This window comes from Urocampus carinirostris, chromosome 6, assembly GCF_059441175.1.
Source record: "Urocampus carinirostris isolate Australia breed hairy pipefish chromosome 6, RoL_Ucar_1.0, whole genome shotgun sequence".
NCBI lineage: Eukaryota > Metazoa > Chordata > Actinopteri > Syngnathiformes > Syngnathidae > Urocampus > Urocampus carinirostris.
In genome coordinates, this window is record NC_142354.1 from 31774716 (window position 1) to 31843957 (window position 69242).

Below are 69242 nucleotides of genomic sequence, written 5' to 3' on the forward strand. Positions count from 1 at the left end.
CACTTTTAAAATATATTTTACACAATTGTAGGGCACCTCACATTCTGCGCCTACACAAGCATGTTACACATTTTTATGTCCACTTCTCAAGAAACAAACAAGTAAAAGCAGCACCGTAACCCAGTGAAAATTGAACGGCGCCATTAAATTATTCGCGCCATAACGTTGAACCATAAAATCATACACTGCGACGTTTTCTCTCAACGATATACATTTTCATGAGAATAAAATAGTAATCATTGTATGTGAAAAAATGCTTCATAATGATAAGCAAATACATTCGTTATAAAAGTTTAATGTACAAAAACAAAAATAAAAAAAAAACATGGCGATTATGACCGGAAGTCATATGACTTTTACACCACCCCAGAAACGTGAACCCAGGTGTGTTATATTAATTGCCACATTCGGACAAATTCAGGCGTACACACAGAACGTAAGTCTGATATGTCGACCTTTTTTTCGGTTGTAGTTTGCAATTATGCCTCCTAATGTTGTATATTTCTCATCTTTTGACGTTGGACGTTCTGAAAACAGTATTTTTTGTTATATTTTGTCCTTCAGTTAAAGCGAAACTTGGGGATTTTTTTGTCGTTCCCGAAAGAAAGGCGAATGGGGAGTGGGTGTGGGGAACAAATATGTAAATTTATGGTATTAAAAAGACATTATTAAATCTATTAGGGGAATCTTAAATCACTGCAAATTGAGGAAACCTTGACGTTATATAGCTGGAGTGTCAACTGTCAAGCTCAATTTACTCAAGAGCCGGGATCATTTTTTTTCTTTACATGCGCACATAATCATTGAAGTCAGATTTTTAAGTGAATGACTCACAATCTTGAGCCCTGTCTTACTTATTAGCGCAGATGCAAGCCGTACCAATATTAAACCATTACGACGGTGGCTACAATTTGAGAACCCAGCTATATATACTCCCACGTTTTTTTTGTTTTGTTTTTGCTTAATCCAAGGATAGTTGTCTGGAATAAAAATGGGATAAGGGAATTGCATTTTAAAAAATGGTCATCTGTATTTAAGAGCTAAACAAAACTTACCATGCAGGGATTCTTCTCATATTTGCACAAGTTATCCAGAGTCCGGACATTCACTTTGTCATTGGGTACTAAGGCAAATTTGATAAAATGTATCGCAAAAGTGCTCGTTCAAATCGTATATCTCCATTTCTTCAACATCTGGATGGGTGGTCTTGTGTCTAACAAGGGTGTAGAAAAAAAAAAGACCAGGGACTTTGCAATGAAACCACAAGGTTATATCATTGTAAAAGAAACAACAAGCTTTAGCGACTTCAATTTTCTGTGGTTTTGCGTTTCCTGTGACTTTTTGTGCGCATAAGAGCACACAAATCTGTGTAAAAATAAATATCATGCCAAAAAAAGGCATTTTGGTTGAACTTTATACACTTGGTGCCAGTCCAGAGAGTTGACCATGCAGTTTTGCTCTTTGACACTAATTCCTTTTCTCTTGCTTAAATAGAGGACATAGTTCACTGGCCAGCTTCTGTCGTGATTCAGTCGTCTGGAGAAAGAAGGGTGGATGCTTTTACTTTTGGGAAGACATCAGAAAACATGATCAGTCTTTTTCTTTTTTTTGTGTAATGTAGAACAACTTTGACTTGATTTCCAGATTCATCATACAGGTTTTGACACTTTCTCCCCCGGCAATGGATTATGCTTGGAAATCTCTCAACCTCTTGACCCCGTCTTCCTTCTCCAAGTAAGATGACTATTCCTGGAAGGAAATTACAAGGAAAGGCCGTTTACGTCATTTTCAAACTGACATCCTCCTCCAGGTGTGTGACCGCCAGCGCGTCCATGACCCAGCAGCTTCTGTCAAGACGAGCACCTCGGCAGAAACCTTTTAGAGTGACTAATGCTGACCGCAGTTTGAAGAAAGGAATCGTGGCGGATGCGTTGGAAGACCTGATCAGCAAGGTGTGAGAATAGGAAACCCAACAAATTTAGGTTACTGATATATGAATTTGTAAGGTAGTCTAGTTGAAGTTACTACTTTGGAAGATAAGCCTGTGGATAGCCTCATAAATTTAGTTCCATTGTCATGGCAACAATGTGCAGTAACTACTGAGCTAGCAGCTCAATGGAAGGACGTGGATTTTTTTTTCAACCCGCATGTTCGGTAATAAAGGTTTCAGTCAAGGTGAAAAATGTGAACGTTTGTTCAACTCTGTGCTGGTGACAAAGTGCTGTAAAGTTAAACAATGTTAAAGAAGACAACGTAGCAGCAAAGTAGAGTGGAACTGATCGAGGCATGTCAAAGAGCTATATTAAAGTCTACTATAAAGTTATTTTTGTTGCATTGCCTATACAAACATTTTGTATTTCATATTATACATATACAATAAATTTATATTCAAGATAGTTTAGATATCTTATCTGGAATTTGAAAATTATTATTTGATGATGTCATCTTCTGACTAAAAGTCATCATTGTGGCCTCTGTCAGCTCCTTTTGTGGTGCATGCGAATACGTGCATTTCTTAGAAAAGCTCAAATACTCTGTTTTGCCCCTCATCATTTTGGGATTTTTGTTGGCATTTGGACAATACTTGAAACTGGCCTTATCTTTCACTCTTTTCACGCAAAGCTAACAAAAAACTGTGTTGACGAGCATAAATTCATAGTTTTATTTTAAATCTGAATTATGCATGCATTCTATGTTATACATGCATTTAAGTTTTGTTGAGGAGATGTTCTTTGGTGCTTATCAAAAAATAATTGAATTTTTTTTTAAGACGATTGACTTTCAAAACCGATGACGCTACACTTTTCATCTGTACATAAATCAAAAGTAAACATGGTAATACAAGTTTGTTGCTTTTCAAGCCAACTAATCAGTAACAGTGTATTTGCTTTTGAAATGAGGTAATCTGTATCGTATCTTACATTTTTAAGGTAACCGTAGCAACACTGCCTTTCATTTTATGCAGTACAGTATTAGCATTGCAATTCACTTTTGCGCATTGCAGACTTTAATTCCTAATCGTATTTTTCTCTGCTTTGTCAAGGTGAGCGACTCATTAAGTGTACAGTGTGCCCATAGCCTGGTACTGGATGAGGATGGCACAGGTGTGGACACGGAAGAGTTCTTCTCCACGCTTCCTGAAAACACTGTTTTCATGGCGCTGGAGGAGGGCCAGAGGTGGAGCCCAGCTCAGGTACTGTGACTCATACGCCACTTGATGGCACTGTGAGTCAGTTGCCTTAATGTGGAAAGTAAGGCAGGATAGATGGCCTTAGTCAGAATCGTTTGGTCGTCCGGTAGTTGTTTAAGTTGCAGTGTGTGAGGCAGTTTTAAATATCGTTGTCTGTCTTCTATATCCAGTCCGACGACCTTATCTCAGTGTCCCACAAGGCCGAAGCCAAGCATGGCGTCATTTTGACCTAACCGTGTCTTCTCAGCTCATTCCCTCCAGACACGAGCTCAGCGAACACAGGCCTCAGCACCGGACAGATGTGGCAAAGCTGACTTTTGACCTGTACAAGAACGACCCTAGAGATTTCATCGGCTGCCTGAATGTCAGAGCGACGCTGTACGGCGTTTATTCCTTATCCTATGATGTGCGCTGTTACGAGGGCAAAAAGATGTTGAAGTGAGTCCACTAACCCATTATTCTTTGTTCACACTGTACACTAGTAGGAAATGAGTTGATGGATTTATTTTAAAATGGTAAAATAAGTTAAAGCAATCATTACATGCTGTCATGTGAAAAAATCCTAGTCATTTTTTTTTTGCATTTATGGAATGTCAAAAATGAAAGGTTTTTTCATATTACTATAGAAACCTTTACATGATATTTACCGCATTTTCTCGAGCGTAAGGCCTATCAACATTTTAAGACACACCCCCTTAAAATATTCCTCCTATTTGTCTCATATGTAAGGCGTGCCGAACTGTTAGGCACATTACATTGAAACTGCAGTAAGAGCAATGGTTGCGTGGGGGAAAAAAAAGTTTTGTTTTTTTAATAAACATAAATATTAGGAAATTGAGCTTTTACAACTAAATTAACCTAGTGGGCTTTCATCCTTATTTTCTTTAAATTCTTTATTACGTACATGTTTTACCGGTAGTACTTTGTCCAATATAGTTGCATACAATATTTCACAACATTCAATCAATGAATGAAAAGACGATTCAATTCATTCATAAATGGAAACTATGTACGACTATTTCATTTTAATTATGCATTTCCGATATTATTTACCAGTTATATGCGCATTTTCATATTCATGGGAAAATGTTCTCTTAGGCGTGCCTTATAGTCCAGAAAATACTTAGATGTTGCCCATTTATTTTGTCGGAGTGTGTCCCCCACACAGTAAATGCTTAAAATCTTTCTAACAAGTAATTTAGGCCAAGTGACTAATAATCGAGTGTTTTTTTTTTTATTGTGCCACGTCGGATAATATTGTAAAGGATGTTTACTACATTGTTATAACTGAAAATAAAGGCCATTATAATCTGTTTGGTTTCTGAATCTCTAAACCAAACGTGTTTATTGTAACCAGCTGCACAATGGCGTTGAATAGCATCACATACAGTAGTCTTATTGGAAACGGTGTGGGCGGCAGAGTTGAAATGGGCTCGTTTTTTTTTTTTTTTTTTTTTTCTCCTCCCGAGATTATTATTATTCTATAACCAGTTATGTCATCACAAAGAGGTGCTGGGGATCAACTCTGGCATGGACCTCGTGGGAGAGGATTACTTTTCCAAACTGATTGAGCTTAGACTCTGGATGGAGGAAAAAAGGATCATGCTTTTTGTTAATCTAATCGGAGATTGTTTATGTGTCTGACAATTAAGGAATGAATAATGTTTTAATGGGCACTTCTTAATTTGAAGGGAAGCCCTGCGATGGACAGTCTTCTCCATGCAAGCCACTGGCCACATCCTGCTGGGCTCCTCCTGGTACATGGGCCAGTTCCTGGAGGAGGACCAGGTTGAGGCCATACCAGAGGAGGACCGAGTTGAGACCAGACCAGAGGAAGCGGTGTCACTGAGAAGGGAGAGCCCAATTGGTTTACTACGGAGTTTTCTGTTGGGCCGAGTGACCTACTAGTGATGAGATTCGTTAGTTATGTTCCCTGCTTGGATGTCCGATGTAATCTGCTGGATATGAACAAATAATAAAAACACTTTTATTTCCCCCTGTCGTGTCTCATGCCTGGGTGAGTTCATGTGATTGGCTACAGGTACAGTAACAACCAACAAACAACCCCCCCTAATTGCCCCCTTGCTGCTTTCTATCCTGTTAGTTCTGGAGAGACAGGAAAGGGACTGACTGGTGGAAGCAAACATTGCAGGGGCAAATGAAAAAGAAGAAATGGATGGGTCTTTGACATTGCCTGCTAGTTAGACATAATGGTAAATTGCATCTTAAGGGTTGTCCGGTTTTTAGACTGTGTGTTAACTGAAGTTAAGTATGATTGCTATTGTGTAAATATTACCCAGCGACTTCGGTGTTGTAAAAAACAATCTATGTGAGACTTGATTCAAATAAGCGAAAACACCTGTACGGTTTCAAAAGACAAGCTATAGAAATCAAATTTGTTATTCAAATACATGATGGGCAACCATCTTTCTGCTACTGAAGTCTGAATAGCAAATTTGTGAAGGTAGACTATCCCTTTTACTGGCCTTTTTAGAAGCTTCTCCTGATAGCAGCTAATTTTACCTATTTACACAAGCTTTGACCAACTCCACCCCGCTCTGTCATGTCACTCAGGAAATATCGCCAGCTTTCCTGTTCTGTCGCTGGCTAGAATTCTTCCTTGCTCACGTGAGAAAATATTGAGGTAGATTTTAAAATTTGCAAGGTGGTATCCCTCTGCTTTCTATAGTGTCTGCCAATGCAAATCTTGTGGTGAATCATTAGAACTCAAAGCTAACAATTGCTGACTTAATCATGAAATTTTCCAATCTTTTGTCATTTTTTGTAAAGTATTGTTTTCACCCCAAAAGTCCAACAAAAAACATCCTTGGGTGGGATGAAGTGAGATAATATCTGTAACATTGTATTACAGACTGAAGTTTCCATTAAACAAATTGCTCTTCCTGAACACATCAATCTCAGAAGTGCAATATGGAAGCCTAAATGTGTCAAAATTTGTAAAAGCATTTTTTTTTTCATTTTTAGCCATTTAATTTGGGCATTATCAGAGTTGAGATTAAATGTTAACAATCTTTTAAACGTCATAAATATATTCAAACATGCTTTTCATACCTTAAGCATTTTTTAAAGAGGCTTGTTCTTAAACACTTTGTCCCTGCATTTTTTAAATTCTAAATTGTGTTTGATGAAAGATTGAGAGCAATCAATTGAAAACAGAATGAAAGCAAAGAAAATATATCAATGTCTGCTAAGCTGCTTGTCTCTAAGGCATAAAAAGAGCAAATACTGTATATGCAAGTTGAATGACCTCTCCCTCCCCTATAATTAAATACGTCCTCATTAACATGAATGCAGTAAATTGTCAAACAGATTATCAGCAAATGCATATCAGCTCTTTCAAATGCATCCCTCTATTTTTCAACTTGAGACGTGAGCTTGTGTGACTGACGATGATGTTGGAGGTCCTCAAAAGCCTCTCCCCCTTCTTACTCCGTGTTTTCTCTCTGTGCAGCATGCATCCATCAGGAGAGCGAATCCGGCTGTCGGAACGAGCCAACATCAAGTAAGCTGCACATGGATCTTTTCCACCGGTGAAACTTCTTCAGCTAGACATGTGCTCGGGAAAACTGGAGACTTTGCAGCTGAGCGTGCCGCTCCGAGGTACGAGTGCACCTGAATCTTTTAAAAATGTTTTTCATTGAAAGATTGCAACTTTTGAATTATTATTCAGAACTTATACTGTATGTGCAATATCGATTTGCTAAACTTAGTCCGTGGGCGCTTTTGCATACGTGGGAGTGTGTCTTGACACATTCACACGCTTCAGGTTTTGGATTTCTCCCAAACTCTCACGGGATTACTCGACACAGTAAGCCTTACTGAGTAAGGGAATAAACAAAGTCATATTTCGTAGACATTTTATAGTTTGGTAATGTTTTGTGTGTAGGCTGGTTGTCTGATTTAAGGTCGATTGAAATAAAATGTGTGTTTATTAGAAATCAGAAATATTGATTTATTTTACTAAACCCAAATTTACAGAAGTCAGGAAATTGTGTATATGTTTAACAGAAGCTGTTGCCTGTTTTAAGTATTACTTTTCTTTATGTATAATAATACATTTAAGTTTTACTAGTCTACCTTTTTAAATAGCCTCTTATAAAATATGGAACCATACTACTACTTTTTTTAATTCTAGTAAAATAAAATAAAATGGTAAAAAAATACATTGAATACACACAATCATCTGCCATTTCAGATAACTTAGCTGATTTAAGATGTTTCTTTTTTAATTCATTGAGGAAAACGTCAAAATATGGATTTTTTTATTTTTATAATGTTTTTCAATTTTGAAATCAAAAGCAATAATTTTTCATAGCACTCTATTATTGTGTCTCGTGATGTTATGCAAATTGACTCAAGGGAGTCATTTGTGTGTGTGTTGCAGAACAATGAATATGATATTACTCTGGCAGAACAGCACAGAACATCAATTAAATATTTTATTAGAAAATAATTAAAGGAGCTGCCGCTGTGTGAGGACACAATATTTGCAGAGGAGTGATTTTTTTTTTAAAATCTATTTTTAGATGTTTTCGTTTGATTGCATTTGTGGAACATGGTTTAATATGTACAATACCTTTTTTTAATTGAATTTTTTTTTGCTACTTGCTGTTGCTTGAGTATGATATCACAGTTGCTGAGGAAACAATCAAAGCTCACCTCCAAGAAAGCGGTGATACAATAAATCGATTTAACGATAACTAATCAATCATCAAGTTAATCAACTTTTCGATGAAAAACCCTAAACTCTTCAGAAATGTAGCTTCTAAAGTAATCGTTGATTTTCTTAATTGCTGGGTTGAATCAAAATTAAACATGCTGTTTTTGGTAAACTGACTTCACAGGTCATAGTTGATCAGTTAAAAAATAAATCAGAAATCCTTTATATGAGCAATACTTTTACAAATATTTACTATTTATTCACCATTAAAGGTTATGGCTTTTGAAATTAAGAGCTGTTTGGTTGAATATAATCGAATCATGCCATGTTTTAGTGTAAAGGGCTGAAAATTAGAGGATATGTATCCTTTAACCAATAGTTATTGTTTTTGAATCATCCTTTAAATAAGGATGCACAATAACTGTTTTATTCCCACTGGTACCGATAAAATATTATCTCTGAGACTGATATCTGATAACTTTTTTTAACTGCATGTTATATTTAGCAAAAAAATAAATAAAACACAAGGAACACATTATTTCACGATTTAGATGCTTGTTTGTAGACCTGCTAGGGGAGCTGTCTATTTATTAAATCAGCGTTCACACACAAACACATGCAGGAGTTTGACAATAAAAAAAGAAACATTCTAGAAACAATACAAAAGTCACTAAACTAAAGTTTATAAGGCATGTAGTCAAAACAGCCTGCACACTGATTTTGGACAGTCTGGTCTGTGCCTTGTGCACATATTAGGTGGTAGAAAGGAGACACGACCAAGTTGTGCTACTGCTTCTATAGAACATGTAAACCAATTCTAATGAGGAGCATAAATATGACGAATAGTGCAGTGCATTGAGCTTATTATGAAGAGGTAAAAAGGAGATACGACCACCTCGTGCTGCTGCTTCTAAAGAAAATCAAGACGCATTGGAATCAGGAACACACAGTAAATGCTTAAAATCTTTCTAACAAGTAATTTAGGCCAGGTAACTAAGTGACTAATAATCGAGTATGTTTTTTTATTGGGCCGATAACAGCGACATCATACTTTCCTTGTTATTATCAAGCATCCCTTATGAAAAAGACAATTCACATTGTTTTGATTAATTTCTCATAAATACAGTATCTAACTAACAAAACGGACCATGGTCCTCTCTACATCAAGTGTCCTAAAAGCAGATGTCCTGCTGAGTGTCCCCCCCTGTGGGGGATTATGTATTCTGTTTGTTTTACCTTGCACGAACTATCCTTGACATTTGCAAGCCTCTAATGTACTCTGCACGAATGAAACCATCCCATCGTCCTCGCTGCGTTCGTTTTATACCTGCAATTGCGCTCAGTAGGTGTCCACAGGCGCAGCAAGTAAATGTTATGCTCGGACATGACAATCATCTCCGTCCTGGTGCGCAGACTTTGGAGGGAACGCTTTAATAACAGCTTGACGTCTAGATAGGGAGCCTATTTCCACACAAATGTGCTGAAGAAGAGAGAACATGTTGTGCGTACTTAGATCCTTTCTTGTGTTGGCCGCCGCCCCCTCACTTGGCAGTCTTTTGCATGCCGTGCTTTCTATTTGTTCGGTCCTCAGTGATTAGCATTCTTTGACTGTAAAATGAAAAACTGAAGCTTCTCTTGTCTTTTTTATTTTGCTAAATAGCACCCTTGTATTTTTATAAAACAACAAAATTAAAACTGTACCATTATTCAAATTTTTCAAAATATCTAAATGCTCTACTACATTGCGCTTTGTATTTCGTAGCCTCAGTGCATCGCAGGTTGAAAAAAAAATCTGCGGTCCATAATCCCCGACCTCATATTTCTGCAAGCTGGAGCCACCAGAACACATTTTTGTCAGTTTGTCGGCTCTTCTTTGCAGTTCTATCCACCGAAAGGTGAACTGCTCCTGTGGGGCCAGATATGTTATCACCGATCACATATTCCTGCAATGGGGGATTGGCAGCGCGCACTTTTTTTTGAGCCTGCAATCTTTTTTGCCAGTCAGTCCACCAAAAAGCGGCCATAAAATGTTATCCCTTATCATATTATGCCGAAACCTGGGACAGGCAGAGTGCCTTTTTGTCAGTCCTGGCGGTTATTTTTATTTGCCGTTCTATCCACCAAAAAGTGAACTAAACTCGCGCGGTAGTGACCCATTATCTACAATCCCATATTGCTGCGAACGACCGCCAGCAAGCACATTTGTCGATACGCTTGCCGTTCTGGCTCTCCTAAAATAAAATGCATGGTTGTGGCCACAATCCGTTAACCCCTATAGACTAGTGAGAGTAGTGGTCGGCAGATTGCCCTTTTTTTTCTCAGTTCGGTCGCTGAACTGTGCCATTGTGTATCGCCTGATGTGAACTGCACTGTTTTGGTTGCAATCCATTATCCCCCAGTTGGGGCGGCATTGGCTCAGGTAAGTGCTCATCTCGGGATCAAGAGGTCGCAGGTTCGATTCCCGGCTCCTGTGTGTTATATGTTGAAGTGTCCTTGGGCAAGACACTGAATCCTTAATGCCCCCAATAGCAGGTAGTTGCCTTGCATGGCTGACTCTGCTATCGGTTAGTTAGTGTGTAAAATGGAAAAGCATGGAACACATTTTAAAGCGCTTTGGGAAGTCTTCATTGACTTGAAAAGCGCTATATAAATGCAGACCATTAGTGAGAGCAGGGATCGAGAGAACAAATTTGTCATGCTGCAAGTTCTTTCCACCTAAAATATCTATTATCTCCAAGTTGACTAGTGTTGCGAGTTGGGGCTACTTTGTGGATTTTCGCGAATTTTTGGGGTTCTGATCCCCATTTACCGCAATCAATGAAGGATTTGAGTATTGTTACTTTTCCATACCTGATGGCACTTCTTGAGTGCCAATGACGGATATAGACATCAATGGATTATCCCGGGCTGACGGTGAATTCAAGTTTAAAAAAATAAAAGAAAATTACTTCTTAAAAACTAAAAGCATCATTAATTGGAAGAATTTGATTTATGTGTTTGCAATCAATTTGCAATTATATTGGTGGTTTATTTATTTCTTTATTAAACAAAGTGCAAATCCAACATGCCCCTTTTAACTATTTTCTGTAAAAACTGGCATTTGTTTATCACTTACTGCTTTTTTGTGCTTCAAGTTTTCATTACAAATTGAACATTGTTATTGCTGTTTTATTGATGCTAGGATGGTTTGCCTTTCAAAATAATCAGGACAAGTGAGCTCATAAGGGACTTCCGTTTTATCCTACTGGGACCAAGGAGAAAAAATGCATTAAAAAGTCATTTTTATGGGATTTTCTTGAGGTCATAATTAGAAAATATTTCCTGTTTACAAACAGATGTTTTCTCAGTAACGTTTAGCGGCTGCCGTGGCAACCTAACGAGTTCACTGTTGGGCACCTCCTTCATGCGGCTCTTAAACGCTTTTCAATGCTTGTTTCTCATCAGTGGTTGTAGCTGGATAAAAGTGTGGTTTTCTTTCACGTCTGTCCGATTGATTTGTTTAAAGCGCCAACCTTGTCATCAGTAATCAGTAAATGCCTTTGGCTTAGATTGTCTTTATTCTGGTGCTCGTCAATACAGAACAGAAAGATTTTAGATAACCCTTGAAACGGGACCATTAAATCAGAAGTGAAGTGTGCAAAGCAAAGAATCAAATCTTTGAAGAACATTTTTCTTACTGAATTTAAGTTTTCTAATTTTTAAAGGGACAAGTTGGTAATAATTCACCACAAGAGGTCGTTGTATCCTGAAACGTATCCAAAACGTTTAACCATCACATAATGGCTGGTGGCAATCAATAGCTTGCAACCAAGCAGCTAATATGAGTGGCTAAAAAAGGTAATTGTGGGGGAAAAAATCCTGAATGGCAGCACTCTGCTACCATCACATGTAGGGCTCAGCTGTGGAATGAAAGTGACCCCGAAGAATGAAGCAGGAGCAGCTAAGAATAACAATAGCGGCTACCGTGTAGAGCCATAGCCTGCAACAAAGTGGCCAAATTAGTGGCTAGAGGAGAAAACAGTGGGGAAGAAGGTCAAAGAATCACAGGATTTGGCTGTAGAAGTTAAATGGCCTTAAGTGCTTAAAGCTTCACCAAGACAAGCTACCTTTGCAAAAGGTTATTCTTGATTCAGTAGTTGCAAGATGGCTGCCAAACATGTCATCTTCTTCAAAGGCATTGGTTGTTAATTCTCTACCTCTCAGCAGAACAACATTTACTAAAATGACAAAAATATTTATAACTTAAACTCCAGTCTACAGAGTCTGATGGCACAGCGATATGTGGCGTGGCTCCTTGTGGAGGGGCGGGGGGATTTCTCTGCACCAGAAAATAAATGTCTAACCTTTTACAGATGACGACTGCACAGAATTATTCTTTTTGTGTGTGTTGATCAAAATACCAAGCTTTATAGAGGGGCTCACTCAGTGCACCAAGATACGCAGTGTGGTCAATTAATTATTTGAACAAATAATCGATCGACCAATTACCGGAAATTAATAATAAATGAGTTTATTATTTTCAAACTTGTCTCGCCTTTTTTAGTTTTTAGATAATTTTATCTGAAAAACTGATGAGAAACTTTTTAGTTAATCTGAAGGGTTGGCTACACACAACTTTATGCGAATTATTTACACTGTTTTTGATAGTTCAACTACCTTTAATTAAATCAGACGGTCTTGGATGTATGGAGTTGTTTTCGATCAATTATCTACAGAAGAAACTTGAATTGAACACAAAACAAGGATAAGAAAATATAACAAAGAAAGATAGTGGGGATCTTGGCTGGCACCATTTAATAGAAAAACAATATTGGCTTAATTATTCCTGCAGGTATAACTTAAGGCAACTGGGCATTATTGTAATTTGATCAAATTTCCCCATAAAACGGTCTGGCCGTCCTCCTACGGGGGTTGTCAAGACAACCTGGGATGTTCTGTTGTTTCACACATGCCAGATAGCACCAAACCTCACGTGCAATTGCTACTAGTTAAATCACTGTAATTTAATTAAAACATAGAATTCACATGTTTGGCATTGTTTCATCATTTTCTGACTTTGCAAACAGGTACATTTGTATGTTAAGTTCTGCTTGTGTGTGAAATCATATGAACTGTTTTAACCTTGTGGAGTCCAGCTGGAGGAGAGAAAGAGAGGAAGGTGGAGGTCAAGGAGGGCCCTTCCCTCCAATGCAAAACAGAATGCTGACCCAACGTTCAATGCACTACAATATTTTGAACTAACATTATACCTAAAATGAGCAACTGTTTCTGCTAATTTTGATAGCTACATTTTTTGGCAGTGTTATATACAGTGTTTTGTAACAGAAATCTTTTAACCTAAACGCTGAGGCCGTTTTTGAACCTCAGACCCAATTAGGTCCATTTTTTCCACTCTCATCGACTTTTTTTGGGTTGCAGGATTTTTCTTTCCATTTCCCGCACAGCGCTCCTTCAGTCACTGAGGTCGTCATAGCAACGCCACATGAAACGGTTTTGATGTCAACCTCCACAAGATACAAAAAGAGTGACTTCCAGTTTACAACAGAGATAATTGACAGTAAGTTTGTGAACCCGTCACCCTGAATAATCGGTTAGTCAATTTTGTTCCATTTACTGTTTGTCCTTTATGGATGATGATGTCCCAAGATATCTAGGATTGTGTGAATGAGGAACAAGCAGACCTGCCTAACTCCATTTATACAAAAAAACACAAACTCATTTTTTTTCCCATTAAAAAATAACATAATAGCACAACTAAAATGACAATTTTCACATCACCCAATATTTTGTTACACTTAGATTGCTATAAAGTTGTTTGAAAATAATTACTTTGGTAGATATTGTATACATGGAGATTACCCACTAACAAGAGATACTACAACGTATTAATTGGCAATTAATTCATTATTATTAGTATTATTATTAACTATTTTAATGATCAACTAAATGTAAAATACCTTCTGCATCAAAGTTTTTCAAATTCTGACATTTTCAGCTTCTAAACAGTAAGAATGTATTTTTATAATATAATAAGGGTGTGTTGACATCAGAACAGAAACTTACTTATTTAAAATATATTTATTTTGAATCAATTTTTTCAGTCCACATTTGTGGGCTCTATTTATTAGTTGTTAGTTTGCGTAAATATGTATATTCTTTTTTTTTTTATTAACTCATTTAACAAAATTTGAGTGTGCAAAATATGTATTTGGGGCATTCGATTTAATTATTTTCTTTTTTAGATAATATATGTGTATATATATATATATATATATATATATATATATATATATACATACACACTATTGGTTCAGTCCACATGTGTGTTTTCTTTATTATTATTATTGGTTTTTTGCATCGTATTTATTCTTTTGTTTATTTTTGTTGTTTGTTTAGAATCTTTTGTTTAAAAAAAAACACTTCATATTTTGGCACATTTTCTGAAATTACACTCACCTAACCTAAACTATACTATAGTTTCTATAAATTGTTATATTAATATTTTTGGTTAATCAGATTGATCAACAACCTGTGCGGGGTTTGCATGTACTCCCTGTGCCTGCGTGGGTTTCCTCCGGGCAAACCCGGTTTCCTCCCACATTCCAAAAAATATGGCAGTCAGGTTAATTGGCCGGTCCAAGTTGGTCCAGGGTGTATTATTTAGGGCGAGTGAGGCAAGTCTCTGTGTGCCCTGCGACTTGCTGGCAACCAGGTCAGGGTGTCCCCTGCTCACTGCCCAAAGACAGCTGGCATGGGCTTCAGCCCCCCCCGCGACCCTAGTGAGGATAAGTGGCGCAGAAAAGGGATGGATGGATTAATTTAACAAAATACTATTAATCAAACTTGAAATATAGTTTTGGTAATAACAAGTCTTGTCGAATATAAAATGTGACTTATTATGAAACTTAAAGTACTTTAGTTTATCTGATGATTTTTTTTTTTAAACAATCGGGGCATCTTGTAAAAGTAGATCTGATGAATATTTAAAAAAATTGAATCCTTGCTTCGTCCGACGATGTAGCATTCAATTTATAACCAATTTGACCTCAATTGCTGACTTTTTATTGCTCCACCGAGACGGCAGTTGATTGCTTTTAGGCCTGATTACTTCTTTGTTCTGTGTCCCCCTCCAGCTCAGTTTGTCCCAGCATGATGGAAACACAGCATGGTGTAGAACGAGACTCTTTCAAGCGGCTAATGGGTGTTATAGACCCCTTTCCGTGTTTGTAAACAAGGGTGACATAGGTAAGCTGCGCAGAATGGCGTAAATCATGGCAGTTCATACCAGACCGTTGACATAAAAAGATTGTGGATCGTAGATAGTAGCGTCTCCAAAAAGCACAAAGCAACAAGATAGCGGGATTTTTATTTTAGTATTAAAAGTCAACTACAACCCAAAAAGGTTCTTTTGATTGGCGCGACACATGGATTTTGCGAGCCACTTTGTAGAGCTTTTCTGTGTGACTTTTTCGCTGCATATACAATACCGGTCCACATCGGGTGAATCACGAGTAAAATACTAAAATAGTTAACCTTTTGAAGTTAAACTGTTGAAGAATTAACTTTCCTTGGCTTGCACCCATCTTAAATACATCGTTTGCATTGGTGAGATTATTACTAATAAAGATTACGACAACTAATCAATAATATATATCGTTAACAATATCGTAATGTATCTAATATAAACTACTATGTAAATCCCGACCGAACCGATTTTCGTGAACATTTACACAATTGTATTTTATGGCTATGTGAGTATTTGTAGCTAGGTTTTGTGTCAAGCCTCCCCCCTGTCAGTTCAAACAAAATTGCTAAACATCGGCTTTTGCCTGGTCTGCTTTAATGTGGTTGCCCGGCTAAATTGGATAATACAGCTGCTGACCACTCAAAAACAGCTGAATCCAATCTTTTATTAGCCCGGCAACATAAAACATACATTAATAGTACTGTCATGTTATTATTATAAATATTCGGATTATAAAAGATCTGTTAGAGCCGGTAGTCTGTATTAGGCATTGGTAGCAAACTCTTACCATTTCCCAGACACTTATCATACTTAAACTTACTAAGGCATTCAGCGTTTAAGTAAATCCAAACCAGATTGCCACAATTACTTAACAGGTATGAAATGGGCACCACAAACGCAGATATTCCAGTCTGTTGTATTTTAATGGCTTGAAGCCTCATACGGCGCCTATGGTGCTTTTGAAAAGGCCTATTTATAAAAGAATTGTATCCCTTAAAATTGTTATTTGTGCACCCATACACACAACAGCTCTGCATGTTGTTTTTGTAAATTGCGACTCTTAAAAACGCAACTGAACATACTAATCTTCTCTCGCCCTTTACAAATTCATATCGTTACTCCCGCTGTTTTGGATCAACAATGCGCGAGCATCCTATGGCGATTCGGTGGTGACGTAGGCTGGAAAGGGGTCTCTATGTAAAGCCTGAGGGGTCGCCATGGAGACTGACAAGGTGGGGCAAGGAGGCGGGGCCCCACACTCCCTTGTATTCCAGGTGTCCTTCACCGCCTTCCTCCTGCTGGAGATGGTTTTGGGTTTTGGTAGCAACCTGACAGTACTGGTGCTGTATTGCTCCCAGTCCAGTTTGGTGGATTCCGTCAGCAATATGGTGACTGTGAGCTTGCACGTTTTGGACGCTGCATTGTGCGCCATATGCCTACCCGTCACGCTCACCGTGGTGCTGATGCCGCCGGGGCTCAATCTAGGATCTTTGTGCCAAATGCATGAAGCTTTTGTGGCTTTCGCTGGTGTTGCCACGGCCGCAAACGTTCTGGTTATCAGCCTGGACCGCTACGATATCTCGGTACGGCCTGCTAACCGCCTTCTGACGGCACGGCGGGCAGCGCTTCTCCTGGTCGCCGTCTGGTTGGCCTCTGTCGGTGCTTTTTTCATCCCGCTTTTGGAAGATCGACTCTCCCCGTGGCGAAACCGGACCCTGCTGTGCATCGGAAGGGACGACCACTGCGGTTTTGGAATGTACTACCACCTCACTCTGCAGGTAGGGATGCAACAAACAACTATTTTGATAGTAGACTAGTCACCGACTATTGAAACAATTAGTCAAATAATCAGATAATTATGATTTTTTTTTTCTTAAACTTAGCATGATGTTCATTAAATTCGGATGGAATATAGGATAGAATAGAATAGAATATACCTTTATTGTCATTGTTACAACATGGGATATATTGTGACAACGAAATTGGATGTGGCACTCCAGTTCCACATTTTACAGTGAGGATAAGGAAAACAAAGAGATAAAGGAGCAAAGAAGATGTTTTAACTGTCTTTGTTGTATAGGCTTTGTTTTCCTCCGGAGGGGAGTGTATGAGGGGGTGAGGGACAGACAGAGATGGGCGGATCCAACTAGATGTTTGATCTTACTGTACACACAGTCCAGTGTTTTTTCCCTAATTGCTCAGTCCACGTGTTGAATGGATTTGGGAAATACAGTCCTTAAACATGCCCGAGTATGATTATTAACACAAGAGAAATGGGGTCAATGGTTTCATTTTAAACATGCTCCGGATTCGTACAAAAATGAAATAAAAATGCTAATGTAAAATCACTGTGTTTGGTCAGTAAAGAAATAAATCCATGAATTAAGTTGTCCATTTTTAGGGACATGCAAATTAATAATAAATTATAATCGAGTAAACAATTTTTTTGATCCCTCCAAACCAAGAGGCACATCAGCAGCAGTAAAAAAAAAAATGACTTGACTTGACTAGTACAACGGTAAATAAAAAAAGTCAAGTTTGTGAAGTGCATTCAGAGGTCATTTGCTGTAACAAAAACTCTTAAGGATTCTCAACAGTTTGACATCAAATAGTTTTAATAACTGATGTTTGTTCTTCGGACTGCATGCTTATAATTTCAAATACTTATTTTAGGCACAGTCTTGCATCACACTGAAGCTAGCAAAATGTACGCCTATAAAATATACCATGCATGTCATCAGAACCGTATTTCCTTGAACATGACTTAAAATTTACTGAGGCGAGTCAGACTCTGTTTCGTTCAACTGTCCGATGTGATCTTTAAATATTCGTGCATCACCTATCTACCACCATGATAAGAAAGCTCTGCTTGGCAAACTTTGCAAGTACCGGTAGTCTTTTTATTGGCCGTATCCAGGCTAGCATGCTCCCAAAGTTCAGAAGTTTTGGTGCGCATTTCTCTATGTTTATGTTACCGCTTCAGACTAGAGATGCTATTGCGCATGCGTGGCTCTTGGCAGAGGTTATATTCATTTAGAGAGGCCTCTCCCTGCTGGAAAAACGTGTCTGCCAACAATGAATTTGATTGTCGACTATTTTCATTATCAATTTATGTTGACAACTTTGACTAATCGCTGCAGCTCTATCTGCAGGTTCCGATTTTCTTCACCACCGTCTCAGCCATGCTGTTCACCTACACCCGTATCCTGAAGGCTTTAAATTTTCGAATCGGCACCCACATGAAGAAAACCCCAAGGTTGAAATCCCTTAAAAATAAAACCAAGCTCAAGATGATCCAGGGCAGGATTCCAGAATGTTCTACCGACAAGCCACTTAACCACCCTCCGCTCGTCCCAGTTTCCTCTCCTGCTACCGTCCAGGCCTCTGTGTCCGCCATCATTGCCCTGCGTCGGGCAGTGCGGCGACACCGGGACCGGCGAGAACGCCAGCGCCGCGTTTTCAGGATGTCCCTCGTCATTATCTCCACTTTCTTTGGTTGCTGGGCTCCCCTGTCCGTCATCAATGTACTCATCTTGGCCATTGGCCCAACCGAACTACTGGTCAGCGTACGTTTGTGGTTCCTGGCACTGGCGTATGGCACCACTGTCTGCCACCCTCTGCTCTACGCCTTTACGCGACAAAAACTGCGGCGCGCTCTCCGGGCCAAAGTTAATAAGAGAGTCGTGTCTTTGCTGCAAGTGGACCCTTCGCCGGGCGGCACCGTCATTCACAATTCCTGGGTGGAGAATAAGAAAACCAGCCGACAAGTCCGGACCGAGGCCAGCGAAGGTTCTGAGCTTTGCCTGGCGCGAGGCTCGGTGAAAAACAGACACACTTCCTGGTGAGCGAAAACAGATGTTGTGGATGAGCTGGTGTGAGAGAGAGCGGTCGCATGGGGTGGGATGTTGTCGTCTCCCTTGCAGCTGAATAAAGTCACAAACGCAGAAAACTTTCAAGTGATTGCGCCGTGACAGACCAAACCAGGGGTGTAGTTTTGGCATAGACTGAGGGGAAGTGTCCTCACCAATATTGAGCAATCAGCGTTTTGTCCCCACCAATATGAAATGAAATGAAATGATCTGCATTTATATAGTGCTTTTCAAGTCAATGACTTCCCAAAGTGCTTTACAATGTGCTCCACATTTCCCAATAGTGGCCTTGCAGCCATGTAAGGCGCTAACCTGCTTATTGGGGGTATTAGGGGTTCAGTGTCTTACCCAAGGACACTTCGACATGTAACACGGACGAGCCGGGATTCGAACTGGGATCCCTTGACCCCAAGACAAGCGCTCTACCTACTGAGCTACTGCCGCCCAATATTATGCAATTACCGTATTTTCCGCACTATAGGGCGCACCGGGTTATAGGGCGCACCCCCAAAAAAATAGTTTTTGGTCCTATATATTCCATAGATAAGGCGCAGCGGATTATAAGGCGCTACAATGGGAACGTCGACAAAACAGTCAGATGATTCAGTCAAACTGATTACCCCCTTAACATTCCCAAAGCTTGCAAAGAAGCAAATACGTGTCGTAGACACATGCGGATGCGGTGTCTGTACGATGTCACTCAAATGCATCGTTCCAAATATCATTCGGAAGGTTAAAGTCTTGGGATTCAAGAAATGCCAACCATTCCTTAGTTTCCATTTTATTTTTCCCTCGCAACTTTACTGTGCATATGACAATAAACACTTGGAATTGAGTTTAATTCACTCAACTCATCACAGCAACATCAAGATCGTTCTAAAACAAGATACCGGGAAAATATAAAGCCGCATAGCTCACCTAAGTTCTCACGTTCAATAATGATACGCAATCATGGTCTTCTTACAACCGTGAGTGTAGTAAATCCAGGAGAGTAAAATGTTTACAAATACAGACTAATGAAACATGTTTCTTTATGGCGTAGTTTAGCAAGCTTGCTATTCAGTCATCTTTTTCGGGCAATTGCAGGGTTTGTTTTGGCCCTCTAGCCTATCCGAGGCTCCGAATAACTTCAGCCAATAGCGATCGATTTAACGGATGATTGACACATCTTTTTCGGCCAATTGCAGGGTTTGTTTCGGCCCTCTAGCCTATCCGAGGCTCCGAATAACTTTAGCCAATAGCGATCGATTCAAATGATGATTGACACATTGGTTAGCCAATGAAACGCCGGTATATAAATCCCAGCATACACCGCGGACTACTCCACGTTCGGGGGAAAATCGAGTCGGCGGCTGTTGCGTAAGTTGCGAGACCTTGCGATTTAATATTGAGCCATATATAAGGCGCGCTGTATTATAAGGCACATGGTCAGCTTTTGAAAAAAATTAAGACTTTTAGGTGCGCCTTATAGTGTGGAAAATACGGTACTTAAAAAAAATGTCCCTAAGAATGCCAACACCAAACCTACGTCTTGTAGTAACAAACGCTCTTTGGGTATAAAAGTCACAGACTAGAGCGGCGATTTTGTATTCAATTAGTCTGAAGAATAATTTTCTAAAGAGACATTGAGTATTATTTAACGCCGCCGCGTGGTAAAAAAATAACTTACTTCTTTAAACAAAAAATAATATTTTTTTTTGAACGAGAAGTAAAAATACATGAATTATCTTACAAACATGCACTGTTAAAAATACTTGAAGGTCAAGAAATGTGAATTCATTTTACATAACATGAGGCTCACTAAGATGAACCTGACATAATTGTCCGGCGCATTTCTGCTAATGGTACCCCTAAAAAGTTTTTGAAAGGTTGAGCACAATATAAGAAGAAAAATAGTGCAGTTTTGGTGTTTTTGAGTCTCTGTCCTTTGTATTCTTCCTTGTGCTTTGTAGCATTTTCAGTTGCACTACAGAATATAGCTATATCTAGTGGTCAGACATTACGGTGTCCCTTAAACCCCGAACATTAGTTGGAATCACCATTTGAAAAACAAATTGTTCATGTTGCAAAAAGCTTTTAAGTTCTCTGAAACGAATCAATCAAGACAGCCATACAAACTAAATAATGGAAATTAAGGGTAAATAAATGAATAATACACACTGAACTCTTTCTTTCAAGTGTTTACTATTAAGACTCAACCACATAGGTGTAACACAGAATGTTTGTATCCTTTACTATAAAGAAAAAGAAAAAAAGGGAAACATCAACATTTTGTTATGCAATGCTAAAATCTATTGTTCAGTAAACACACCCACACCTGAAAAAAATGGTGGAAAAAGAATTATAATAATTATTTGGTTTTTTTTTTATGTTAACATTTTAAACTAGGAAAATAACTCAACAGGGATGGGTCATTTTGATCCAACAGATTGACTGAGACTAATTTAATATAAAAAAAGTTCCCTGCAACCTGCTAATATAATTAGAACATAGGAACAACATAGTAATAACAAAACAGGTTGTTATTTTACAAATACATATCAATTCCTTTGTGCTAAACAGTATCAAAAACGTATCCCCTGTTTTAAACATTTTGTAAAGTTAAAACTAAAAAGGACAAAATAAATAAGCTATGTTTCATTATCTTTTCACATGATGGTGACAAAATAGTAATTTAGTTGTTGTTTGTGTTCATAACATAGTTGGAAATAAGCAAACATATTTATCCTTATATTCTAGAATAGCATATCCCTGGTATTCACTTACAAAATAACTTAGTAAGACCCTTCAAAGCTGTCAGTAAATTGTAAAAAAGAGCAAATTATTGAACTGTGTGTCATTTGATGATTTGATAAAAAAAATTATGAAATTGCAATAATGCCAGAGCCTTTGTCCCATATCAATATAAATATACCGCGTAAAATTTGTACCTTAAGAGTGTTGATGCTCATTTTGGTGTGAGCAAAGTCCATTTGTAAAAATGTCACAAAATACTGCAAATGCAAAGGATACTGACACATTTAGAGATAAGTGAGTGCTCCCACTACAGTGCATGCGGAAAGTATTTACTGCGCTTCACTTTTTCCACATTTTGTTATGTTACAGCCTCATTCCAAATTGTATTAATTTAATATCTTATCTCAAAATTCTACACAAAATACTCCACTATGACAATGTGAAAAAGTTTTTTTTAACCTTTTTTGAATTTATTAAAAATAGAAAACTAAGAAATCACATTTACATAAGTATTCACAGCCTTTGCTTAATACTTTGTTGATCCACCTTTGGCAGCAAATACATCCTCAAGTCTTTTTGAATATGATCCCACAAGTTTAGCACACCTATCTTTAGGCAGTTTTGCCCATTCTTCTTTGCAATAAGTCTCAAGCTCAATCAGGTTGGATGGGAGACGTTTGTGCACAGCCATTTTCAGATCTCTCCAGAGATGTTCGATCGGATTCAAGTCTGGACTCTGGCTGGGCCACTCCAGGACATTCACGGAGTGGTTCTGAAGCCAATCTTTTGAGATCTTGGCTGTGTGCTTTGGGTCGTTGTCCTGCTGAAAAATGAACCTTCGCCCCAGCCTGAGGTCAAGAGCGCTCTGGAGCAGGTTTTCATCCAGGATATCTCTATATATTACTTAATTCATTTTTCCTTCTATCCTGACTAGTCTGCCAGGTCCTGCTGCTAAAAAATATCCCCACAGCATGATGCTGCCACCACCATGCTTCACTGTAGGGATGGTATTGGCCTGGTGATGAGCGGTGCCTGGTTTCCTCCAAACATGGCGCCTGGCATTCACACCAAAGAGTTCAATCTTTGTCTCATCAGACCAGAGAATTTTGTTTCTCATGGTCTGAGAGTCATTCAGGTGCTTTTTGGCAAATTCCAGACGGGCTTCCATGTTCCTTTTACTAAGGAGTGGCTTTCGTCTGGCCACTCTACCATACAGGCCTGATTGGTGGATTGCTGCAGAGATGGTTGTCCTTCTGGAAGGCTCTCCTCTCTCCACAGAGGAACGCTGGAGCTCTGACAGAGTGACCATCGGGTTCTTGGTCACCTCCCTGACTAAGGCCCCTCTTCCCCGATTGCTCAGTTTAGAAGGCCGGCCAGTCCTGGTGGTTCCAAATGTCTTCCATTTACGAATAATGGAGGCCACTGTGCTCATTGGGACCTTCAAAGCAGCAGAATTTTTTCTGTATCCTTCCCCAGATTTGTGCCTCAAGACAATCCTGTCTCGCAGGTCTACAGACAGTTCTTTTGACTTCATGCTTTGTGTTTGTGCTCTGACATGCACACTCAACTGTGGGACCTTATATAGACAGGTGTGTGCCTTTCCAAATCATGTCCAATCAACTGATTTTACTGCAGGTGGACTCCAATTAAGCTGTAGAAAGATCTCAAGGATGATCAGTGGAAAAAAGATGCACCTGAGCTCAATTTTGAGCTTCATGGCAAAGGCTGTGAATACGTATGTAAATGTGATTTCTTAGTTTTCTATTATTAATAAATTCAAAAAAAGCAAAAAAAAAAAGCAAAACTTTTTTACATTGTCATAATGGAGTATTTTGTGTAGAATTTTGAGATAAGAGATTAAATTAATACAATTTGGAATGAGGCTGTAACATAACAAAATGTGGAAAAAGTGAAGCGCTGTGAATACTTTCCGGATGCACTGTATGTGTGCATAGCTCCACCCATCTCTACTTCTCACTCAAATAGCTCTGGGTGCTTTGCTGGTGTTTATAAGTATGGGTGTTTACAGTTTGTACTGTGGGTTTTTATCATAAAGTGTCTCAACAGTGAACATATATTGTTTTTAAGATCTTCAAATAAAGGACTTTTAAGCGATGTAAATCCAAAACGGGGTATATTAGTTTGATATCGTGATTGTAAATTGTAGTTTAGACTGTGCCCTATATATACTGGACTGACACCTCTGTAATATCAGTGTTGCTTTGGCTTGGCCCGGTTTACGGTGGCCAATGCCATAGTATCAGGAAAATTGCAAAGGCCTCATTTTATCTCCGAGCCAGATGTACTCATGAAAAGAGCCATAGGTTCCTGACCCCTGCTTTAAACCAAAAATGAAAATGTCTTGAAAAGCCATGTTTTAATATGCAATACATGCATGCTCGTACGATTACGATTTTCAAAGCTGAGCTTTTATAACAACTCCCCAAAAATACGCTTCGTCGACCGATGAGAAATTCTGCCACACACTCGTATGGTCTAAAACAGCTTGAAAAGAATGTTGAAGCAAGTGAATGACAATGACGATTTAGAGTTGCATGACTTCTGCCTTAAACCATTATTTGATTGGACGTCACCTGTGTTATTAATGAGGTGTACTTCAACTGTGTATTTTTTTATCTTCAGAAAGATTTTTTGTATCAGCTGACTCGTGTATTTTCTCTCCTACATACAAGAGACCCCCAGGATACGTCAATATTCTGGTCTGAGGTGGAGATTGTTAAGTAAAATTATTATATGAAATGGATAGAAACCTATGGCAATTAATTAACATATTCCAAACCACCTGTACCCCTCAGATAAAAACATGAAAATACAAAATAGCATATAGTAAGTATGACTTAAATGTAATATATGCGTATACGATTAAACAGTGATCCCCTGCTATAATGCAGTTAACTTTTTCGGTTTTGCCACTTCACAGATTTGCATTGTGCATTGTATTCTGCATTTTGATTGGTCCCGAAGATAGTAGTTGTTTGTCATATTTAAATAAATGTCACAATATACTTTTATTTGGTGATATGAATGATCGGGCCTGCAAAAAGATTTTTGTTGTTTGATTTCAATGAATGCTTTTAATTGTATAATTACTGTAAAAAAAAAAAGGTTACTACTTCATGGGTTTCACCTATCACAGATTCATTTTGGAACTCAAGCCCTGAGGGATCATTGTACTGTATAAGGGAATGTTTTTATTTTATTTACCTTCGGTAGGACGTGACCTAAACTGTTAAGGAGCTGTTAGTGGGTTGACGCAGAGGGGAGGAGATAGCTGATTACAATTAAAACTGTTTTTGAAACTATTTTCATTGTTTTACCTCCCTGTTAAAATTGTGCTGTTTGTCGCTTGGTCTCGGTAATAATCCTTGGAAACAACACTTATTTCGTGATAATTGCAAGCTTTATATCCGTGGTTATCTTTTGCTTCTCCCTTTGGCATCGCTGCAAGTCTACACACCCATTTCTAAAAAAAAAACAGTACAAAAATATACAAAATTATATTGCACAAAATCATCTTTATGAAGCGCACAAGATTCTGAACTAAGAGAAAGGCATCGTGGGAGGCAGTTCAGCGTATGGTATCTCAGCATCTTCATGAAACCATTATGTCAGAAACCAATAGCAGACCACTATTTTGTATGATGTCAACCACGAGCACACAGGCATCTTAGAGACATACCTTTCACATTCATACAAACATGGTTTTTATAAGTTTTCGCACATGCAAAAAAATGATGTGGATGTTATAGGTTGGGAAAAATGCCGTAAACAGGGGTCAAAAAACATTGTATTTCACATCATAACGTTACGCTCAATGTAAGCTAGGGACACCGTAACACAGGGTTCTACTGTATTAATGTTTTATTTTTACTAGTGACATCAGGAAGATGTTGCCAACATTTTATGTTTCCTTATAAAATGATGCAACGTACGTGCTGTATATACAAAGAGGGAAATCGTAAAGGACTTCTCCGGCTTGTGATGCTCGGCAGACGTTTTGTAGATGTTTGTTTTGCAGCTGGCTCGTGTCAGACGCGACTGATATCTGGCCTGGCGCAAACGTGACTAACAGGACGAACTGTCACTGCCGATTAAGTAATAGGAATAATGATTTTATTATGAACCCACTGCTGAATGTAAATACAACAAGGAAGATTTATGTAGATTCTGTAAAAACGTGTAGTTCTTCTTTCTTTATGATGTAGTACATGAATGTACAGTATTTTGATTTGGGCTATAAATATGTTGCGAAACTTTGAATTTTATTGTCACTGATTATATATTAAAATTTCTTTTCAAATGCTGTACAGCTTTTTTTTTCTTCGATTCATGTCTATGCCCTGAATGTGCTTAGGTTGAAAAGATGACTTTTGCATGGCTACATTTGGATCAAGTCACTTGAGGAAAACACTATTTTGTAATACATTTGAAGCACGATGGAAAGACAAACCAAATTTAAACGTTGAATTTTTGAATAAATGAGGTCATTGAGGGAATCAGCCAATCATGTTACTGTTCTTTGATGGATCTGCTTCCGTAACCTATGAGATTTAATAAAAGGAAAGACTTCAAGGGGGACTCTACTGACTGGTTGGAATTTCTTATTAATTCAAGTCATGTTTATTTGTATAGCCATTAATCACAAGAAGTCTCAAAGGGCTGTGCAGACTATTCTAACACCATCCCCTGATCTAAAACCTACAGGAAAAACTCAAAAACCTCAACATGAGGAAAGTGAAGAAACCTTGGGAAGGGACCGTACATGAGGTAATCCCCCTTCCTGTCAAGAACTGGAATAGGAGAACCCAGAAGCGTAACGGTTCTCACACAAGCTTTATTTTACGGGAATGCGGAAGTCATGCACATTAACCCAAACGTCAGTGATTCTGCGATCGTTGGGCGGAAGAAGAAAGACTGCAATCTGGCGTGGAACAACAGGAAGCAAGAGACCAACGAGATGGATACAGGTTACACAAGCCGATACCGGACAGAACGGGACTGACAGGATTGAGAACAGATATAGGAGACCGGAGACATATAACAGACAGGACGATACCAGACACTGGAGACCGGACACCAATATCAAAACAGGACAAAACAGACAGGATCGCTACCGGACAGGATACACAAACAGGATACCGGACAGAGTCAAAACACATGTCATGCGGGTGCAGAGGTTTGTTGACGGACTGACAAAGGGTGAGTGAGAGCACTGAGCTCAAATGGGGGGGAAGCCAATCAGTCAACGAGCAGCAGCTGGTGCCAAATGGGCGGGGTCAATTAGGCGCATGGGCAACCGTGACACTTCCAGGATGACCAAGTTGCAATGGATGTTGCAAGGGCATGAACAAACAATACAGATATTGTCAACATGAAACATAGGTCATTCACAAGCTATAGAATATAAGTGTGTTTTAAGCCTAGATTTAAACAGTTCCACTGAGGTTGCAGATCGAATAACAGGGGAAAGAGCATTTCACAGCAGCGCGGCTCGAATGGAGAACGCTCTCAAACCTGCGGATCTTTTCTTGACTCTTGGGATCACTAGTAGACCAGCATTTTCTGAGGGAAGGCTCCGGGCAGGATCATAGTGGGAAATTAAATCAAAGATTTGTAGGGACAGGTCTATGCATAATTTTGTATAATACCAACAGAAATTTAAAAAAACATATCCTAAACTGACAGGTCATCTAAAATCAGAGTAATATATTCAAGCTTTCTTGTCGTAGTTAAGCTTTTGCATCATTGTGTACCAGCTGCAGGCTTTTGATGCAAGACTTTGGGAAACCGGAGAGTAGTACATTACAGTAAAGTAACAAACGCATGAATTATAATCTCAGCATCAGACGGGGATGCTCTAGGGCAAATTTTTGAAATATTGCGAAGATGGGGAAAAAAGCTCATATAGTAATATTCTTAACGTGTAACTAGAAAGGCCAGATAATGAGTCACCCTGGGTGATATTACATTTGTCAATGTTCAGAGTAGTGTTTGAGAATAAGGTATTAAGATGGGCCGATAATTATTTTAGTCTTTTCCGGGTAATGGCTCAAGAAGTTAAGTGACAAGCCATATTTTTATCTCTGTGAGGAAGGCCTCCAAATTTCACAATTTAGTGGGGCAGATTCCTCCATTGGAAGATACAGTTGCGTGTCATCTACATAGTAATGGAAACTGATATTATAGTTGTGGATACGATCACATAAAGGAACTGTATAAATACTGAAAAGAAGGGGACCAAGTACTGAGCTCTGTGGAACACCACAGCTAACAACACTCAACAAAGTCATATCGCTGTACTTAACACATCGCATCCTATCTGAGAGGTACTGTAGGATCTGTAACATGAGAGGACAGTTCCCGAGAGACTAATATATTTATCAGCCAATTTAGTAAGATGCTGTGGTCCAAATTGTCAAAGGTCACAATGGGGTCCAGGAGCAACGGTGATAGAGCGCCAGAGTCCATTGCCAGGAGAAGATTGTTGGCTACCTTAACCGGGGCTTTCAAAGAACTCAAAATCCCATCAAACCTGGACAATACAGCTGCACAATCTTACATGAAAGAACAAAGATGTACATGGACTTTCGATCCACCGCATGCTTCCCACTTTGGCGGACCTTGGGAAAAGATGATCTAAGTAAGTGACTTATCTGAAGTCTGGGCTCGCTCTCCTGTTCTCCTTGAGTTTATATTAAACTAAATGTATAAGTGAGATATAATGGGATGTGTTTGCGTGTGCACACCCTTAACCCGCATGTTGTGTGAGGAGGTTGCACCACAAACCGTTGTTAGCGGGTCAACCCAACAAAAAAGAAAGATATATTGCTCAATAGGGTTAATAACAACCCCCTAACAATCATGCATTCATAACTGTATTTTCCGATCGTTATTTGATTTTACAGCCCCTAAGACACATCAGTCAATACATTTATTACATTGAAACACGGCACTAGAGACCCTAAAGCACAGGTGTGGAACAGGCGGCCCGCAGGCCAGATCAGGCCCGCTAAGGGATTGAATCCGGCCTGCGAGACAACACTCAGAGAAGCACAAGAGAAAAATAAGCTGTTGCCAAAGCCAGGTGCCTCTCACAAAGACACTGTACTTGTATTTCTTTATCTCTCTCTCTCTCTCTCTCTCTCTCTTTTCCACCCCTTTTCTCCCACTCTCTGTCTCTGTCCCTTTCACTCTGTGTCTCTCATTTTCTCTTTCTTTGTTGCTCTTTGTTTCTCTCTCTCTGTGTCTTTTTAACTTCTTTTGCTCTAACTTCTTTTTTTCCTTTTCTCTCATTTCTCTTTCTCTCTTACTACACTTCGCGCTTTCATTTCTCTCCTTCGGTCTTTCTATTTCTCTTTGGATTTCTTTCTTCCTCTCACTTTCTTTTTCCCTCTCTCACGACTTTTTATCTCTTTTGTTTCTCATGCTCACTCCCTCTCTTTTTCTTTCTTTTCCCTGCCCTCTCTCCTTTTCCCTCCCTCTTTCTCTTATTTCTTTATCTCTATTTTTCTTTCTCTCTAATCTACTAGTCCGGCCCCCGACAGAATGTTTGTTCTATCGTGTGGCCCCCCGAGTTAAAATGAGTTTGACACCCCTGCCCTAAAGCAACAAAATTGGAAGTGTTACTTTCATTACTCTGACATTTGCGAGTCTGATAAATTGACTTGAATCCTAATGTATTTTCTATTTCAATCCAGTATGGCTCCAGTTCCAGATTAATAAAATAGTGTAGGCTGTAGAGAATGCTGCTGCACGGCAAAAGTCGTTCAGATCCCCTCTAGGAGGACATTGGAAACACTGGCCGGAGATGAAAGTAGGCTTTGTTGACTCGGATCAAGTGGAAATTTTATTTCTAGTCAAAACGATTCCAGAGTCAGTGAATGATCATGTCTCAGGTCGCGACGCGCCGGCTTTTGAAAAGACGTGGGCAGAGGACAGAAGACAGAAGGAGAGATGGGAGATCAGATCGGGGAATGAGAGGGACAATCGAAAAGGGAGGCTCGAGGAAGCCTCGAGCGACAATAATTTGGCTAATTTGATGGAATTCACTTAGTTAAATACTTTAAGAAAATAAATCTGCCCCCGTGTGGAAATGCCGGTCTCTTGTCAATATTTTCCCTAAATTAAGAAAAGAGCATGCATTGTTAGGAGAATGAAGTTTGTGTTTGGTTAATGAAGTCAGATAACTAATTCGAACAATTTGGTAAACGCTACATTTGTAATATAGTTTTTTCCCTAACAATAGCCCGAAAGCATGACAAATGTTTAACTTTACCTTGTGGCAAACATATTGGTATTACGTCCAATAACTAATTGTTACATATTTGAGCAAAAACACATCACTCACCTTGATTTTAAATTGCCATTCTTTAAAACCAATCAAGTAATTTTGTGTGCTGTTAAAATTATTTTACCTTGAAGTCAATTTGAAATATTTATTCCTCAGAAACGTAATTAACGGATAGTGTGCCCGCTTTGAGACTGGGAGGTCGCTGGTTCGCGCCTCGGCCGACTCATACCTAATTGGTAATATGGCGGCGCCCTCTGTTGGCTGCGGCTGCATCGGCTCGCTACAACGGGTCAGGTGTATCGACATTTCGTTCTGTGTACATTGTTACAAAGAATGACAATACAAAGGAAATTATTATTATTATTATTATTAAGTATCCCTAAATATCGGCTACCAGAAAGCCCTAGCCACCAAGTTGTGAGTCGAGTTTGGTGTCGTTAAAGATAATTACGCCATATTGGGAGCATGAGGGGATATACACGAAATTACAAAACAAGCTGAAGAAACACGTTTGACGAAGTTCACTTCCACGTTTTGGTAAGTTAGCCCATTTAAGTGTGAAGCTAAGCTATGTTAGCTCGACAGTTCCGATAAGTGGTGAGAAAAGATTTGTCCTTGCGTCGAATGGGTAGTAAATCAATGAAACGAGGAAACTACGGCTTAGACAGTGTTCGCCCGCCATTTTTGTAGTGACAGGACAATCATATCTCTGAAGTTGACGGGTTCATTTATCTCATTCCCATACTTACGCACAATTTTGTGGACTATTTTGGTCTCAAAATACTTTATGCAGTATTGGGATGTTTTTATAACTCAAATTTGTTTTTTTCTGTCCCTTTTAAAGCCTCTGACGTCAGTTGGACAAATTTTGGGAATAATGCCAGGCGTGCCGAAATAGCTCAGTTGGGAGAGCGTTAGACTGAAGATCTAAAGGTCCCTGGTTCGATCCCGGGTTTCGGCATCTGGTGGTGCAAGAATTTTGAGTTTCAGAAATTTCATTTGCGCTAATTGAAATAGTCAAAAATCACCATATAGTAAATGAACATTTGACAACTTTCTGGGATTTGATGTTTTATTGCAACATTTGACTGATTTACCACTAGAGGGCAATATTGTTTAAGAATTAATTACCTTAGTCACCATAACTCACTGTCATTAAAGGTTAGCTTGATTAAAGTCCGAAGACAATTTTCAGCATATTTTTTTAGGACATTTGAAAACTCAGTTGTATGCATCTATACAACCCCCTTTGATAAATTGCCAACAAATAGCTACATCACTCACGGATAGGGTGCAGGTTATCTGCCCCCTAAATGAGGACTAACAAGGAAAAAGCTAAAATACATGCTTATAACCAGTGTTGGGCACGTTACTTTAAAAAGGGAATTAGCAATAGTTACTCACCACTTCTTCCAAAATGTAACTGAGTTAGTAATTCAATTACCTTATAGTAAAAGCAACTAGTTACTTGGGAAAGTAACAATTTACATTACTTTAAAATTAAGTTGTTGTATGTGAAAGAGTTTGATTTTTTTCTGAACAGTTACATAACACAGCATTTACTTGTATAGATGGAAACCCTGACTATTTTTTTAAAAACGGCTTTTTTGGCTCGGCTCACTAAAAAGAGCTCTTTGGCTCGGTCCCAACGGCTCTTCGTGTTCTTTTTGTTGCTTTAATCTCTACATTATAAATTATTATGCAACATTATGCCTTTGCACAAACGATTTAACAAGGGTGGGGGCGGTGGAGGGATAAATGAAAAATAAAAGTGAAAAAGAAACACAAGAGCCTGCTCATAGAGACAAACGACACAAGTCGGGTGCTGTAAAAACTCAGCCCTCATTCACCTTTTCTTTCGGCGCTTTAGTAAATACTGTATTCGTAATCGCTATCCATTTATATGGTAGTCGCTCTTTTGAATGGTGACATGATCTGAAAAGACATGACGGTAACAACTCAGAGGAGAGCAGTAAACTGCGCCGCTGAACATGGCGTAATCATTGAAAAATTCAAACTGTAGAGCGCACCTGATTATAAGCCGCACCATGTACATTTTTAAAGGAAAAACAATTTTGTAAATACATAAGCCGCACCTGACCATAAGCCGCATGTGCCCACATTGAAACATTAGTTAAATACAAATAAAGAGTCTGCATGATGCAGAAGTTGCACCGATCCGTCCACAAATCACATGGAGACCGGATGAGAGAACTCCCATGCACCCTCGAGGACCCTGCAGAGTGAGTAGAGCTGGTCCACTGTTACACGGCCCATATGAAAACCACACTGCTCCTCTTAAATCCGATATTTGACTTCCTGATGGTCTATGTCCTATAACATGCTGGGCTACTATTGATTGATACCATGGAGATACACTGTAGCAATAGTCTATTGGCTGAACTCCCTCCTGGTTCCGTTCAGTGTGCTTCATAAAGACTTTGTAAGTTAGTGCGACAATAATTTTGTTTTTGTACTGTATTTAGTCACTACGGGTCCTAAGACTTGCAGTGATACTAAAGGAAGGAGAAAATCTTGATGACCATGAAAATGAAGCTTGGGATTATTAAGAAAAGCAAATAAAATGAACAAATCTCTCTCCCTATATTGCATTTACATAATCAATCAACGATCGAGACAATTATTCAGAATGAGCTGGCGACTAAAGCAACTTAGTCTTCTATGGGCATGACATTCCATGCAACGGTAAATTTTAAAATCAGTTTTGATTTTAATCTGCTGTTTCATCCCCCCTCTGCATCCATCCACTAACTCCACTGTACCAGCTCGTCATTTGACACCAAAGGTAAATGCATTTTTTTTTCCTTTACATTTTTAATGTTGCTAATTTGATTTAATCAAACACATGCACATAACATACAAGTATTACGTACTATATAAAATTGTACTATTAATGTTTGATATATATATATATATATATATATATATATATATATATATATATATATATAATTGTCGGGTTTTATCGGGGGTTCACGACTCATTAGCTCGATTTCACAGGTTTCTATCTGCCGCGGTCCCCACCTCTGAATTAATGTCGCATCCTGGGAGTATACGATACATGAAACCTAATCGTTTTGTCTCTTTTTATTTGATTCTCATAATAATGTGTATAATCGCTAGAATATTGTTGATAAATGCGAAGAATAATACATGTATCTTAATAACATCTTTGTTTATTCTGCAGTTTGCTAGTTCTCTCTTTTAAGGTTCATTTTGTACCTGTTATTGCGGATCGCTGTCCAAACAGCGGGCTCGGCCACTGGCAAACTCAGAACTGAGGGATTTGCGTCATCGCCATTGAAATCAGACTGAATGGGCAGTTGGCTGTGTGCTGATGTACCGAACAGTCCTTTGACAAGAAGCGAGCAGAAAGCCATGGGAGAACACACATTGTGGGGAGACTGACACAAGAAAAAAAAACTGTGTTATTCGCGTTTTTTGTGAGTATGGTTGTCGAGTGGCGTGAGGCCAGATATTACGTCAGGTATTGTAAGTAACTTTATTGAAATGCAATTACATGCATATAACAAAGTCAGTCAATCATGTTAGAGCAAAAACTGAGTGTTCATTTTGAAGTTTATATACTTTTATTGAAAGCTGTTCTGCCTTGTTATCTGTTGCTATGTAATTTGGTGGCTAATATCCTGTGTGGAGGCTTATGCAAGGTCTTCTCAATGCATTTTTTCATCACTGCAATTTGGTTTCCTGGTGGCTTTTTCCTTTATCGTCTTCCCAGAGCCTCATAGGGAGCCTGAAGATGCCAGTCAAAGGGTTCAACTCAACAAATTAAGGTCACAGGTGGAGGATGACCTACCACAGGCAAGGATTTTTCTCTCTCTAATTAAACTAGACTCCTTTCCTGATCTCACTTCCAAGGCAGGTCTCGCACACATTGTAGACAATTGCGGTTTTATTCCAGGCTTACATAATCAGAGCAGCGTGACTTCTACCATTGTCTGTTTGCCACTGAACAAACTTTGCTTTGTAGGTGATGACTGAATGTGCACAATGCGGAATCATTTTGAAACAGGATTGGTTGTTAGTGTCTTATTGTTGGATATACTAGAGCTTACACAATCTTTTTTGTGAAGAGTCAAGTCTGAGTTTTTGACTGGGACAAAATCACAGTAAGGCTCAATCCAATTCACACCCCTCCCCCTCAATTTTACCCCTTACTCTAGCAAAGTGCAATAATCAGGGTAAGAGTCTGGATCATCCATAAATCATAGAGTAAGGTGGAAAAGTGAGGGACACAAGCCCTTTTTCACAGAGTCAGCCCAGGAGCGCCCTTGCTTCTCCCTATCCACACCCCCCCTTGGTATTACTGACCAGCCTCAAGCAATTGTGGATGGGAATAAGCCAGTTCAAGTCTGAGCTCAAACTGTGACAGAATGTACTTCTAAATTCACGATGAGGCTAAATCCTATTATTCCCCCTTCCCCTCAATTTTACCCCTTACTTTTAACAAAGCATGTTCACAATGAGGGTCAAAGAGACAAAATCCGCCACAAAGTGAAGCATAATGTGAAAACGTAAGGGACGAAACCCCCTTTTCACCGAGTCAGCCCGGGAGCGCCCTAACTTCCCCCTATGAGGTGCAGTACTCATTTGCCTGTATACTTATTCCTCTTGTAAATTAAACATAAGTTTATTGATGGAACCAGTTCAAATGTTACTGTTTTGAAGTGAGTGAAATTAAAAGAAAAAGACAAAGAAAAAAAAGGGAGTGGGGATAAACAATTGTCACAACAGGCGGAGCTCAAAGTAATGACATGGTAAGCAGAAAGTAATCTCTTGCAATGAATCTTCCCTTTCCCCTTCCCCTTCAAATAGCTTAGTATTTCTGATTCATGCTACAAGCCTCTCCCGAATTTGGGTAGGTTATGTTGTTGTAGAAAAGCCTAGCATTGAAGAAATTATTATCAAAAGGGTAAGGTGCCCTCCCTAGTCCCCCAACCATTCAAATCCCTAAAGCCCTAATAGCATCCATTTCCATCCCCGGCAGAAACACCAGCCGTAAAACCAGCACTGGGGCCTGAAAAAAAACACACTGGGACAGGGGACACAGCTTGCCGACCCTCCGAGCCCCCCGCCAGCACCATTTCCCCCTACCACACCCAATCTCTGCCCAATCTGATCACTCGAAAAAATCAAGTACAAAAATAATTAGGAATCATTCTCTTGCCCTCACCAAAGAAGTTTAGGGGAAGAGAAAAATAAGACAAATTGGAGAGGTGAAAAGAAAGGAGTGGGGTAAATTCAGTGTAAATGTTTAATATTTCATATGAGATTTACCAAAGTCATTCAAAACCACTGTTTTAAAATTCCAGTCAGCAGTATACGTCTGTATTTCTTTTATGTTCATTTTGCTGTATCGATTTGGTCGCCAACACTTACACAACTCAACCGTTACGTCCTGAGTGACTGATGAACGCTTCGCTCGCTCCAAGGCCAAGTATGTCCGGAAGCTGGGAGTTTAATTCTCCGGATGCTTGGAGTCATCTTAATGACAACCTCTCCAAGCAAAGACGGACAACTTAAGCCTGGCGGCATATCACAAATAAAGATGTCGCATCCTCTCGTCACGCAATGAAAAATAATAAATTTTGCTTTGCACAGCTCGTATAGTTCTAATCCTAGACAGGCATCACTGGCGAGGATAAATAAATCGTTAAGCTTTTTTTGCGAGCGAGTGAGCCGTTGTGGACTGTATTGTGACGTAACGCTCCATCATGCAGACGGCCCGAGTGTTTGTGACTGCTCTCGTGTGAGACAAAACCGACACATTGTCCTGGCGGAGTAAGAAGCAACAAACCCGCCCACTAATTCTTGAACTAACTCCAAGAAATGGGGGACCTGTTTTTCTGTGAATAAGCAGCTGTGTTGCAATGCACTTACTTTCAAATGCATTCCTGCTGAGCAGCTTTAATGTTTCATGGATCTATCTATCGTAATCCCTTCCTCTTTCGGGCTTCGTACTTCGCAGTGTAAATTCATCGCAGGTTGAAAAACATTTTTGATCCATTATCCCCGATCGCATATGGTTGCGAACAGGGGCCAGCACATGAAAACGGGAACAGTACTCATGCAACCACGATCCTTTATCCCAAGCCGAATAGTTTCTGGCAGCGAGGGCTGGCAGAGCACATTTTTGTCCCGCCTGTCTGCTTTTTTTTTACTGTTACTGTATCTGCAGTCGGCTATTGTTGAATCCAGGGGTCAAGAGAGCAAATGAACAGCATCTTTGTGGCCGCAATCCAATATCCCCGGGCGACGAGTGGGAGCCAGCATAGCGTATGTTAAAATGGGCTGGGCTACTTCGCAGATTTTTGCATATCGCAGGGGTGTTCTGGTCCCCATTAACATTGCTAAACAAAGCATTAAAGTATTTATCTTTGGTCTTAGTACCTTTCTAGCCAGCTACCATTGAACCTTCTTACCTTTCCAGCTGTTTTTTTTAACCTATTCAACTCCTTAGCTAGTGATTCAGCTAGCAAACTTTTCAACCTTTTACCTTTACAGCTAGTTACTTTTGAAGGTTTTACCGTTTTACCCTTTTAGCCAGCAACTTAGCTAGCCACCTTTGAACCTTTGGGCATTTCGATTCTTATCGGTATGGAAAAACTAATAACATGTTTAGACAGTATATCATCAAGTGCAGGGAATTGATAATTACATTTTATGATCATTCCAGCACATGCAGGAAAAAGTTGTTCTTTTGGTGATTTGGGCTCCATTATATATATGAAGCCTGACGGGTCACCAGAGGGTGCCCCAAATTTCTCAGAGTGCATAGTCTCTCACATCAATAAACTATTGTAGAGCAACTTAGCAACTATTTACCAGTTGTGTCAACTCTGTGTAACCAGACAGGCTCAATTGACTGGGTAAGGGTTAGTTTAAGAGGTTATAGCAGTGACTCAATACATGCATCAGCAGATGCGCTTTCCAAGTACTGTACTGTGGTCAGATTGCAGGTTGTTTGTCATCTGTAGCCAAGCTTCCACTTCTGTCATCGCTGTTAGAGCACCAATGCTGTTCTCACCATCTGTCTGTATAAATGAGCGAGTTCAAAATAGATACAAGCACATCAAGGAGACATCCTGAAGAGTCATTTTCTGGAGATGATCCAGAAGGCAAAGCATTACTTCTAATATAAAAATATTTTCCTCTCCGGAACACACATCCCATCGGACTTTGTTAGATGATATGGGTCTGGAGCTGTCCCACTTGAGTTTTTTTTGTAGATATACACAATACCTGGTCTCTTATGTAACAGTGTTAAAGATCCCAGCCTCCCAAAGCAATGTAGAAATTTGATGCATCCATGGAAACGCGATTAGTCATAAACAATATACCATAAACTATAATCTCCTTATTTCACAACTGTCATATCTAACTTTGAACTTTCCACAAGCCTCAAGTGGATGGATATTTTTAGAACGAAAGAGGAATGTGAGTACCTGGAAAATAAACTCGCCCAATTGTTTTGGCGAACATGCAAATATCTGATAGACTTGAGCACCCTACCTTAAAACAAAATGGATATACCGGTAGTTACAAACCCATACATAGGTTATGCTTCAAACATACTACAAACTAACATTGTTTTCTTCTATTAAGTCAAGTCATGTTTATTTGTATAGCCCTTAATCACAAGGATTCTCAAAGGGCTGCACAGACCATTGCAAACTACAGACTATTGAGATTTTACAAGGCTTGAATGTAATATTTTCTTCTACCTTAAGAACTAGGGTTGTCTTCAATGCTCAAAAATGTCATTTTATTCTTGTAAATCAATATTGCTTAAAGTACTTATATATTTATAAATTTAGTATAATTGAAAGTAAAATAGTTTTTTACAATTTAAATAATATGAATTGTTTTTCCATTTGACCAAGCCGATTGGGTTCAGTATCAGATTTGGCAGAGCTGCTTAGCCAAAACTAATCTTTACTAACACTTTTGAAATACTGTACCTTGCTCCCGAGTATGTAAAAGGTTTATATAATTATCAAATAAATCTTCATTTACTGGTCATGATGCGCAGTTAAACATCTAATTTCTGTTTTATGTATTCAGTTTACTGTAGGACTTTTGCCTGTTGACAAGGGGCTTTATTCTGTTTGACCTCTTCCTGTTTTTGCAAGAGACGGTTTCAAATAAGGGTGGCTAGGTCTGCTTTTTGTGGTTTCTTAACATCGTATTATTTGCGACCTTGATTCATTGTGCTGGTCAAAATATGAAAAATAAACTTCCCGATAAATATCTATGAGGCTGGCCATGCCGTCTGTTAATTGTGATGCAAAAGTTGTCAAAAATGCAGGAGTTGTGGAACAGAGAAGAGAGTGTAACTGCTTGATGCTGCCTCTCCCGCATGCATACCTGTATATCAAGTTCGACTGTCTATTTTCTTTATTGTTCTGGATTAAACAAGGCCCAAAAAAGAGCCCTGATAACTTTCTTTCTCTGCATTGCTTTTTTTAACCCTCCAGTGCGTAATTTTCTTAATAGTAGTACAATAATATTTGACTGGAAAAACTTCAATGTTTTTCCTGTTAAATTAAGGTTGAAACACATTTAAATATCATACAGATGAGCTTAATAATGTGTTGACTCATGCTCAGTCTTTCCACTAATGTAAAAAAAAAAGATACTCTGCAGTATTCCGTGCACTATTTAAGGTAAAAAACAAGAACCAGATCTAGTGTTCATTTGGATTTACTGTATATAGGTAATTTGAGTGTATTTGTATAGACAAATACTGTATATTAAGAAAACTCAAACCAGGGAAGGCAGTTGTTTGGCTCTTACATAAGGGAGAATGCAAGGAAGAATCTCCAACACAGTGATTTACTATCCCTGGAAGCTGAGGGCAGGTGGATGCTTGTTAGATGACCAAATGTCTTCTGTCCATTAGCAGATGATACATCACGGTGCAACATATCTCATTGACACTCGCAGTATTTAGTTCCGCCTGCATTAACATTTGTGGACATAAACATGTCAAGTCCAACCAAGCTCTCTATACCGCTTGTTCCATTGAAACCTATGCAGGGTGAGTTTGGGTGAAAGGCGGAGAACACATAGCGCTTGGTCTTCATGTATCATAAGGTTCTGAAAGCAGGGTACAGAGACAGACAACTACATGTACACAACACTACACACTCTTAAAAAGATGGATTTGAACTCCCTCATTGGGATGGATGGACCAGTACCTCATTGACCCCCAAATGCATCCGTACACCCTTGCTCTATACAATTTGCATGTATTAATTTTACAGAGGAGGGGCAGGTCATCTCAATTGGCATTGATTTGGGAATGCAACCTAAAGTGGTTAGGGTTACCAGCCCAAGAATATTTCAATCATGAATTTAGTGGTATGAACACAGTATTCAACTACTACAGTATCTGCTTTAAATTTTAACTGCACTGTTCTAGTTCTCCAAGAGGAACTTTAACTTAGATGTCGTCTGAGGGTCCTAAATTAGAATAATCTGCAACAACATGAAAGACGACCGTCTCATGTAGGAAATATAAGGGTCTCTTTGCTTTCTTATGAGACAAGGCTTGAATTTAGATGCTGATTGCAAGAGTTCACAATAAAAATCCGCAACAACAAGTAAGGGGACGGTTTCAGATTCAACACCATGTTGGCTGATTCTTGGGAATTAGTTTTTTTTTCTGTACAAGGGAATCTCCCCAAATTGACTAGCATTATAGCGGGAAACTTTCTTTTTGTGCTGTAACTTTCAGGGGTCGAAAACTCCCATATTTGCCGGCGCCGTTCCCCTTTTTTTCCCTATCTGTGTTAATAAATTGTATGTTCTATTTTCATTGGCCTGGTTCATTGGATCAATTTTCTTGGGATTAGTAATTCATATTCATGGGATCAAAACTTCCAGTGTGGACTTTGCATGTTCTCCCTGTGCCTGCGTGGGTTTCCTCCGGGCACTCCGGTTGTCTTCCACATTCCAAAATATGCATGTCAGGTTAATTGGCCAGTCCAACTTGTGCCTAGGTGTGAATAAGCGAGTGAGTTGTCTGTCTCTGTGTGCCCAGCGACTGGCTTGCAACCAGTTCAGGGTGTCCTCTGCCCACTGCCTAAAGATAGCTAGGATTGGCTCTAGCATCCCTGCGACCCTACTGAGGATAAGTGGTGCAGATATGGATGGATAGTAATTCATATCAGAACTCAAACAACTTAAAGTAATATTATAATATAATTTAATTTTTATCAGTGTAGGAAATTCTAGCATCCTTCCGGAGAAAAAAAGATTTATGGTGGAGCACCAGCAACACCTAGAGGGAAATTCGTTTACTGATTGCAGTAAAGAATAATTCGTTTTGATCCTAACAAATTTCAAAATTAAAGCTAGAAAAATCCCTACATAGATGTATTTATAACGGTACCATATTTGCACATACAGTATATCAAACAGATGTAAATATAGACTATTTTGTTACTAAGGTTTACATGTATGTACAATTGTAATGTTTTTCACCAAGACTACTGCGGGATTGGACCAGATTACCATGGGTTTATATACAATTTCACCTTGCTATCCCCACTTCAGAACAGAACTGTGTTGTATCCCGGGGTTCTTGAGTACTGTTAGGGAATCCTTAGGATATTCAACTATAAGAACCCCTTACTGAAAATTCTTAGGAACATATTGATGTTGACATGGCAATGAAACCACATGGATGTAGCAGGGAAAGACCATAACACCTCATTTGTGTCATTGCAGATTGAAAGCTAGGAAACTATTTTGATATTAGCCAATGGCCGACAGGGCCATCTGAGCGCGATGGCCGGGATTTAGAAATTAGTCATTGCTGCTCAGCCATGGAAAATCTGACAGGTTTTAATCTTGAGACGGCACCTGATAATCCTGTCTAGGGCTATGTCATTTGCTGAGTCCAATTTTGAAGAGGAACTCCTGTCAAAGTCTGCAGGCCAGGAACCACGACTGTATTCTATCATAACACTTTATTTGCATTTGTGCACAAGCAGTTTTAAGATCATGGAGAACGACTGAGTTTTTTCCCCAGTATTTTCCCACAGTATTGCTTTTGATGAAACCTGTTGGACTGAAAAACAAGGTGTGGTTTAGACGGAATGGATTCAACTTGCTTTAATTTGTTGCTTGGCTCCTGTGCCATCTACATTCCTCCCTTTTACCTCACCTCTTATGCTCAGATTCCACCATCCAGGAAGTCTCGTTTCTTTAGATTTTCTTCTAGTAAAGATAGGGTTCTTAATGTATAGTAGGAACCTTTTCTTAAAGGATGCACTGAAAAATGGCCGAAAATTACCGAAAGTTGATTCGAGCTGGGCAGCACGGCGGCGCAGTGGTTAGCGCATGTGCGGCACAGTTCATGTCATGGGAACCTCCTGCGTGGGTTCAAATCCAGCTCCAGACTTCCTGTGCGGAGTTTGTATGTTCTTTCCGTGCTTGCGTGGGTTTCCTCCGGGCACTCTGGTTTCCTCCCACATTCCAAAAACATGCATTTCAGGTGAATTGGCCGGTCCAAATTGTGAATGAGCGAGTGAGTTGTCTGTCCCCGTGTGCCCTGCGATTGGCTGGCAACCAGTTCAGGGTGTCCCCTGCCCACTGCCCGGAGATGGCTGGGATGGGCTCCAGCCCCCCCGCGACCCTAATGAGGATAAGCGGTACAGCTGATGAGATGAGATGATTCGAGCTGGTAATGTGGAGTTAGTGGGTGGATGTGAAGGGTTGATTTGAATTAAAACTGATTTTAAAAGTACCACTTGCGAATAATGTCTTGCCCTTTGAAGTCATTGATTCTTAAGCTTAATAATTGTGCAAAAATGCAACAAATTTTAAAAAACTGGCTCTACTATTTAAAATAGCAGCGACAATATATAAAAAGGCAAAAAAATAGATAGCATGTCAATTTATGAATATTAAAGAGAATTGGTTATGTCCAGGTGAGGCAGACCCAAGCGTAGACACACGTGCTAAATGCCATTTTATTTTGCGCCATAAGGATTTACAAAAGGCGCTCCGCAAATAGGAGGGGGTTGGAAAAACACAGTTTTAAGGGTGGATTGAAGATAGTTAAAGTCAGGCAGAAGTTTCAGGAACATCGAAGCTAAACGACAATCCAACAGCTTTTGTTGGCACAATTTTAACTACTGGGATCTAATTAGAGTCATGTGTGAGTTACATTTGTCTGCCTGTTGGCGCCCTCTGGAGTACAGTGGCATGCCGTATCCTAACATAACTATTTTTTTATTACGTTTTGCAGACTAATTTTGAAGTCTACAACATTTGTTTCCCAAAATGTTGTTCTGTTTGATAAGTACGTCGAAATAAAAAGAGCAAATTTTCCAATGACTCCACACCTAATTAAATGCATATTCGAAAATGATAATTTCACTGCATGTGTTGAGGCTTGTTCAAAGAATTTTGGCAAGGACTCAGACAGCAACATACAGTGTTCTTTTACAATATTGAATGTCCCAAAGCTCTGGTGGGTTTGTCTTTCTATCCGTTTTGGTTTCACTGGGCTGTTAAACCCTCAAGGGCTGTATTGGTTTAAAAGTATGTGTTTTTGTTCAATGAATATTACAAAATAATAATAATAATAATATATTGTATTTTCAAGCGCCTTTCAGGACACCCAAGGTTGCTGTACATATAAGTAGGACACTACATTAAAGGAAGAGTAAAACAAGCAAGTAATAGATAGCAAATAAAAGGGGGCGGTATGTGAGGCAGATGGTCAAGAAAAGGCTAGTCTGATGAGGTGAGTTTTGGCTCCGGATTTGGAAGTGGACAGGGTAGCCGAATTTCAGAGGTCAGGTGGCAATGAGTTCCAGAGCTGGAAGGCAGAGCGGCTGAAAGCTCTCCTCCCCATGGAGCTGAGGCGGGCAGGGGTTATAGTGAGATGGACGGAGGAAGTTGATCGAAGGGTGCGGGAAAGCGTGGCAGTGTGAAGGAAGTCAGTGGATTATTTAATGCAGATTTTTGTAAAATTGAAATATGTACCTGCCCAGTGTGACCATATTTAGTCATGATTGTATAGTTTTTGCATTTAAAATGTCTTTATTTAATTAGTCGTACTCATGTCACTTCAGTTGTGTTCTATTTTGTAGAGGGAAGTGACCTTATGCACCATTGTTATGTCTTTTACCGTGCTTCTTTGAGTAGAGTACAAATTGGGATACAAGAATCCTCAATTTCAGCTAATGGGGGGATGTGATGTGATAAAGTCACGCAAGCAAACTTTAAATCCCTGTTTACAAAATACAATTGATTTCCTCAGGCAAAGGTTGAGTGACTTGAGCTTGATTTCCTCAAGGGTGACGAAGAAATCATCATTAGGATAGTGCACTATTCATGTGTTTACCAACCTTTTTGAGCTAAGGCACACTATTTTCACTTTTTAAATTGATAGTATTAGGTTTTTCTTATCATTTTTGGTCATCGTGGATCTGGAGTTAATTCAGGTTACTCATTTTGGTTAATTCTTCCTCCAGAGTCTCACGAGGAAAGATGCTTCTCACACATGCTCGGGGATTTTTGTTCTTTTTCACTCCATTTGTTGCTGTTGAAATTGTTGTTAGAGAGTAAGGACGCAAAGGATGTGAAAAGAAAAAAAACGTAGAGACTGTAAAATACTCTATATATCGTGATTTAAATTTGTTTTTAAATTGATTTAATGATTGGTATAAAGATGTAGGATATGATAATACGTTTTTATGATTGATTGAAGAACATCAAGTTATCTATTTCCTTTGACTTCAACCTGCCATCCTTTTTCTCCTTTCAGGTGATTATTTCATTCTGTGATGTGATGTTTCTTGCAACACAACTGAAAAGAAAAAAGAAACGAGAAATACAAATACAAATATTTTTTCTGTGGTTTATGACTTCTATTATATTTTTAAACCATTTTTAAAAGTTGTCCTGTATTTTTGTATGTTTTAAAATAACTTACATTTAACTTAAGTAAAAACCTAACATGAGCAGTGCAAAAAATATTTTCCCAAATTCTGGCCTCAAATGGCAACATAATAATAAAAATCTGCAAAATTAGGAGCGAGATTTTTACTTTATTTTACTTGTTATTTTTGTAGTGCAGTCTTAAAAGGCTACATCAAACAAAATAAGTTATTAATTATAGTTCCCTGTACTACTTCACAAGCAGATAAAAATATCATCGTATATAAAGGCATTGTAATCTGCTGCCACCTACTGATATGGACGAATGTTACATTTACTTGACTGATAACTGGAAGAAAGCAAAGATAATGAACAATGGCATGTTTTATTGCAAAGATAACATATGGGAAATTTTCTGGTTGAAAAGGAGATTTCTATTCAATAGTGGGACCCCTACTGTTTTACTTTGTAATAGATTTACAATCATCTTATGGATCACCTTTTTTGCATAAGAATGATGGTAAACCGCCTCAGCCTTTGCATAAAATAAATTCTACAAATATTGTTGTATAACATATTTGTGCCCGGAGTATTCTGTAATAAAACCTTCGAAGGAACTGCTTATCCTCTTGCTACCTGGAATCAAACAAAAATGCGAAAGTAGAAAAAGACGGCTTATAACAAGACATAAACAAATTAAAATGCCTATTGCAGCTTCTCCATTTTGGGATAGACTATGCAGCACACATTCAGTTTGGCTTCATTTGCAGAGTATCAACAAAAGGCATTCCATTATGCTTAGGCCGATGTTGGCTTTTAATAGTGAGCGATAAAGTGAGTGAGGAATGTCATTTGCAGTGGGAGGAATGAATGTGTTTATATCTGGAGGGGACCTTGCCAACGTGTTGAGTGAGGTACACTTGGATTCTCTGGTCTGTCTGTCTCACATGTGTACTGGTAACACCTGATACCCTTCAAAGATGATGAAACAATGTTTTTCTCACAATTTATTACATATTAGAAGAATTAAAATCATGATCACTTTGCTCACTCCAATATTTATATTTATCTAAGTTGTTTAATAGTGACAGTTTGTAATACTTAGCCCCCAGTGCAGGGAGTAATGCGTTACTTTTCTAAATAACGAGTAATAGAACGTGTTATTAATCAACGTTTGTAACTCTACTGTTGTTGCTACAAGGTGCATTGCTGTGTTACATCACCGTTCTCTAAAGGGAGCCAACAGGCAGTCTGACCGCCCCCACCCCTGTACCCCAAGACCCACACCTGACTGTAATCCAAAAACCGATGTTTAAGGACTGTGTCGGCAGCAGAGCCCGTCGGGTCATTGTCTTTCGTGTCCCTTGTCAATCATTTTGTCATCCCCTTCCATGTTTGGTTTAGTCTGTTTTTTGGCCACTTGTTTGTTACTTTGTTCCTGATTTAGTTATTAAGTTACATATTTTTGAGCATCACAACCTCTGGTCCTGTGTCCCTGCATGTGGGTCCACCAGTAAAATTGTGACATTGTATTGGATATTAATAGAGACCGCCGATACTAGCCATGTATCCATTTGCAAAAACAAAATTACGTATACGATTTTTGTCATGACATGATATTTAACATATCAAAAGCTCTAGAAGTATCGGTATTCTGAATTGGTTTTGTGACCTCAATGCCCTGCTGCACAAATACGACGTGCTAAGTTTGAAGTAAACATCAGACATAGTATCGGCATCCCCGTTTTCTGCCAAGGTTTTATCAACAACTCTCACAAACGTGACATTATCTCCTATATTTGTGCGGGAAACTATTTTTGTCCATGTGATCGCTTTGTTTATATCTCTCGGTGGATGTTTGGCCGCCCAAATTACCAACCACGTCGTATTTCTAGTCAGGGCTTACAGTTTGCTGACCCAGAAGATTTACCTGTGGCATTTATCCCGTGCACTGTCAGAGGGTCAGTCTACAAAAATGACCCTATGGTTGATACAAGTTTTTCCACTACGAATGTGTTAAGTGCCAAAGTGGCTGGCACGTGTTGGTTGGCCTGTTTCCTAAACGCGTTCCTGTTTTGTGGATATGAGATCATATATAGTATGCCTGTGTACTTGAAAGGTCACTGGAACTGTGCATGTGTGCCTTAATCATTGCAGGTAACGCTCCAGACTCCTTCAAGTTAAGTCAGATTAACTGTGGTATGATTCTAAACCGCTTAAGGACCTGAGGTCAACATACAAAGGGACACGGTAAACCAATTCTTATAATGGCAATGAAACTAGAAGTGGGCTACACAATTGTATATGTATACAGCAGTGTCTGAAATAACGTCTGCGTGCATCTTTTACATCGGGCGTACAACTTACAAAACGTCTTCGCCGACAATTTTTTCAAGAAAAAAAAAAATATATTTTTTTAAAGACAGGATGGAATGTTAGCTTGTTACAAACGTTTGCTTTATTCTGATTTCAAAATCTTCGTTTGGTTTGGAAGTTTTGGTTCGTTTGATAATTTGCGTACTCGGCAGCCAATCAGAAGTCTGCATCGAATAACTTCGTGCTTCTGGACTTTCCCGAGCGTTTTAAGGTCGTGCATTGCATATCATTTTCCAAAGTAGACGCACAAAGAACACAAAAAAAATGGAGAAGTGGTTAGGAATCAAGCCAAAACCTCAGCCCCAGAAGAAATATTCAAAAGAAGCTAAAAAATTTATGACGCTACAAAACGTAAACGTACATTAAAAGCATCGTGGGAAAAGGAGTTCACGTGGCTTGTAGCAGATGACGCAACACAAACATTGCATGAATGAAGATGAGTAAATACAGTTACATACTGATGGCAGATGGAAAACAGCGATGTCATATACATGCAATGAATGTTATAAGTAGAATTATCTCATCTCATTAGCTTCACCGCTTATCCTCAGTAGGGTCGCGGGGGTGCTGGAACCCATCCCAGCAATCATTGGGCAGTGGGCAGGGGACACCCTGAACTGGTTGCCAGGGCACACAGGGACAGAAAACTCGCTCGCTCATTTACACCTAGGGACAATTTGGACCGGCCAACCCACCTGAAATGCATGTCTTTGGAATGTGGGAGGAAACCGGAGTGCCCGGAGGGAACCCACGCAAGCACGGGGAGAACATACAAACTCCGCACAGGAAGTCCGGTAGCTGGATTTGAACCCACACAGGAGGTTCCCAAGACCTTAGAACTGTGCCGCACACGCGCTAACCACTGCGCCGCCGTGCTGCCCAAGTAGATTTATAATAAACTTAATTTTAAAGTGTTGTTCTGTTATATAGTCTGATTATCAATCCTTAATACTTTGCAACATTTTTTTTTTTTTGTGATTAGTCGTCTTATTGCATTTCAAATTGTGAAAAATGGGAAAGGCAACTTTATTCAGATTCAGATTCAGATTCAGATCTACTTTATTGTCATTCTAGTACACGTGTATACAGAACGAAATGTCGATGCATCTGACCCCCACAGTTTCCTTGAATGTACAGATATAAATAAAGTTGTATTGTATTTTGGCTACGTATAGTATTTTACCATAGTGCCGATAGTGCAAGAAGAGTAGCTAACCAGATGTGCAAAATGGGCAGTCAGGTTAACAAGTCAGGTACACAGTAACATTAACACTGTAACAATAACGCTGTAATTACCATAGTGCAGAGAGCAATGTGCAATGAGTGGCAAGCTATAAAAAACTGCCAGTAGTGCAAAAAGTCAGATTAGCAGCCGTTTAGATTTAAGTTAACTATATGTTAGATTGACCATTTAACAGTCTAATGGCCAGGGGGACTAGACTATTGCGGAGCCGGTTGTCTGCCCTGGTGTCCGCTAACTTTTTGTCATGAGTTTCAGACACTGGTATACAGTATATATATATTGCATGTAATACCTTTTCTTTTTCAGCTCTACTCTGTAAAAAGTGTAGGTTGAAAATAAGCAAAAATAAAATATATTTTTCGTTCTGTCCACCAAAAAGTGAACTGCACTCGTGCGGCCGCGTCCCATTATCCCTAATTGCATTTAGCCGTGAGTGAGAATCAGGCGTGACCACTTTTCTCAGACCTGCCTGCTCTTTTTCGGTGTAACTATGTTCATGCTTGAAATGAACTGCACTCATGCTGCCATGATCCATCATCCTCAATCACATATTGCTTCAACCAGGAACGGGCAGAGGGCACTTTTATCGGAAGACATGCTGTTTTTGTCCACCTTTAATGAAATGAACTGTCCATTATTCCCAGTCGAATATTGCGGATAGAGCAAATGAGAATATTTTGCTCTTTTTTGCTTATTGCGGGGTTTCCTGGTGTCCATTAACTGCGATAAACAAGATATTACACTATATGATTCCAAAGCATATGATTGATGCCCACCTCGTATTCTGTTTTGTCCTGTCTTTTTCTGAGGCCTGCCTGGCTGATACGAAGGAGAAGGATGATTTGGGATGGGTCAGCGGACCGGGGTCTGACCTGCAGCATGTCAACCCCTGCATTTACCAGCTGGCGTCGTCGTTGATGTCATGCTCTTTCCGGACATTTTCAACATCTTACCTAGTGTTTACTATTCTGTGTACAGTAATGCTAATTGTAATTCACCCTGTTCAATCCTGGAAGGGGGATTACCACATGTGAGGTCCTTTCTCAAGGTTTCTCTTTTCTCCTCACACTGAGGTTTTTGAGTTTTTCCTTGCCCGCATGCTGGTTTGCTAGTTTAAGATCAGGTAATTGTGTAATTTTGTAACCGTAATCCTGTGCAGTCCTTTGAGACATTTTTGTGATTAAGGGCTATATAAATAAATTTGACTTGACTTGACTTGACATGATGTTCTGAGAGGTTAGGTTGGGAGAAAGAGATTGATTTTATTTTCTTATTGTACATTAATTGTGTTTATAGAGCACTTTAAGTTACATTTCAGTGACTAAATAGTGCTATACAAATTGATTCTATTTGATTTAAGTATGCGGTTGATAAGTCTGTTGTCGTTCCATTAAGAATAATTTAATATATGGCGTACTATCAGATCTTGAATTACTTTCCCGTTTAAAATTAGCATGGAAGGAAAAAGAGAGGACAAATAGAACATTGCGACCTCTCAGGTACTCCAATTAAATTTCTGGGTCATCCAAATGTGCCGCAGAGGAGCTGTGGTTGCCTTGCTTCATTAAGCACCAACCCACTTTTTTGTCGGTTACATGCCCGTTTAGCATATCTAAACTAGTTCTGCCAAGCCGATTTTGCTCAACATTACAAAAAAAAAATCCCACTTAAAGTAGAAGATTACGCAATAAAAGGCAGAGCCTCAAGGAAGCGCCCCATCCGTATTCCAAATATCAGACTTGAACTTTGTCAGGCTGACTGGAAGTCAGGAACAAAGGTCCAACTTCCCGTTGCCTCCCATCTCTGACTGTGTGCATCCTCTACGTCAGGGGTGTCAAACTAATTTCAACTCTGGGGCCACACGATAGAACAAACATTCTGTCGGGGGCCGGACTAGTAGATTAAAGAGAGATAAAGTAATAAGCGAAAGAGGGAGGGAAAGAAGAGAGAGGGCGGGACAAAGAAAAAGAGAGGAAGAGAGCGTGAGAAACAAAAGAGATAAAAAGAGAAGTCGTGAGAGAGGGGGAAAGAAAGGGAGAGGAAGAAAGAAATGCATAAAGAAATAGAAAGACAGAAGGAGAGAAAAGAGAAAAGAAAGCGTGAAGGGTAGGAAGAGAGAAAGAGAAAAGAGAGAAAAGGTAAAAAATGAAGTTAGAGCAAAATAAGTTAAAAAGACACAGAGAGACAAAGAGCAACAGAGGAAGCGAAAAAGAGAGACACAGAGAGTGAAAGAGACAGACAGGGAGTGGGAGAAAAGGTGTGGAAGAGAGAGAGAGAGAGAGAGAGAGAGAGAGAGAAAAAAAAATAAATACAAGTACTGTACAGTGTCTTTGTGAGAGGCACCTGGCTTTGGCAACATCAAGTTGACATATTTCAACCTGCAGCTTGTTTTTCTCTTGCGCTTCTCTGAGTGTTGTCTCGCGGGCCGGATTCAATCCCTTAGCGGGCCTGATCTGGCCCGCGGGCCACCTGTTTGACACCTGTGCTCTACGTGCTTACTAGGAATGTGCCTTTCACGGACCTAAAGGCTCTTTGAGCTGGCTCTTTGAAGCGAACAATGGGAGCCAGCTCCCCACTAATCAGGAGCCGGCTCTCTTCGAGACACTTTTTTTCCCCTGCGATTTTTTTCTACTGTATGCGCACGTGTTTGGTCTGGTCAGAATGTCAGGAGACATCTTCAGAGGACAAAAAAAGGAAATAAAAAACAAATGAGTTTAAACAGGAAAAAGACCTGAATCAGTCCCTCTATGCACTTTCCAAATCTTCAATAGAGACTGCTGATCTTTTTGTTAGTGTTTTACACATTTGAATGTTTTTTTGTGTTTTTTAAGGGTTCTGTGTTGTTTCAGTCTAAGTTGGTTACAAGTTTATGTGTAACTAGTCAAAGGTTCCTGTATTTTGTAGTTTATTTATAGCACCTAAAGAGCAAAACATTTACATGTATACTTTGTTGTTTTGCAATATAGGGGATTTTGTGTTTGACTTTAAAGCTAACGTTTTTTTTTTGTATTATATCTTTTTTTTTCATATACCGGTACATTTGAAGTCATTTGATTAATGTTTTGCGTTATTTTTAGGGACCGTTCACTTTATTTGTTATGTATGAAAAAACTAAACGTTTATTCATGCATTTCATAGTTTGTGGTTGCTTTTAAAAGTACTCACAGTGGTACATCTGCTTACAAATGTCTCTACATACAAAAGTTTCAGGTTACATAGTACCTGAATGAGAAAATATTGCCTCTAGTTACAGAGGTGTTCAGGATACGAAGTCAAAAATATACTACTGTACGTGTCGCCATTTGCCGCTCCCAGATTTCCACCTGGCAAAGCGGCGCTAATACGTGAATCCTAGCATGCTCTTTGTGTCCTCTTCCCACTCTGTAAACCCCTGGCAAACCGGTGCGTATGCGTCAATTCCCTCCCTGGCATGCTCTTCGTGTCCCCTTCCTGCTCTGTAAACAGTCTAGTGTATGGTACTGCTACAAAGAGCTATCTTTCACAATGGATCCCACGAAAGATCTGCAGAATAGTGGACAAGGAGAAAGGCAGAGGAAGATACTTTTTCTGGCCATTGAAAAAAAGCAAGAGATAAAAGAAAGGTATAAAAACACACACCACTGTGCAGGAGACATTCAGAAAGACAAGGAAGAGGGTGCAGCCATCATTCTATCTGCCCAAATTAAAGACATTTTGGCAAAATTCCGTAAGACTCAGAATTTGTGAAGAGGAATCACCCAAAAAAAGTGTTGACAGGTCGTGCTACAGCTACATTGTGATCAACCCTTGTAAACCCCAACATAACCTCGACCTAATTTATTTTTAATGCACTTGTTTCACTTTAGTTTTAGTTGTCTGCACTTGCATTCCAACAACTCCTCGACATAAAACTGTCCACAATGAAGAACATCTTAGGTTGCTTAAGCTATAGCTCCTCCCTTCTTGTTGTTCTTTGCCATTTTTAGTTAAATTAGACATACAGGTTGCCTCCTTGAAGTTAATTGCCTGCCATAAACTTTATTTGGGGAATAAATAGTAGGGAGGGGATAAGACCAAACTTACTGTGTAAACACAGATGCCTTTTTACGGCGTTGAATTTGACCTGCTTAAAGCGAAAGTGTGTAATCAACCACTAGAGATTACTAGAACACTGGGGAGCCAAGTGGGCGCCAGCCTGCAAAAGTTTGGGAACCATTGTTCTAGATCAAAAAGAGCTAAGACGTGTGCATTGGAAAAAGACATTATCGAAGCCCAAAGCATAACGGAGTGGCTAAAAGAGCACTTAGTTGGAGTTGGTCAAAGCTGGTGTAAGTGGCTTACTTTAGTCGTAAGGGAGAGAAACTACTAAAAAGAGTATTTTTACACCACTAGGGGTCACCCTGTATAATACAGACTGCATTCTATTAGCCCCAATGACAATATGAGTATCAGGTCTGTTTTTTGTAGGATTCCTAAATACTGCTGCATTTTTTCAGACCAATATAAGTAATAGTACTGGCATGTACTGTAGGCGCTAATACATGTTTCATAGAAATATTCAAATTCAATTTTATTTGATACAAATTCATTTCTAAAAATGAAATAAAATAAGTACATTTCATTATCTCGCTAAGTAAAATCTTCTTGTTTTCTCATTTGTTTTGTTCAGTTATAATGAGTTGATATATATTAATATACCCAGCATCTTCTTTCTTAGTTTTTTTTTGTTCATTTAGATCTAGTTTGTGTTTCAACGTTATGTTGCATGAAAGCATAGTCGACCCTGTGTTCTGAAGATCATAGTAAACCTCATTATTTTGTTTCTGTACACTGTACCACACCAGTTCCTTTTCTGTAAGTAAATCATTATCTTAAATCGTATTTTTCTATATGCATTTATGAAAACTGGTTCTCCGATCTCACTTAAGCCTGATAGATACCATGAAAAAACAATCCAAATCTTGGTATTAACCTCACACAAAGCCTTGTATCGGTTGTCCTCCACTCTTATGGTAATCATTCCATCCAAATCTATTTTTAGCTTATGGCTACATGATGCACCCTTCCACAATTTTGTTTTTCTAAAAATGGTTTAAGGAGTTTTTGGGGTTAAATGCTGGTCTACTAGTAATCCCAAGAGCCAAGAAGAGATACGCAAGTTCAAGATTGTTCTCCATTTGGGCTCCGGTGCTGTGGAATGCTTTGCCCCCTGAGATTTGTTCTGCAACCTCAGTGGAACTGTTTAAATCTAGGCTTAAAACACTCTTCTATTCTATAGCCTATGAATGATCTATGATTTATGTTGACGATGTCTGTGTATTGCAACATCCATTGCAGCCTGGTCATCCTGGAAGGGGGATTACCTCATGTGTGGTCCCATCTCAAGGTTTCTTCATTTTCCTCATGTTGTGGTTTTGAGTTTTTCCTTGCTCTCATGTAGGTTTTAGATCAGGGGATGGTGTAATAATAGGCTGTCGTTTGCAATAATGTGTGGTCTGTGCAGCCCTTTGAGGCTCCTTGTGATTAAGGGCTATACAAATAAACAGACTTGACTTGATTACTTTAGATTAGCTCAGACATTATTTACTGTATAAAACATATCCTCGACCATTTGAAGTATCACAAAAAAAATGTCGTGGGGCATGTTGACAGATTATATCTTCGTGTTGCCTGAAGGTTCATTTACTTATTCCTCCCCTTTTTGTTATTGTTTGCATGCTTTCCTTATGAAAATATGCAAACCTATACACGTTTGGCTGGTTTTAATTAAAGCAGCCACGTTTTTTTCATCTGTGGGATTTTGACAATAATCTGGTCGCATTTGATAGGGAAATCGTGCAGAAATGTAAGATATTCCTAAAGGTTCACATACTTTTTCATACCACCGTATTTTCATCTTGTTGACATGAGGCCATGCAGCCATGGCAATATCTCTTAATGCCCAGATGAAAAAAAATGTGGCAGGGCAAAATTGTGGGGTGAGAAACTGGAACAGGGAGTCACAAAATTTGCTGGGTCTCCTTATCATTTCATTAAAAAAGCTTTTAAGTAAATAGTTTAAGTGTTACTTCCAGGCTATTTTGACCTTGTTTGTCACAGTCTATTTTTTCTAGTGTTCCACCAGGCGGGATTAGAGGGATTAGTGACGGTCTTTCTGGCTCAATTCTCCGCTTAGGCGCGCCAACTTCAATGTATAGTATGCATACATGTGGACATGTACCAAGAACAGACAGAGGATTTCTTTGAACACATAAAAAAGCTTTAAAAATTCCATCGCTGTGAGGGCAAAATAAATACATAAAATTAAGAATGCATGTGATATCAGAGTACATAACATAAGGCTCCATTTTTCCATTGTTGTGGTTATAATTTACTTTGGCATCATATTTAGACATACCAGAAAGGTATTTTTTAACTCGTTCAATGCCAAACAAATGAAAAATAATATTGTTTACATCAATCCCTGTAAGTTGTAGTGAATGAACAAATTCTCAAGCAAAATTAAGTTGACAAACTATCCTTTCCAGTAGGGAATTTGCATTGAAATAATGACAAAAATAAACATTTTTACATGTTGCATTATTTAAAATGCAATGTTATTAATGCTCATTAATATGAATTTGGTAAAAGAGTATTTGTTTTTATTACTGAAAGATTGCAAAGGGCTTAGCTAACAATATTTTTCCTCCAGCAGGTAATTCTGGTCATTATATGTAAGTTTGTTTTCCCCCGAGTTTCATTAAGAACAAAAACTGGTAAAAAATTGTTATACATAAGAAATTAATAAGCAAAATGTAATAAAATAATTCATCGTAAATATTATTTTCCTTATTCTAAGTATAATAAAGGAAAATAACATTAATCATGATAAATCCTTGCGAAGACTTTCAAATATTTTATGCAATAATTTGCTAGATTTTAAGTTTTAACAATGTTAGAAAAATATTTGTGAGCTTGTAAAAAAATCTCCCAGTTGTATGCAGTTAAACATATTGCAATAATAAAAACAACGGTCAGTTGAAATGAGGAAAATTAGATCGATCATTGAAACATGTTTTCCCATTTTCAAAATAATAGACATAAATAACAATAATCATCATATATCAGCGCAAATCAATCAATCTCAATGAGTGCCTAAGACGTGTCTACACGACATTTAATTTTTTTCCAAAAGGAGGAAGAATTTTATTAGATATATATCTGTATCTAGAAATCTATTAAATTATTTGCTGGGTTGTGTATCACTAATGTTTAAAAAATAAACATTTTGTGTGTTTTTCTGTATCTTTAAGACTGTTTGGATTAATTAAACTCACTCAGTTCCAAAATTGAGTTTTCACGTAATTTACTTTTATCATTCCCCAAAAGGAGAAAGAGTCATCCTGTAAATATTCTGCTAGACTTTGCATTTTGATCATCTCAAAGGAGATTGCATAGGATGCAGGTTTGCTATTTTGACTATTATACCTGACTGTCGTTCATGATTTTAACTATTATACACCGTTTATATCATTGTCACTATTGGCCAATATTGTTGCTGTTCTTTGATTTCCCACACCCTTTAGGGCTGGTCTACTTTTAGTAACCTAGGGGATTTAAAGTTGGGGTGCAACATTTGAGTTAAAAGTTAAATATAGTCCACTGAGTACATCTGCTTTTGTTTTACTTTTGTCAGAGCTGTTCAGGTGGAATACATTAGGTTTGAGGAATGAGGGATGTGAGAGTGCTAGGGAGGGACGTCATGTTTGTCCCCGCAGGTTTATTATTTTATTTTTTATTTGTTAGTTTGGCATGATATGGTTAAAGTAAAAAAAGCCTGCTTCTAAACGTCAGCACAAACCCCTTGTAAAGGAAAAAAGAAGTGTTTATTAGAGTGTGTTTAAGAAATACACATACTTACACGCGCATCATGACTAAACTCACTGAGGCTGCAATCATAACTAGAAGATGATGGTAGAGAGTAACAAAGCTACAAATTCCGAACATCTCCTTTTATAAAAACACCATGATCATGCTTTCAGGACAAGTTGTAATTCCTTATCCGAGAATTTCCTCTCCTGTTCTCCCTGCAAGTTCAAAATTCAATGATGTCTTCTGCCCTTATTTTCAGTGTCTACTAAACTATAAACATATCAGAAACTCAGAGGGAAAAAAAACATCAAGCACATTTAAGGCTTGCAACATAATAAAATCAGCCTTCACACGGTTGGTTTTACCTCCCTGCACCTCGCCTCAACATCAAAAATGTTGCCTGGTATTTATCAGGCTGTTCAAACCCTCTGACACACAGCTGACTTTAAAAAGCAACCCCCACCCTTGTTGTTGTTTTCCCTCCCCTATTCTAATAGCCACTCCCATTATTTCTCTAACTCCCTCTCCTCACTGAGGATTGCTACCAAACAGCTTGCATTACAGCCTCCCGATTGGTGAGTTTCTCGTCTAGGGGGCGGAGTTTTGTTATTCCCTGCGAGCTTTTCAAATAGCTCAACCTCTCTTCTGTCACAGACCTTCTAGTTCCGCCTCGGAGTCACAAACAGAATCTATCTGCTTCCCAATCGCGCTTTTAGCTGCATAAATTCACAAAAAGGAAGGAAAAGTGGGATTTTTGTGCAATAAAATCTGATCAATTTGATCTCTTTATCCTCCAGCTCCTCGTTCTTGTATTCATTTTGGATGAGCATCATCAGCAGGCTATCTGCACGGCAACGGGCCTCAAGAGACGTTGACAGAAGCTAGCTTTGCTTTGTTCTGAGCGAATCTGATGCCCCCCCAAGTGTGGCCGGGGCGCGAGGAGAATGAGTCCGGCCGTGGAGGCTCAGGCCCGAGAAGCCAAGGATGCAGAGATCCAGAAGCAAAAGATGCAGCAGCAGCAAATGCCGCCGCCGCCGCTGCAGTGTTACATGGACAAAGGGGTCATACTTGAACCCTTCATACACCAAGTGGGGGGACATTCCTGCGTCCTGCGCTTTGGAGAACAAACCATTTGCAAGCCTCTCATCCCGAGAGAGCATCAGTTCTACAAGAGCTTGCCCGCCGAGATGAGGAGGTTCACCCCCCAGTACAGAGGTAGGAAGTAGAGATTTGTCATTCGGGAACGTTACGGTTCTATGAGCTGGCTTTTTGTACGGAGGACTGATCCTGCCATTTGTTCGTAGGGATACATGTATAAAAAATACCTCCGTATTTCCTAGACCAGGGATGTCGAACTCTGTTTGGCTCGGAGGCCGGATACAGATGTTATGTTGTCAAGGCTGAATCAGGAGAAATATGTCAATGCCAAATATATATATTTATTTTTCAATACTCTGGTTTATCCTACAGGCTACATTTGGACCCTATCCTAGAAATTATGACCACGCAATTTTTTCTCAGCACGATTATTCACCAACAGTGGGAAAAAAAGATTTTCATGTTTGGCATTGAATGTGCTGACAATTTGTTTATTTTAACAGTTAAGTAAATACAGCTTTACATCTGAACCAACTCACCACAAACATCACAAAACATAAACAAACTCATGTACATACTAACATACTAAAATTGGCATTCATTGAACCTGAAATAGGACCCATTTGAAAGTGATTAAGTGCTTAAATGCAAATAATACAAAATCCCCTTCCTTTTTGAAATTTTTTTTTTCTTTAAACATTGAAAAATAAATAATACATTATTTTAATTCATTGAAATTTGTCACTCTTAGGCTTCCGCAGTTTTACATAACTATCTCCTTTTAATTAAAATGATATTATTTTTCTTAAATAAATAGAACGAAGCCGACAGAGTTAACATACCAAAATTGGCATAGCCCCGGAACGCGAAAATGCAAATAATACCAAGAAGCTGCTTATTTGGGGGATTTCTTTTTTTAATAAATAATAAGTTATTTTTTTAGTTCATTGCAATTTGGCACTTCACTGATGCGGTTTGGTAACTTCTTTTTAGCCCCCATTTTACGTTGCACTATATATTACAGCGACATCTAGTGGTCGAATGTTATTCCGTGTCCCCCTAAAGCAGGGGTGTCAAACATGCTGCCCTCGAACTGGATCAGGCCCGCCAAGGATATTGATAGGGCTCGTGAGATAACACTGATAGAAGCACAAGGAAAAAACAAGCTTCTTGGTGCCACCTGCAGAGTAACTGGTGCTGGATTTCTCTCTCTTTCTCCCCCTCTCTCCCTCTTTCACTCTCTCTTTCTTTCTTGCTTTATTTTTCTTTCTTTCTTTCCTTCTTTCTCTCTTTTTCTTTCTATCTCTTTTCTCTCTCTATTTTCTCTCTTACCATTTTCTTTCTCTCTCTCACTGTCTTTCATTCTTCTTTTACGCTATCATTTCCTTTCTATCTCTCTCTTTTTGTTCTTTCCCTCTCACTGTTTCTCAATTTCTCTTCTCTTTTTATTTGTGTCTCTTTTCTTTTCCCTCCCTCTCCCTCTTTCTCTATTTCGCTTCTCTCTTTCTTCATGTCTCTTTCTCTCTTTGTGTCTATTTCACTCTCTTGCTTTCTCTTTCTCTCTCTTTCTCTCTATTCATCTCTCAATGTCTCTCTCTTTTTTTCTCTCCCTCTTTCACTATGTTCTCTCTTTGTCTCTCTCTTTATCTTCTTTTTCTTTGTCTCTGTCTCTCCCTCTCTGATTTCGCTTTGTATCTCTTTTTCTCTTCTCTTCGCTCTCTTTTTTTCTATTTCTTTCTCTCTCTATTTCTCTCTCCACCTTCCTCTCACTCTATTTTTCTCTCTTTCTTTTTTCCCTTTCTCTATTAGTCCAGCCCCTGTGATAATGTTTTTCTTACCATGTGGCCCCTGGTCTAAAATGAGTTTGAGACCCCTGCTTTAAAGCCACACAAATAACACCAAAGAGGAATTTATTTTACTGAGCCGTGCAGAAAAAGACGGTTCTCTAAAAGAAGCCACCATTCCCAAGATTAGTTGGAAACCAAGTAGAAAAATAGCAGAGGGTATTTTTCCACAAAGCACCACTGAGGGATAGAAAAAACAAACAGGACATAGTGTTCTGCTCGCTTTTGATGCTATTTGCACAGGTAGATGAGGTGAGCGGGGATGATTTGGTTGTTTCCTAGCGAGTACCTGAAATTTAGTCCTCTTTGCTTCTAGGGAGGGTTCTTTAGGTCGCAAAACTTGAGCTGAAGCTGTACTTGAGTTTCTGATGCGTGGAAAACAAAGTTCAGTTGAGCTGGTTGAACTCATTTGTCTATGGTAACATATTGTTTATCTGGCGATCTTAACAAGCTCTGCAAGTTTTCATGTTGGGTTTTTTTTTTTGACACACAAAAGAGTGTACCACTTATTCTTTTCCAAAAGCATTCTCATGTTTCAAGATTTACTGCCTGAGCTGCAAAAAATAGAATCCAACCGCATTCACCAAAATTTTAATCTGAAGTATAATATTTCTAATTTTAAGATATTTAAGTCAAGTCATGTTTATTTTTTGACGCCCTTATTCACAAAAAATCTCAAAAGGTTGCACAGAACACAGATTATTGCAAACCAAAGACTATTATTACACCATCCCCTGATCTAAAACCTACATGAGAGCAGGGAAAAACTCAAAAACCACAACATGAGCCAAATGAAGAAACCTTGAGAAGGGGCCGCACATGAGGTAATCCCCCTTCCAGGATGACCAGGCTGCAACGGCTGTTGCAATAACAAATAATACACAGATATTGTCAACGTGAAATGTAGGTCATTCATAAGCTATAAAATAGAAGTATGATTTAAACAGTTCCACCAAGATTACAGATCGAATCTCATTGAGCAGAACATTCCACAGCACTGGGGCCCGAATGGAGAATGCTCTCGAACCAGCGTATTTCTTCTTGGCTCTTGGGATCACTAGTAAACCAGCATTTTCAGGACAAGGCTCCAGACCAGAACACAGGGGGAAATTAAATCTGCTGGTAATTTAAGCTTGTTTTTGTCATATAGATGTACTTAGAATAAGCTTACTGTATGTGTCTTGTATAGCATTGAGTAGATTGTTTTGCTTGTTTTATTATTATTTTATTTATGATGCTGGTGTATTCTTTTAAATGAGCAAATCTACTAGATATGATTATTTGGTTTATTTGAGGATATTTTTTCTTATTTTATTTGAGAAAAGAGCCAATGTGTGGGGTAAGATTTTATTTATTGCAGTACACCAAATAAAATGCTTAGTTTAAGCATGATTTCGATTCAAAGAAGAAGATGTATACTTAAAATAAAAACCATATTTTATCTAACAGGTGTTAGATGATTTCGCTTGTTTAAGTATTTTTTTATCTTCAAATAATATTCCTTAAAAAAATAAGAAAATAATTTACCATCTGCTTTGTAAGATGATTTGCTTTATTTTAAAACATATTTTTAGTATTTTTTTACCAGAAATATAAGAACACATTTATTAAAGAAAAACTAAACCTAAAATGACTGAAGTTGCAATAGAAAAGGCATGCTTATTCTAGTTTTACGATATTTCATTTGTTTTTTGTTTTTTCGTTTGGGCAAAATTATGTTACCTAACAGATCATAGAATGTTTCTGCCCTTGGGGTAAGAATTTACTTTTATGCAGTGAACACTGAAAAAAAAAAACATTGTAAGTGCATTTTGATTTTTCAGGTGACATTTTTCTCATTTTAAGCAGTTTACACTAAACAAGCGATATTGTTTTTTTTAAATTAGATTGAAAATACTTTTGCAAGGAAGGAGATAATTCTTTCAAAAAGAGCAAAATGATACACCATGGGCTGGATCAAATATTTCTGCTTATATTTGGATCATATTTTTCTTTTTTGTTTGAGAAACAAGGACTAATATCTTCAAATAAGCTATTTTTAATTGTTTTAAATCTGTCAAATAGACCTTCTATGCTGATTACATAAAAAATCGACACGCCGTTTCCAAAATTGGATTCTTTTTAAGCACATCTGGTTTTTCTTGCAGATAAGCTATAAATTCCACTGATTAGCTGTACTAACCGATTGTACGATTGGACTCTTCTAAAAATATGTGTTAACCCATTTGTGAAGTCATGATTTGTTTTCACGCCAGATCCAAACTTCTATTTTCTGCCAAGAGGAAGCAAGCTTTTCTTGAAAACAGAATCGTGTTAAATAATCATTGCAGCATTGCCCGTCATACAGTATGTCAATATTTGAAGAAAAAAAAAGTAGAATTCTTTCACGGAGAGATTTTTTTTTTCAGGGAATCTTTTGTCAGACTGAATTACGTCAACCCAAAAGTGTGGGAGAATTGTCCTTATCTTTCCCGTCTATGTTTGTTGCGGTGCCCACATTGCTCGATTCTCTGTCAGCATCTTTTATTTTTTATCGCGCTTCTCACGCCCTTTCTCACTCTCCCTTGTCCTTCAACCTGGAATATTTTGTGTCATTGAAAAAGAAAAACAGCACAACTTTGCTTATTCTAAACTTTCTCTGAAAGAATTTTTCTGTTTTGACTCCATCTTTTGTAATCTTTTATATTTAGACTCTAAGCTGCAAAATGAATAAATGATAATGACGATTCTTACAATATTAGTAGCACATTTTTTTTCATTTGAAGTAATTTTTTCCAGTTTTTTTCTCAAAATATAAAGGCTAAAAAATGTTTGAAATTGTCTTATCTAGCAAAAGGTAGATCATGTTGCACATTTTATTGAATATTTTCTTGTAACATTAGACATAAAATACCTAACATTAACATAAAATACCTATAACATTCTTAAAAAAGGAAAAATGTCTCTTATATATATATATTTGGTAAATTGTCCTTCTCATTTTAAGAAATATTTTATCGAAAAATACCTAAAATGAGCATTATAAGACTCAGGCCTTTTTTTGCCAATGGGGTAAGAAAATATTTGTTTTAATTTGAAAATTTTCTTCAACAATCTGCTAAATAAGATCATTCTTATTTTATCTTAATTTAAGAATGATTTTATATATGAAATACTGTACCTTAAACGTAGAAACATTATCTTGAAAACGCTTAAACTTTTTTCTGCCAATGGGGTAAGAGTTTATTATCTAAGACTTTATTATCTTCCAATTGATGGCTACATATATAATTTCTATTGTCCCTAAACTGGGTTCAAATTTGAGGAGCCCTAGCTAGGAAAATACTGGTCTACTGCTGACTCCAAGAGCTAAGAAGAAATCTGCAGAATTGAGATCTGCTGAGGTTTTTGAGGTTTTCCTTTCCGGCACTGTTTCAGATCTGGGGATTGTGTTATTGTGACCTGTGCAGTCCTTTGAGGACATTTTGTGATTAAGGGCTACACAAATAATTGTGACATGACTTGACTTGGCATGATATCATTTTATGTGTATTGTGTCTAAAGGTGATTCAACCCGAAATTTCTGATTCTTACCAGGCGTGGTGTCGGTGAGTTTCGAGGAGGACAATGAAGGGAACCTTTGCCTGATGGCTTACCCCCTCCATAGCGACCCGGGGGCCAATTTAGAGAACAAGGATCCCGATAGCGAGCCAAAAAGCAAAATGGTCAAATGGGAAAACGTGACAGCACCTTCGCCACTCGCCGAAAGCGAAAATCTCACAAAAGAGGGACGGGTACGGCATTTGCGCAAAGACAAAAGGTAAAAAGTCTAAATTTCTGCTAAGAAAACATAGACTGCTCAACAATGTTCACCAGGCCTTTTGAAGCGTAGAACTTTTTTCTTACTGGTTAGCGCAAATGGCTAACTGTCTGGTATGCAAATAACTGCAATTGTTAGAAACATCGTTAACATAAGCTCAGTCAACTACTAAAATATCATGCCAGTTAGGAATCAAATTCCCAAGTAAATCACAATAACCCATCGCTGGTGAGCTATTTTCAAAACCAGTCCACAGTCTACCCAAGTGCTCTAAGGGGGCTACTTGGGGCTCAGAGGCTACAGGAAAGTCATTATTTGCAATTTTTAAAGTATTTACTATTTAATTCAAATAAAATTACAAAAATCTGTTTCCGAAACAAAGCTTATTAAAATCAAATTAAACATAATCAAATGTATAAATAGTTCGTTAAATTCAAATAAATAAACACAACATTTTTTCTTTTAAATCAAATTTTACATTTTTTTGGGCAAATTTGTAAACTAACCTGGGAAATAAATTATTTCCAAAACAAGCTGGTAAAAATAAAATAAATTAAGGGAAAATTAAATTGAATTTGAATAAATAAATAAATATTCATTTAAATAAAAATAATATTTTGGTGAAATTCCAAATCAACCCTATTAAAAATAAGGCTTCCGAAAATGTCCTATAAAAATAAAATAAATTAGAATAAAATGCAAATAAAGAAATGAATCAAATAAATATTTTGGGTGAAATTCTAAACCAACACAGGGAAAATGTTTCCAAAACAAACAAAAAAAAAAACAATTAAAAAAGGTAATAATGTAATGAATAAATGAATTTTCAAATAAAATAAATAATTTTGTAGAATTCTAAGCGTTGGAAAAAGGTATCCCCCCCAAAAAAATTATACAGAGATAAAATGAATGAACAGATAAATTAATTGATAATTATTATTCTCAAATTGTTTTTGTTGTAAAGTTCGAAACAAAGATTGGGGGAAATGTATTCAAAACAAATATAAAAATAAAAGTAATTAAATTTATACAGAGTTTAATTTTAATTTTAAAACATTCGATTTTCGAGGAAATTTGATTATGTAACCTATTTTAGCGTATTTTAATTCTACGTCTTAAACCACTGTGTCATAACATACTAACAACATGGTAATTACACGATACACTGTTATTTTAAAAATACCTAATAAACTGGTGACCATTCGTGCTCATCAGTAACAAAAAAGTAGCTCTTGGCTTCAAAATGTTGGTCACCCCCTTCTTCAGAGGATAAAATGGAGATTTTAAGATGTTGTTACTTAACATTTTATTACTCGTCCCCCTTCCAGCGCACACAAGCCTCAAGAGGATGTGGATCTGGATTGGCTGCAGCAGGCAGAGGTTTTGCACTACCGTCTTGAGCGCAGCCACAGTAATTTGGCTCTGCAGCTCGAGCACAATCCCTGGAGCCTCAAATGTCACCAGCAGCAGCTCCAAAGGATGAAGGACAACGCCAAGCACCGCAACCAATACAGTATCCTTTCTTTTTGCCGCCATGTGAAAAACGTGCTAATGAAAAGCAGGCTTTTTATAGCCAGCGTACACACACAATGGCCTGGCCCAGGATTCTTGTCGAACACTCTTTTATCAGCGTATTTCGTTGCCCTCGGTGTCACCTTACGCAATCGTGCCTGTTGAATAGATGTGACCTTGAAGCGACCTTGTCAATGACCCAAGAACAGCGACGGGAAGGCTGGGCACGTGTGTCCCGAAAAGCTTTTATCGAGATTACTAAAAGAAAAGAAAAACGTCAAGAAGTAATTTGATTAGCACAAATTCCGGAAAACAATATGCTACTTTATTTGCAAAATTGTATACACTGTGGCTTTAAATATATATATATTTTTATTGTGGCAGTACCGAGTAAAACAGCGAGTTGGTCTTTTCTAAAATTCATGCACTCTAAATACAAAACACTTCAGTGACAGCTGAAAACATTTACGATGCCCCTAAAGAATGAATAATACATGTTTTGGCAACATTATTCATATATTACACAACAGGGGCAAAACAGGAGGTTGAACAGTACTTTGTTCAATATTTTCATTGTACTCACAGTATTTAATTTTTTTTACCCACAAATGAAGTCCTCAATTCATACATCCGATTTGAACAGCAGATCAAAAACACAACACTTCTCTTTTTTAAAAATTGGCGTCAGTGTCAGTTCGCTAAAGTTTCCTTTAATTCTCTGTGAACGATGACAAGCAAATGCAATTCAGTCTCTTACCATGGCAACCACGAGTGTCAAAACACAAAATGACACGTCTGGTGTGCAATCCAGCACTATTCTTAATATGAAAGTTGACACCAGGTGTGCGCCAATTTTAAAATGGAAGAAATTGACTCAGGCGCAAATTGTATTGATTTAAAAAATATATCCTCTGTATTATGTTCAGATAAGAATAACTGTTTTTTTAATAAGATTGTGCCTCAATTAAATTAAAAGTCTTGTAATTGGTGATTAATTGATCAAATTAGTTTGATTAAATTTCCAGCTATGAAAATTGCTTTATAATCAGCAGCAGCTTTGAGTAATTCAAGTTGATTTCATGAATGTCTACTGTCAATATTTCGGTTTGGCAAATTTTATTTTTGATTTTTCAAATGACAAAATAATTATAGTTTGACAAATTTTTATTTTCTCAATTTTCAAAATAACATATATATTGAAATAATTTGGTCAATTGACCAGCTAGAGTAAAAATATTTCATTATCAGCAGGAGCTTTGAGTAACTTAAGTCCAACTCATTCCTACAATTATTTGATTACGATCTGGCAAATTGTCATATCCTCCATTTTTACAATGATGCATTATTCAAACTTATTTGCCTAGCCGGATTAACATTTCTTTATAATCAGCACCAGCTTTGAGTAATTTCACTTGGACTCCTAAATTCCTACATTAATATTAAACTCTGCACAATTTCCCATTTTTGACTTTTAAATAGCAGATTATTCAAATTAACTCAAAATGAATGTGATTAATTGCCCTGCCACAGTAACAATTCCTCCACTACCAACTTTGAGTAATTTTAGTTCAACTCTTAACATTAATATTAGATTCTGCTAATTTTCCTATTTTTGATTTTTAAAATGACAGATGAATCACATTCATTCATTAGGACTAATTCCTAAGTATTGGATTAGTTCAGACAATGCCGATCCTCCCTTGACTTAATGCCGCCAGAATTCATCCTGCTGGAGAACCTGACCTGGCAGCACACGGTTCCGTGCGTCTTGGACCTGAAAATGGGAACGCGGCAACACGGCGATGACGCCTCCGAAGAGAAAAAAGCCGTCCAGATCCGAAAGTGCCAGCAGAGCACCTCGGCCTCCATTGGCGTCCGACTCTGCGGCATGCAGGTGACATCCAAAAATTCAATCTACATTATAAAATATGGGCCGCTTCTTATTGGTTCGGGCAGCACGGCAACGCAGAGGATAGCGCGTGTGCGGCACAGTTCTGACGTCATAAGATCGAACCTTCCTGTGTGGAGTTTGCATGTTCTCCCTGTGCTTGCGTTTCATCCGGTTTCCTCCCACATTCCAAAGACATGCATGTTAGGTGAATTGGCCGGTCCAATTAGTTCCTAGGTATGAATGAGCGAGCGATTCTCTTTCCCTCTCTGCCCTGTGACTGGCTGGCAACCAGTTCAGAGTGTCCCCTGCCCACTGCCCGAAGATACCTGGGATGGGCTCCAGCACACTGAGGATTAACAGTGCAGGTAATGTGCTTCATAAATGGAGAAATGGAGAGTTTTATAAATGAGGAAAAAGTACCATGAGAACATTTAGAAAAAAAAAAAAACCTTTCAAACTTTGCTTTCGTCAATGAATGGAAATTCCTATGCGATGCCAAACTTTTGATCACTAGTGTATATGATTAAGCATTCAAAATAAATGTGCACGTAAAGAAAAAATAACATTTGATTTACCTTTGGTATGAAGTGACTTAAGGTGGTACAGTGGAGTTAGTGGGTGGATGCAGAAGAAGGAGACAGTATCAGTAACACTGATTTGAAAACTTAAACTTATTATGATTGTCATGCCCTCAGAAGACTTTGTTGCTTTAATCGCCTCTTCATCCTTGACAATGATCCTGATTGTCGATTGGTTACAGGCATATTCCTCAGCAACGGTAACATAAGTGTGCTTTCTTGGTGTTTCTCCGTTTCATTTGTTAGCATCTTCGTGCTCCTACTTTTAGCATTACTGCAAGTCTAATCATATTCAAGTTTGTTGCGCGGGATTCGAAATTGAACGAAAAGAGAGAAAGTCCCGTGGGAGGGTGTTCAGCCTATAAGATACTGGCATCTTCATGATGCTGTGACACAAACCAAACCAGCCAGCATTTTATATGATGTCATTCAACACCAGACAGGCCTCTTAGACGCGTATGAGGCACACACTTTGCAGTCATGCTCCCAAACACCACAACTTTTGAATTTTCTTACATTTTTAGGTACCATGTATTCATTGTTATTGTCTCATGTTGGGGAAAATAACATCACCAGGGGCCAAAAAACACAGTAAGGTAGGGACATAGTAGGGACGCTCTGACCTGGCGTAAAGTGTCCTTGGATTTATCAAGTAAAATAGTTTAGTGTTCTAAAAGAGACCCGTGTTGCCCCATCCACATTCTTTCTATGCTATAGAAACAAACAACCTCTTCACAGTTTGCACCAGCTGTCGGTTAAAAAGACTGGTCAAACAAAAGCAAACAAACTCCGTGTTTGTGTTCTAACCCACCAGGTTTACCAATCCGACACAGGCCAGCTGATGTTCATGAACAAGTACCACGGCCGCAAGCTCACCCGCTCGGACTTCAAGGACGCTCTGGTCCAGTTTTTTCACAGCGGGCGCCATTTGCGACGGGAACTCCTTTCGCCGGTTCTGCGCAGACTCCGCGACATGCAAGCCGCCCTGGAAGCTTGCGAGTCGTACCGCTTCTACTCCAGTTCTCTGCTCATCATCTACGACGGGGCGCCCCATCGGAAGCATACCCGAAGGCGAGCCGAGGGAGGCCTCTCTGAGGAAGATGGAGAAGAGGAGGAGGAAGAAGGACAGCTGGAGGCGGGTGGGGATGCGGGGGTGCCGGGTGCGCTTCATTTCCCACGCGATGAGGGTGTTCTGCCTCGAAACCCCGTGGTGGACGTGCGGATGATCGACTTTGCTCACACGACCTGCAGACATTACCGAGAGGACAGCGTTGTTCACGAAGGACAGGACACCGGGTATATTTTTGGCCTGCAGAACCTGATCACAATCATCTCCGAACTGGACAGCAACAGCTCGGGCTAAGCACTGAACACTTTGGGGGGGAGATAATAAAAACTCGGTTTCAGTTTCGGATCCCTACACCAGGGGTCTCTAACCTTTTTCAAGCTGAGAGCTACTTATTTGTTCTAATAGGGAAAAGGGCATTTCTAAGATAACAACCTATGTTGTTGCTATGTTATTACCAGGTTAATAATTGGAAGGGCGTCATATAGATTCAGTTAACCACTAAAAAATGATTTTACTAAAAAATCACATTGATAAAGGACTGGTGAGCTATTTTCAGAAGAGGTCCTCAGCTGTCCTTAGGGGGCACCCTGATGCCTGCGAGCACCACGCTTGAGACCCCTGTCCTAGAACTAAAAATACATTCTTACCCAATTAGTGGAAATTAGTGGAGAATATAATCCGAAACCTAATTCTTCTTATTTTGAGATATTTGATCTTGGTTTCTTAGTAAAAAGAGAAAATGTATATCCAATACAAGCAAAAATGCCATATCTAGCAGATAGTACAGTATTTCCTTGTCAGAAGCATGGACTTACAATATATATGGACGAATACAACCGTGGTATTTTTGCCGTGGAGGTAGGGAAAAAAATGGAAATGTCCTGGAGAAATCACCCAATACATATGAGGCTTCTTCAGCGAGTAGGCAGGAGTTTGCCTGCATCATACGTCTCTGTATTACAAGTCCAGAGTGCTTGGAGAGGAGTCATGATATACCAGATGAGGGACAATAGTACACATTAAAATAACCAGTGTTAACAAAGTACTTTAACACTCTTTAGATTAGAACCATTTGTTAACTGAGGTAGTTTAAAAAATGTTACTCTTTAAGTGATAATTTAACACTTTTAAGTTTCAAATTGCAACTTAAACTGTTAACTTTTTGGATCAAAAATGTACTCTATAGGTGTTGATTTAACACTGGTGTTTTTAAGGCAATCAGTAATAGTGTTAATTTAACACATAAAGACTAAACATTTAACACTGATTATCCTAAGCTACTTAGTAAAAATAATGATGCAGTTTATTTTACCCAAAGTTTCTGTACACAGAATTTCAAACAACAATAAAACGAGAATAAGATAAGCAAGCAATTAATACAAAGAAGAAATTCTGTTAATTTAACACTTAAAGAGTGAAGTATTACTACTTCTTCAGTGATTTTTATTTTTGTTTCTTATCTATGAATGTTAAACAAAATAAATGAATATATAAATAGTAAAATTATATATATATATATATATATATATATATATATATATATATATAAATTATTTTGACAAATTTGACAAAACATTTTGCTGCACGGTACACATCAAATTAAAAAAAAAACCCTGAAATGAACAGAAGTTCGCTCTTGATATTCTTGGTTCATTTTGTATGAATTAATTGAAATGAATACACTTTTGTTTTGGGTGGAAAATATTTACTTAATTTTGTCAAAATGTCTAGGCAAGATCATTTTGCTTATTTCAAGGATCATTTTTTTTCCATTTCATTTGAGATACAACATAAAATATTTTAAAATAACATCCAGACTCATAAAGGTAAATAAATCTGTCTATGGGTAAGAATTTATCTTTTGAATTATAGGCTGTGTTCAAAATCACTCCTTTTTACTTTTACTCGCCTACGTAGGAATGCATATCAAACTTGGAGCATTACGCATAGAATAATAGCAACTCTCAGCTCTCAGCTCAAAAAAGGTAGGTGATCCCTGATCTAGGCCTAAATACAATATTAAGGAAG

General features: G+C 38.5%; 3 protein-coding genes and 1 non-coding gene across 4 annotated transcripts in view; all 4 read left to right on the top strand.

Moving 5' to 3' along the window:
* The first annotated feature begins 365 nt into the window (after positions 1-365).
* cidec (cell death inducing DFFA like effector c) lies at positions 366-5188 on the top strand. The gene is made up of 6 exons (XM_088337226.1): positions 366-436; positions 1645-1734; positions 1811-1952; positions 3044-3193; positions 3438-3628; positions 4882-5188. Exons 2-6 carry the CDS (start codon positions 1682-1684, stop codon positions 5096-5098), a joined length of 753 nt encoding a protein of 250 aa, XP_088193352.1. The 5' UTR covers positions 366-436; positions 1645-1681; the 3' UTR covers positions 5099-5188.
* Positions 5189-6670: 1482 nt separating this feature from the next.
* Positions 6671-26048, top strand: LOC148364582 (G protein-coupled receptor 22-like). The gene is made up of 4 exons (XM_088338727.1): positions 6671-6811; positions 13290-13428; positions 15005-16895; positions 18270-26048. Exons 3-4 carry the CDS (start codon positions 16335-16337, stop codon positions 18960-18962), a joined length of 1254 nt encoding a protein of 417 aa, XP_088194853.1. The 5' UTR covers positions 6671-6811; positions 13290-13428; positions 15005-16334; the 3' UTR covers positions 18963-26048.
* A 4873-nt stretch (positions 26049-30921) lies between these two features.
* Positions 30922-30994, top strand: trnaf-gaa (transfer RNA phenylalanine (anticodon GAA)). Its single transcript has one exon. It is a non-coding gene; the product is annotated as a tRNA-Phe (tRNA).
* A 25092-nt stretch (positions 30995-56086) lies between these two features.
* Positions 56087-69242, top strand: part of LOC148364584 (inositol hexakisphosphate kinase 2-like) — a 13669-nt gene continuing 513 nt past the window's right edge. The window contains exons 1-5 of the mRNA XM_088338728.1: positions 56087-56638; positions 61942-62164; positions 63493-63677; positions 65395-65570; positions 66960-69242. The exon at positions 66960-69242 is cut by the window's right edge and continues 513 nt beyond it. Coding sequence (XP_088194854.1) covers positions 56368-56638; positions 61942-62164; positions 63493-63677; positions 65395-65570; positions 66960-67508 — 1404 coding nt within the window. The 5' untranslated portion in view covers positions 56087-56367 and the 3' untranslated portion in view covers positions 67509-69242. The remainder of the gene's footprint in view (positions 56639-61941; positions 62165-63492; positions 63678-65394; positions 65571-66959) is intronic.

Bases quoted from the DNA above. Each gene is read 5' to 3' on its own strand.
- LOC148364582 (XM_088338727.1), top strand. From the start codon at position 16,335: ATGGAGACTGACAAGGTGGGGCAAGGAGGCGGGGCCCCACACTCCCTT. The intron at 16,896-18,269 runs GTAGGGATGCAA...CTCTATCTGCAG, and splicing joins ACTACCACCTCACTCTGCAG to GTTCCGATTTTCTTCACCAC.
- cidec (XM_088337226.1), top strand. From the start codon at position 1,682: ATGGATTATGCTTGGAAATCTCTCAACCTCTTGACCCCGTCTTCCTTC. The intron at 1,735-1,810 runs GTAAGATGACTA...ATCCTCCTCCAG, and splicing joins ACCCCGTCTTCCTTCTCCAA to GTGTGTGACCGCCAGCGCGT. The intron at 3,629-4,881 runs GTGAGTCCACTA...CTTAATTTGAAG, and splicing joins GAGGGCAAAAAGATGTTGAA to GGAAGCCCTGCGATGGACAG.